This window comes from Eurypyga helias, unplaced genomic scaffold (assembly GCF_000690775.1).
Source record: "Eurypyga helias isolate BGI_N326 unplaced genomic scaffold, ASM69077v1 scaffold1518, whole genome shotgun sequence".
Taxonomy (NCBI): domain Eukaryota; kingdom Metazoa; phylum Chordata; class Aves; order Eurypygiformes; family Eurypygidae; genus Eurypyga; species Eurypyga helias.
Window position 1 is genome coordinate 1 of NW_010268645.1, and position 65157 is coordinate 65157.

At 45.4% G+C, this 65157-nt stretch overlaps 1 protein-coding gene across 1 annotated transcript; it reads right to left on the reverse strand.

The window, feature by feature from the left end:
• Window positions 1–12061: 12061 nt before the first annotated feature.
• Window positions 12062–29763, reverse strand: LOC104505198 (renalase-like). Its single transcript, XM_010157793.1, has 3 exons — window positions 29409–29763; window positions 16530–16705; window positions 12062–12352 (listed from the first exon to the last, which is right to left on the reverse strand). Exons 1-3 carry the CDS (start codon window positions 29761–29763, stop codon window positions 12200–12202), a joined length of 684 nt encoding a protein of 227 aa, XP_010156095.1. The 3' UTR covers window positions 12062–12199.
• Between the last annotated feature and the right edge of the window lie 35394 nt (window positions 29764–65157).

The window sequence follows — 65157 nt, forward strand, 5'->3', positions numbered from 1 at the left end:
TGTGATTCTATGATTCTATAAGGGACTTTGGGCACAGAGAAGCTATTAGAAATACAACTTTCTCTCCCACCCAAAACACAGTTCCTTTCAACTACTTAGGAGACTGGCTCCCACGCCATAGAGTGCCTTTACTGTGCATGGGACTGCCCCTGTAGCAGTTGGCCAATGCATTTAGATGTTGTGCCTTTCCCTGGTGTCCACGCCTTTTCCTTTTAATATTTAACCACCAACGAAGGGAATAAACACAGCATCTAAAGCCTCAGCTGTGCCCGAGAGTGACACTGCTCCCATGGTTTTATTTCAGCAGCCCGCACAGCCATCTGTCAACGCGACTGCTACCAGGGAGGGATTAGATGTACTGTTGTAATAAAAGAAATTAAAGAGGGAAGCCCCCTCTCCTCCATCACCTCTGGGTCTGGACTGGCCACCCCACATGCGGCTGTGGGATGTGAGATTTTGCAGGGGCTCCGCCGCCCACCCTGGACCCGTGCTCTGCATCAGGGTGCTCTAAGCAGCCCTCCAAACTGCAGCCCGAGCGATGGATGCAAGTCGTGGTCTGGCACCTCAGCAGTGTGTAGGAGTGGTTAATCTTTACAATCCTTACAGGGAGTGTTGGGGAGGTGATTTTGATTGCACCACCCCCTGTAAAGGGTTTCATCCTGGGCCTAAGGGTGAGATTAGGAACAACTCAGATGCAGCAGGATTAGACCCCAAATTTCACTTTGCAGCTCTTGCAATGCAACGAAATGCCTACAAGCTTTCAAAGCCCTACATGTGCTCACTCTTCTGTTGGCGTGTGGAGACGTTACTGTCAGGAGGTGAAAATACTCTCCCCCAGCCCCATCCTGAGCATCCTTCATCCCCAGCAGTGTGGAGCTGTAGGAAGGTGTGCAGGTCTGGTGTCCCAAGGGAAGCCTGCAGGACTGGCTTTGCCATAAATCACCTATAATCGGCCCAGACCACATGTTTTGGTACGGAAACACCAACTGAAAGCACCCTGAGGAAATTCCTCATGCAGCCTCCCAGCACAGCTGAGAAGTTAATGTACAGATTTAAGGAGCTTTGTTGGTAATGGGCTGCAAATTAGTCACACGCTCAGCTTCCGCAGGGCTCATCTTCCGCTCCCGCGCACCCAGTGAAAGCGCTGAGTGTGCCGGTGCGTTTTAATGAGGTTTGCAAATAGTTTCTACCTGTCTACTCTGCAGGTCAGGCTTATGTGCAGCAAACAAAACTATGCTGAGGCGTAGATGGAGCCTGGATCTTTAGTTAGCCATGGCCAACTGGGAATCTTTACAGCAGATGTGTAGCTCAAAGTTCACCATAAGTGCATTCGCATCGAGAGCACAGCGTGTATTGTTCTGCAAGAAAGCTAAGCTCAGCCCTTCAAAATTCTATGGAAAAACTAATTTCATTATTCAAAGAATAAAGTAAGTGAGCGGGAGAGAGACAGAATTAACCCTCTGGTCACTCCCTGGAAGCAGTGATTTCTTTAATGCCCTAAGGTTAAATGCCTGTGCTCGTAGACGCGTGCAGAAAATCTGCCATACAGTGTCCTGTCTCTGCTTCTCTCACTAGTTTAGGAGTTGCATATCATATTCCTTCAAAAATGACTAGTTGGACCAAGGCCCAGTGGAGCACCCCCACATGAAGAACTCTGTGTGTGCACTGCATCAGTGAATACGGTTCAGGATTTTCATTCACAGTTATAACCTCTATGGAAATTCGAAAGCAACAAATCATGTGGGGTTTTTTTTTCCCCTAAATTATGCATACAGAAATATGTAATTTTCTTACTGAACAAATTAAAAAAATAGTACTTGCAGGCAAGAAGGGCAAAAGGAGAAGACAAATCCCACCATAAAAGTTCACCTAGGTATTTTTAGGTAGATTTGAGCAAAGAAAAGTACATTTCTGCAATTGCCAGCAAAACTACTTTAACTAGTGGATCTAGCTTTACCTATGCTATTTATTTGTACAGAGGAAAAGATGAATGCAATCCCTCACCACATTGTTGATTTTAGCCTGGTGTGGTTCCCTCTAATTCTGCCTTTGGGCAGATTCTGCCCAAAAGCTGACCCTGGCCTTTGTAACCTGTAATAATTGCAATAATGAACCCCGCCTGTCTGCTTTCCCTGCAGCCACGCTCCAGCAACACACCAGTAACTGGGAAGAGGGATGTTCAGCTCCTGGTTTTATCCTGGGGCATGCATCCAGCTCCATCCAGGGTTTGCAGGATGAGGCCCATCTTGCTCTCTAGCCACAGTAATGCAGTGCCAGCACTAGGGCAAATCATGATTTATTCCTGAAAAATCTCGCTGCCTGACCAGATTCCTCTCTCTGAAGCTAAGCCGCTCACTCAGTATTAGTCCTACCTGGGAGTTTAGCACTGATGGAAAAACTCAGGAGCATTTAACATCTAAAGAAACGCTCATCCCAGTTCAGAAAGTGAATAATGGGGGTTTGTCAAAGGCCAGCTGTAGCTTTTATCCCATGGGTTGGCAAAGATGGACATGCATGGAGGGGTTTGGTGGAAATCTGCCTCGTTCAGATTTCTCAATGAACAGGACAAGGTAGTACAGTAACTACTAGAGGTTTCCTTTATTCTCACAAATGCACTCCATAAAGTGATTCCCTATGGAGAGAGCATTAACCCCCCACTCTGCCAAATATCTTCTCTGGATGAAGTCAGAGCAGGGCAGTCCCAGGGACGCCCCGCTCGCAGGGGAAAGAGCTGTTTCCTTGGGGTGGTCTGGGGTTTCCCATGTTGCCACTGTGACGGTGCCTCTGGGGCTCTCATTGTGTCCTCTGAGCAGAGTCCGGCCCTGGCACCTCCCAGGACCTCATTGGATCACCCTTCACCTCCTTGTCTATGGCTGGGCAAGCCCCACTCCCCAACTCTTTGTACACCCTGGCCCCCACCCACAATCGCCAGGCCCTGGAAGACTCCAGCATACACCACCTCTAAACTCATCCTTGTTTCCTACTCCCATCCTGAAATGATCTCACACACAATGAGCTTCTAGACCCTCTCCTTGCCAACTGGCCACAGAGACATCCATCGGTCCAGCTGCTCATTTGTGCTCACAGTTCATTGCCACACTTTCCAACAGCCTCTGGAAGGTGCCGGTATGCAACCTCCTTGTTTCCACGCGCAGCCTGGCTGGTAAGGCTCAGGCCACCCCGGTGAGCAGATGAAAACCAGCGCAGCCTTGCTTTGAGCTGGCTAGCAGTCAGCAGCCTCCACCTACCCCGCAGCACTGAGCTCAGAGTACACTGACCTCTAATCTCCTCATCAGGGAGGTCTGAGGGCTTGTGCCATGGAGTCCTGGTCTTTGAGGTGGTATTTCAACGGTACTGGAGGGATGTTGGAGGAAGCCAACACATCCAAAACACGTGCACAGAGCAGCATGCCTTCTCCACATCCCCTTCTGAGCTCTTTGGCGCTCCCGGTGTGCAGTTATGCCAGCCAACTTGCTGAGCGGGTCTGCAAGGTGAGCACTGCTGTGCACGAGCACCTTGTGCACAACCCTTCTTGCCATCCTCGAGAGAAGTGTCAGGGTTTTCTCTGCAGCTTCCGTCTTTCATACTGCCATGGCCTGAAACCACATCTTTCTTTGGGACGGCTCCTATCACCGAATGTCCTGCACATGTTGAAACTTGCTGTCTTTCACAACGTTTGGGAAGCTTGACTGCTCCTTTTTCTTCCATCAGCAGGGTGTGAAAAGTCCACGGATCTCTTCCTCAAAGGCAGCAGGGGAAAAGCCCTTTCTCTAGTGAGAGCTGCATGGCTGCTCCACGGATAAGATCCACCTGTGGGCTCTGAGCCTGCCCAGCCATCAGAATCCTCTGGGGCAGACAATGTGCCAGAGGCAGCCAGCAGTGGGAAAGTGATCCCACAGCTCTGCAGATGCAGAACTTGGTGCTATTCTGGGAGCATTTCCTTCTCAGTGGGGAGCTGCTTTGCTCCCCTGTCCCTGGGAGGAAGCATTCCTGGTCCTGGTGTGGAGGGAGGAGGGGGGATAGCCCCCTTCAGGTGCTGTCACAGATGCCAGGAAAGACCTGGGATGCTGGTCATGTTGGTGTGGCTCTGGCAGGATGGTGTCAGGTTGGTCTGCCTCAAACCATGATGGTGGATACTGAAAGCAGGAGTGAGTCTGTGGACAGCACCTGTGTCCATAGCGGTAGCAGGGACACACGGATGCAGAACACATGGGGTGGGACCTGACCTGTAATCCCCCTTGTAGCCTCCTCACAACCATCTGCCACGAAAAGGGGCCGAGCTCCCCCTCGCAGGACATTAGAGGAGCAGGTGGGTCCCTTTCATTTGCTGTTTCGCTTCCCGTTTCCACTACACAGTCTTGGGGGTGCAAATGTGACACGCTCTTTAATGTGGCAAAATGGCCAGAAACTATCTCCAGCCACATTTGGGGTAGAAGACCCAGTTTTCTCCCTAACCCAGAGCTGTTGTGTCCTGCCCAGAAATCCCTTGTCAAGGGCCAGGGGTCTGGCTTAAATGCTGGGCTGTGATGTTAAGGGTTTTATTTACACTTGCTCCAATCCCGCTGTGTTTGTGGTTCACATTCCCAAGCTGATCTCTAAAACCACTGTTTAAATAGAGGGAGAGTGGATCTTGCACGACACAGGTGTGCCAAGGGGGGCAGAAAATCCAAAATGACCAGGGTGCGGGATGCCGACAGTCTGGGTTTTGCATCAGAATTGCTCCAGCATCTCCCTATAGAGCAATAATTGTGCACAGCCAATGGCTATTGCCACAACCCATTTGTGAGCAGCTTGAAAACAAACCCCTCTTTGTACCGAAGCATTTCCAAGACCCCATTTCTCCTGTGATGGGGAATGGCCAGGTGCACGCTCATGGCTCGGTGACTGCAAATGAAATGCTGGCTGCATTTCACTAAGCTTTGAGGTGCTGAGCTGGGATTTTCTAAGCGCTGAAAAGGTGGTGAAGGAGAGTGGCTGAACCCCTCCTCCCCTGCCAGCTCATCCCCTTTCCCTCTGCTCTGGGCAAGGAGAGCAGCTGCCAGGACAGAGGCTGACCTATATTCCAGCACTGAGTGGTGCCTTACTGGCCACCACTTTATTTCCCCCGCTGAAGAAGGCAGAGGGTGGCCAAATCTGTCCACAGTGCAAGCATCACTTCCATGCCACGAAACAAGCCCAGGGGAAACGAGACCTCGGTCCTCACAGCAGGGCGTGCTCCGCTTTAAAGATCTTGATGTGTGTGATCATCCTGGAGGAGAGATCTGGGGGGACGATAGTGCTGAGAAAGGAAGGATGTTTCGGCACCAGCACAGGTGAGGGAGGAGGTGCCATTCGGCTTGACAGGAACCCTGTGCCGAAAAGATAATTTCAAGCTGAGCTGCGGTTTACCACAGCGTCCTCGTGACCGGCTGAGCGGTCGGGCGGCAGGGGTGGCAGGGAATGGGCTCATTTTCCCACAGCCGAGGCCCGCACAGGCATGTCAGGGCTTGGCTGGCATGAAGAGGAGGCTTTCTGCTCACCCATATGGCCCCAGCTTCCATTAAACCCCCTTACATTAAAACCCTCAGTTTTTCGGAGCAACCAGGGAGAAGGGAGATAGCCATGCACAGCATGGTGCACAAGGACCTGGAGGTTTTTCCCCCGCTGGAACGATGCCTGAAGCACCCGGTTATAATGATGCTCAGCTGTTATGGGATCAAAATTGGGGAATGACAAGAATCACGAGGCTTTTCAAGGATCTCTGTGGATTTCAGCACCTTGACCTCGAAGACAACAGCAATCTGCCCTGCACCCGCTTTGCTCAATGAGAAATCTCTCCACTGGCAATTCGGCAATAGGTCTCCCGGGGTTATTTCTGACCTGCTTCCATTCATTTACCTCCAGAGGAGACACCTTGCTCAGATCTTCCCGAAAAGAAAGCCAGTCACATTCACTCTTCCTTGGCAAGGGCTGTTTCGCTGCCACGTGGGGCTGCTGCTTTTGCAGTGGCTGCAAGCGCCGGCCGTGCTCCGTGTCATCACTGGCTGATCTCGAAGGTGCCATCTGAAATGTCAGAATTAAGCAAAAATCCTAAGGAGGCTAATAGCGAGGGGGTGCGGTGAGGTGGGTGGAGCGGCAGCAGAAGGCTCCGGGATTTCAGGGCTCAGCTCTGCCACACAAAGCGGCTTACAGTCAGCGCATCCGAGCCAGAGCCTGGATTAGAGGAAAACTGTCTCTGGCCTCAGGGAAATCTCTGCGCAGCGGCTCAAGGCGCTTGCTGGGGAGCTCAGAGAGTGATCTCGCCCCCCCGGGGAGCACTCAGGCTCATGATCCCAGCACCAGCCTCTAACGGCATGTCACCAGCCATTTGGAGCTGGCTACGTTGAATTTTACAGCATGGGGCAGCCAAGCAAACACTCCGATTTGCCCAGGCACTCACAGAGCCCTTTGGTGCCAGGGCTCAGATGGCAGCTGAGGTCAGGAGCAATGACCCAGACACGACTGCACGATTTGGGTGGCGTGGGGTCAGGTTCCTCTTCTTCGCATTATTTCAAAGAGGAACTGCTCTGACAATATTGCACGCCACATGGGCGCCGTTGCTTAGCGAAGTCTGCTTTTAAGCTGGTGCTGCACCAGCACAATGTGGTCCCCCCATCACACGTGTGGTTACGGTGGAGGGTGGGGGTGCCCCAACTTGCCCAGGCACAGCACCAAGCAAGCGGCTGTAGCTGTGTGCTGGGAGCAGGCTTAGCCCAGAGACCCCCACACCTTCCTTCTTAGTCACACACGACTGCTACAAGAGCCCAACGTGATGACGCTGGCACATCCCAAGGGCGGCAAGATCTCCAGCACATCCTGGTCTCTGGAAGGCCAGGGTCTTGCTCCAGTGGCTTTGGCTGCAGGGATGTTTCACAGCTCAGTGTTATGGAAACCCACCATGTATTTTCAGCTGGGCAGCACCTCCCATCTGCAGCTGCCTTCTAAAAATTAAACAAACAAAACAAAAAACAAAAAAAACCCACCCCACCAAACAGCCCAAACCTAAAATAACTTCTTAATTTATTTTCATATGCTTGCACAAAAATACAGCCCAGATCCTTGGAGACATATGGTTTGTGAATCGATGCGAGCTGAGGAGCTGGGTGCCTGTCTCTTCTTCCTAGCTGTTTTTAGAAATGGACTAAATTCCTACAAACTGCACAAAATGCACCAAGAGGTGTGCAGATGATTTTGTAGATCTGGGAGAGTTATTGCAACCAACAGCCACAACAGGCAGGGTCACAACAAGACATCCTCCCTGCAGGCTGGCACAGGGGCAGATGCAGCCCTGGTGTGGATGGAGCGATTGGGCAGGGGTTGCCCCTGACAGCAAGCATGGCACGGGGACATGTCTGCTGGACACAGCAGAGTCCTGGCCTTAAGCTGGGAAGGTGAGTGTGGGCTTGGGCTACCGTATACGGTCACCCTGGAGCTCACCTAGAGCTAGTTTAGCTCCCCAAGGCACCGCAACTCATGTGATGAGCATCTGCTCCCAACACCTTCCTTGCCTTGGGAAGGGAGAGGCCTCCCAAGCCCCTGGGACACAAGACAAGCAGATCTGCTCTTGTTGGGGCTGCAGATGCAAAACTCCTGTTAATGAGAGCTCTTTAAGCACATCATTAATAGCATTTCTGGAGTCAGGCTTTATGGCTCTGATGGGCTCCCAGCAGAGCCCTGTGGCCTCCTATGACACTTGGTTTCTAAAAGGCTTTTATCCACCTCACAGCATTTTTACTCCATCTCAGGGGATCTGCAAGCAGGGTCAGGTGCCAGGAGTGGGTAGAGAGCCAGAAAGGTCAGATCCCTGCCCAAAGGGCCCTAACCCCATGCCAGAGAGATGCCCCTCAAGAGGAGTGGCTGTCTCAAGCCCATCTTCACCATGGCCTCCAAAATGCATCACGGCATGGGATATGATGGGTGAACCTTAGTACCCGTGACATGGTGGCAATGGCACCAGTTCAGACACCTCCTAGAAGGTAGAAAGGGCAGTTTAGATCACAAAGGGTGGTCTGTGAGGGGAAGGCATGGGGGAGTATGGGGTCTCCGGGTTCAGTACTACATGCCCGGCTTTCTGAAACACATTTGACGGAGGACCATGTGAAAGTTGCGGTGCAAAAATTATCTTGCGTGGTGCTAACGAGGCAAATGTTGGGTGGATCACACCTGGCTGAGCCACAGGTCTCACAACGCTTCTGTTAGTAGGAGATGCCAGGGTGTAGTTGTGTCTACCAAGCCTTCCTGCCAACACCTACTCTGTTATTTGGCCAATAATACAAAGGTGAAGCACACAGCAGATGCCAGCTGTTGGTGGAACAGTAACAAACGAGAAAGGACTGCTGTTAGAGACCTAAAGGTACAGTTAAAGGCTCAGAGACCAGCAAAATGCTTCTCATGCAGCTGAATATATTGCAAAAGCAATGACTGCAGTAGATGCCGTTAGCCAGCCCTGAAAAGTGATGTTCACTGGGTGGAAGTTAACACAACCGTGAGTGAAAAGGCCTTGAGCATTTATGGCCCCATCTTTCCTTGTGATGAGGAAGACAATAACATCGTCATCTGAGAACTGAAACACTTTAATTCAAGGTTGGGTGTTAGCTGTGGCTCGTGACATACAGGAGATCAGGTGCAGCCGCCACCCCTGTCCAGGAACATGGAGATGCGGAGTGTAAATCGATGGATCTGCCACTTAATCAAAAACTACATCCATCCGGGGAAAATCCCAGGCAATCAACCAGACAAGTCTCTTCTGTTGCCATCCTTTCGGATACAGTAGCCTCTTTGAAATATCACCAGTCGTTACCCGCCTTGCGTGGGAAAGTTAGTACCGTTGTCTTCCTGCTCACATCTAGAAAATGAGAGACTGCCACAGAGACCCCTAAGTGCCCACTGTCTGAAGCATGTCCAGAGGAACGTGTCCATGAACTCTTCTACTCCACCTTAAAAAAACAAGTCGGTTTTGTTTAACCTCTTTTGTTTAACCTCCCAGTCTGAGAGGAAGCTATTGGAAAGAGGCGTTTTGTAGACTCATGATATGGGGAAGGATGGGAGCAATTTGAGACTCACTGTGATTCATGCTGGAAAACCTATGAATCAAAAATCTCACTATTTGCCTATTATCAGGGATTTTGAGGTCTCATAACGACCAAAGCTATAAGATTGCTGAAAAGATGGGGTCAGAGCCTCCTCCGCTTACCTGTCACTTGTGGTATTGGAGGCTGGTGCTGGTATCAGGCCCCTGTGAGAGCATCATGACCCTCTGGAGCACACCTGCGGCAGGTGGCAAGCGGAACGACACAGTGTTAAGTCAAAGATGTCTCATTTTCAGTTTTCTTCATGTCACAGGACTTCAGATTAGATCTGTGTTCAGATTTTTAGTGGCTTGGCTTGCTTCCATTTGAAATTGAAGGAAGGGGAAGGAAGTGCAAATTTTAGCGTGTTTTAAAGCAAAATCCATCTTTGAAGAAAGGAGCAGAAAACAAAGAGTGAAGATGAGGAAAACAGCACAAGCAAAGAGTCTGGAAAGATGCCATAAAGGTAGAGCCTACTCCTTCACCCCTGTGGGAAAAGGACCCACGTCCTTCCCTATGCACTGAGGCAGAGCTCCGATGAAGGCTGACTGCTGGAATGGGTTCCCAGAAACCGTCACCACGGGTGCAACAATGGTTGGCTTCCCTGCCACGCAGACGTTTTCCAGGGGAACCAATAACCCAGCATAAAACCCTCTTGTACGGTTCAGACTTGGGGACCAACTCCTGGAGGCTGGCCAGGCCTGGATGGAAACCAAGGAGCACATGTGAAAAATGGGGCTTGGTTGCTTTCGGATGTCATCCTCCATAGAGTACGACTCTTTGATCAAGGTTTTCCAACGCTGCAACATAAAACCTTATTTCATGGAACTTGTTGCTTTTGAGCTCACGCTACATCAAGCCAGTACTAAATGCCTCATCAACTCCTGGAGGCTGGCCAGGCCTGGATGGAAACCAAGGAGCACATGTGAAAAATGGGGCTTGGTTGCTTTCGGATGTCATCCTCCATAGAGTACGACTCTTTGATCAAGGTTTTCCAACGCTGCAACATAAAACCTTATTTCATGGAACTTGTTGCTTTTGAGCTCACGCTACATCAAGCCAGTACTAAATGCCTCATCAGATTATATTTATTCCACAACCACGTGGCTTTCATGGCGACCTTGCTCCATGGAAGACAGGAGGTAGCATGCCTTTGTAAAAGATCTGCGCACGGACATGACCGCTATCCTTCCCGTTTCAGCAAAACACACAGTGGTTGAAACCTGAGGGCTTGGAGCTGGCTGGTTCAGATGCAAAAACAACACCTAGTTTTAAACTCGAAGATTTCAAGGAAAGAAGAAGAAAATCAATAAAGCAGCATGGTATCATGAAATATGCTTCAAAGGTGTTTTTAAAATTAACTTAGGCTTTACATTTCTTAGTGTCACTCATTAGAAAGAGTCAAATGCAGCAGTAAATTACAGTGCTCGGCTGCTGTGAATACAGGATTCCGTATTTTTGTGAAATGCCGGAGTGTAAGAGGCTGAATTGTACTTCTCTAATGGTTAAAGTTCTGTCTGCTGAAAATAGCACTTTGTTATTTTTAGTGGTGCAGTGGGTACTAAACTTGTGACACGTGACTTAGGAAGACGGGCAAGCTAAAATCAAATTTAGAATAAATATTTTTTTGGTTAATTTCTGAGTAATTTCAGAATTGGCTTCACAGAAACACAGTTTAGTAGCTTAGAAATACTTGAAACTGTAACAGGTAGTATTTTCAATACAATTACACTTGCTGTTTATTTTTTTAGTATTTCAAATCAAATTTCTTGTTCATTCACTCACACTTGCATTTATATCCTCCCCTGGACCTGTCCCTCTATTTCTACACCTGTTCTGCCAAAATGAAGTAGAGAGCTGTCTAGAACTCACCTCACTTTCAGACTGGCTGTTTACTTTAAATGAGCTGTCATGGTGGTGGTGACGTAACCCTAAGCCTGAAATGTCAGCACAGTTTTCTTACTAATACACTGTCACGGACCACACTCAGATAAATTCTTTTTCCCCCTTCCTCTTGGCGTTCGCCAGGCAAAGCAGCTAAACTACCTTCTATATTGGCTGCTCCTGCCTCAATTCCTCCCCCACCTGGAAGGAGAAGGACTGCTCCTTGTTCAGGGGAGCCTGGACCAGCAGAGAGCCATGATGCACCAGTGACTCTCTAACCTGGCAAACACTGAACTATTTTAAGTGCAGCCACTTTCCTGGCCACTCCACTTCACTGTGTTAAGCTCATGTGACAGCCCAGATGTCAGTGTCTATTCCCAAGATGACTCTGGGGTAGCAGCTCTATTGATATGAAAGCACTAGGAACACGCACACCTTCTCTTTCACCTTCTCTCCATTCTTTCTTTGATGAGCACAGCTGAGCTGAGGCTGCTTAGACTGCACCCAGGACAGGTACCATGTTTCAGTGGCACCTCATTGCCAGGAACATCACCAAGCTCTTAAATAAGCTCTTCCAGCAATCTGCAACCAGGGCTCCAGAAAACTGTGGGCTAGGAAAGCTGCTTGGCAGACAACTCACTTAGAAGTTATCCGTGCCTGGAGACGTGGTCAGACCTCGCGTCGATACGATTAGACCTTGCATGGGCTGTCCGAATCGCGAAGCAGAGCAAGGTGTGCCCCATCATTGATTCCCCATGGCCACCACAATAACCATGACCAGGGCTGATGTGGGCCAGGGGAAATGACCACGTGTATGCATGAAAGCTCTAGCAGCAGTTGTGCGTGTTCCTTCTGTCACTTCCAGGGCTCCAAATGCTCAGAGAAGGAGTAAACTCTGCTGCTCCATGGGTGAGGTTCCGCTGCTTGACATAATTTTCATGGGCTGTGAAAGTATCGGGAGACCTGGCAAGACTGCTGGAGGGAACTCAGTGCCTCGGACTACAGCCAGAAAAAGCTTTAATTCAAGCAAAGTAACCACTCACAGCACAGATCCTGGAAAATTCAATGCAATTCCATCCCAGTAATTATTACAGCACACCAATAGATCTTCCTTTATTTATTTTTTGCAAGATAGAGGCCAGTGATGTTAACACTAAACTAGAATTCAACCCATCATAGTAAAATTCATCATAAAGTTAGACAGAGTTCCGCAGCCGACTTTGAAATTGCTATAAATGAGACCTCACCGCCTCTGCAAGACTCATAGCAGAATCTATGCAGCCATCAAAGTTGGAATGAGTAAATCCGTCGCCCCCACAAATCAGGAGAGGTTGAGTATGAAGAATCATTTGTCCCAGACAATTGGGCACAGCTTTTGTAACCTGAAAAGAAACGCATACAGGGAGATGGAAAAGACAGCATGTTAATTACCTGAATTTCACACCAGGAAGGTGGTGTTTCCCGAGAAACCCGCCTTCATACGAAGCAGCCCTCCCACCCCAGATTATAGGTCCAAGCATTAACAATTAAAGCACCAGAGTAAAATATTTATCTTCTGGACTTAAATAATTAGAATAAAGCTTTCCTGTATGTGGAAATTCAGAAACTCTACAGCCCCGTCCTCTCTTACTCCCAGTCTGTCTCAGCAGAAATGAACTGCCTGGCCCTGGACAGGTGTGCCATGGAGATCTCTAAGCCAAAAGGTATGAAGATACATGATCTCACATCAGCAAAGGTCAGCTTGCAAAAAAACCCAGGTATGTTCAACAAAGGAAAGGGAGTCTGCCATTTCTAAGAGAGCCTGGAACACGATTGGGTTAAACGCGAGACCTTCCTGGATGGGAAGCGAGGTGGACTTCAGAGTAACAACTGGCACAATGCCCGTGCTTCGTGCTGCTGTGCAAGCGTACACGCAGCCTTGGGACAACCCACCCTGTCTCCAGCTCTGCTACGCTGGTCTCCTTACTCATCTGAGTAGCACAAGAATTTTTAGACACTGCTAGAGATGCAGTCAACCGTTTCTCTCGAAGTAGCATGGGACAAGTTCTGAATAAGGTTGCTTTGATAAATATTTAATGTAATGCTCAGTGTATGCATTGTTCATTTTAAATCTAATTTTCCAGGTACTATACCCTCCATTAAATTTCTTTCTGAAGAGTGGCAGCTCTTGAGCAGTTCTGTGTAACACTGCTAGAAGTGAACGGACTTGGCAGTACCTATTAGCCTGACGCTACATGGGGAGAACAAGACCTCTTTTCGGTGTTGTCCTTTGTGACAAACACCAATGCATGTCAAACAGCAGAATAAAAACAGACAGCATTTGTGTTTTTACTACACTTGGCTGGGCCACACGTTGTTGTAGCCTGTTTCAAACCTATGTACACAGGCTGAGTGTCCATGTTGTGCTAAATCAGTGCATCCCAGAGCAGCACTGGTGAATCTCGGAATGAAGATAAGCAGCACTGACCTAACGGTAAACATGAGGGCAAGGCAGGCACAGGAAGAAGGGATACGAAAGGTAAGAAGATGCAGGATTGCTTGATGATGAAGTGATCAAGGACGAAGGTGGAAGCAATAGTCTGAGAAAAGGAAGGGCAAAACAAGATCCATAAGGATGAAATGCTGAAAAAAGAGGAAAAAATAGCTAGAAATCCAGAGAGGGGAAAAAAAAACCAGAAGCCCAGCAGTAGACCAGCAGCAGAGATCAAATCATAGAGATCACAAAGTGAGATACAGAGAGTACAATTTTCTTTTGATCATTTCTTGACTTTCTGCCTTTGTTCCAAAGATACACTTTGGATTCAAACATATCTTTTGGTCCAAAGATAAATTCTGGATTCCTGTGCAGTAAACCGTTACTGTGTCCCACCGTGTGACTGAGAGCTTGGGTGAAGAAGACCTGAAGTCCAAGGCTAAAGTTCAGACCAATGGCAGAACAGTGGCTGTTATCTGCCATTTCCAAGTACAGATTGGCTGCAAAACAGCCACATTTATGTTACTGGCTGCATTCTGTGTTGCTGGCACGTTGGCATCTCTTTAAGGGAGATAATTAAATGAATTTGTCGCCGGTTGCAATGTTCTCTATTTTCCAACTTGACAGAAGAGGCTAGCCACGTATGGTAAATCAAGCCACAGACCATCTTCCTCAGACCAATTTCAGGTCAGTACTTCATTTATTCCAAAGTTTTCTTACAGACTGAGGTCACTGAGTATAAACGGTGAAGAAAGGTTTAGCAGGAAAAGGCTTTTAGAGTATCCTTCCTTCTTGAGTGCCCAGTGCTCATGTGATGCTGGCTGTACCAAACAGCTTCTGGTTTGCCACACCGGTCACACATCATCAGTATGTTCACATCTCTGCCTGCATCTTTTCGCCTGTGGGGAAAGATTGTGTGCTCAGTGTAGTAAAGGCCCTCACTCTAGACACAGTGACTGGGGAAAGGAATGATCCTGCCTCTTCTTCGAGTTCTTCTGAAGGTGCTGTGCAACATAAATTCCAAATTACCCTCAGCTATATGGCACAGCCTGCCGAATCTCCATCCTCGAAGAGTTCAAGACTCAGCTAAACAAAGCCATGGCTGAGACCACCTAGTGCTGGCGATAGTTCTGCTGTGAGCAACAGGTTGGACTAGAGACCTGAAGAGGTCCCTTCTGAGGTCGGCTCTGAAGACGTCCAATTTCAGCAACCTGGTCTAGTGGAAGGTGTCCCTGCCCATGGCAGGGGGGTTGGAACTGGATGATCTTTAAGGTCCCTTCCAACTTAACCCAAAATTCATGTGATTCTATGAATTTCTGTGATTCTGTGTTTTTCCAGTATCCCTGATACATATAAAGTGGCTCTGTCAAAGGGACACGATGGGTTGGGAAGCCATTGGCTCTGAATGCTAATAGTGTTTTACTGTAATTGAAGCAGGGGATCCAGAATTGCAGCTGTGCTGCTAAGTAGTGTCAGTAGAAGTTTGGAAGTCCTAATCCCTCATCCGCCACGGATAATTGTAATGTCTGCATTTTAATCCCAGGATTGTGTTTGGCCATGTGAAGGACATTACAGCCGGATTTAATTAACAAGTAGGATAAATCCTGTCTAAAACAGTCAGGGGAAAGATGGACCCATCTTATCAGCTCCCTTTGCTTCTGTGGCAACATCTTATTATAACTGAAAGTAAAGATAGCTTTAAGAGAAAGAGGGAGCTCTGCCCCAGATATTTAATTTTAGGTAGCGATTATTTTATAGGGTGGCAATGGAGATCTCTTCATTGAGATAACAGATCTGACCTACACTGACTTATTTGGAATCTAAGACATGTTTACATTCATCCACCGAATTAAAGACTGGTGATAATTCCCCGAGACACAGCCGTAAAGCACAAGCAGCTGCTGAAATAGGTGGGTTTGGTTAGTAGCAACACGGTCGATAGCAGGCAACGGAGGCAGGAGAAGAAAGCGGGAAGAGCTGTAAATTGTACAGTGGTTTGAGAGAAGAATAGAGCATCATCCAGCAGTATGATGTCTGAATGTAATTTTTAAATAGGAGAAACAGGACACACACCTAGTGATTTAGGAAGCCAACAATTTTGAAGCAATTATGAAAAACAAGAATTCAGTCCTACTGTCACTGTCCCAGCTACTAAAACCTATGTTAAGGTTGTTTTTATATGACAACTGAGAACAAATACTATGCACTGGGAAGCTATTTGCAAACTACCAATACCTAACTCGCAGAAAAGTAAGTTTTGTGCTAATGAGACCAGGTTCCTAAATTGGATGCAGATCAAGGGATATGAGCAGACTTCACAACAGTCACCTACAGTAACTTTTCCAGATTTCATAAAAAGGAAAAAATTTTAGGGGACTGCTTTAAGTAAATATTTTGCATCAACTTCCACATTCAATTTCCCCAATGCAATTTAACTTAAGAGGCTTTAGGTAAACATGCAGATACACTCCAATACTTTAGGAAATTGCCAACAATTTCCTTGGATTTTTTAAGGAAAGTCTGTAAAATATACACATTCTGCTATTACTGCCCTTAGACAGTTTACTTTAAAATATTTTTCGCATAACAAACTGTTAAATTGAACTGGGCCAAATCAAATAATAACAATTAGTGTGCCTGAATGCAAGGACTGCTGCTACTCTGTGATAGGGTGGGAATCTTGCTAATAATATCACATACTTTTGGATACAGAAGAGGCAGATTGAGTCATATTTTTAAATACCAGTGAAAATCCCACCAAAGTATGTGGGATTTACTTCCTTCCTGTGCACTGCTCTCGTCCCTCATTACGAGGAGTGTTGCATAACTTACCACTGAGCCAGGTCCACCATGTACAAAGATGACTAGAAATGATCTGGCTGTTGCTGGTCAGCCTTGGATGCTGCTCATGGCTACGTGGAGGAATGTATTATGGATATCGAGCAACTATCCCTTTTCCTCTTGCTCCGCGAGGATGAAAACCACTGGCTCACATGATGTCCTGTTTCTTGTGACACACAGCAAGTCTGTACTACGGCGTTGCCCCAGCAGCATCCTCCCAGCTGACTGATCCCACCACAGGGTACCTGAGAGTATCTCCATTTCTGACACTTGATGCTGGCTGGTGTAGGTAGGGATGGCACAATCCTCTCCAGGTGACTGAGAATTAGCTGCTGCACCTCTGCAGGGTCTGAATCCAGGTGCTCGCTTCCAAACGTTACAGTTGTGTGAACTACAACTGAGGGCCCAATTTCAGGAGACTCTGAAATAAAGAAGAGAGATGCTTTTGAAAGATTACTCATTGACACTTGCCTTCCCCACATGCTGACAATTGTGCCTCCAGCCTAGGAGTCAATTAAGAAAGATTAATCTGTGGCACCACCCTGTTCTTCCAGCTGGAAAAAAACCACAAGGAAAACGAACACAAGTTGTTCACAAGAAGTACAGTGAAGAAATCCAGGTTTTTTGCAAAATTTGTGATGGTTTTCCCACTGCAATAACATACGTTTACTAGAGGAACCTCAAGGCATTCCCACATACTCTAGGTAGCAGCTGGAAGAAGCACGGAGTATACTGGAAGCAAACTCTTCCCCTTTTTCCTCCCAGACATTTTGACAGGCTCTACAAGGAGAGCAACCACATGGAGATTGTGTCAAACTGGCAGAAGAGAACAACAAGAAGAAACATGTAAAGCTACTCTGTGGGAATTTTTCCAGCCAAATAGTAACAATTAGTGTCCCTACAACCGCAGGGCACTCGGAAGCATGCGGCTGCAGTCATCCACCTGCAAGGTTTTGCTTGGGTGGTGGTTGTGGAGGTGAGGCTTCCCAAAGGGCTACACTTGCAGCTGGGACTCATGTTATCACTGGCAACGGTAAAGGGGGAACACTTTACCAAAGGCTGAAGCTCACCCAGCCATGTAGTAAGGCCAAGGTATTGGGTGATGCATCTCTTTTTTGAGATGGGAGATTATTCTTGATGATCATACAGCTCTGCCGCTGCTTGCGGGGATCGATCCCCAGGGGCTTGGTGCTCTGCTTGCAGCCGAAGGCACGCAAAGACTTGGACATGAAATCATCACGAGATTAAAATGATCATTAAGTTAGAGGACAAAAAAAGTGTTTGTTGCATTACTATGACAAACATCCACTCCAATATTGGTTGCATAACAGCCATGCAACAGTATTTACATTGAAAGGCTAGAATAAAGCCAATACCTTACATTTATGGAGGGGGAAAAGGGGAACAGAAGCCAGGGCAGGCTAACTTGAGAAATCAGCACTGCCTTTTGGCCTGCACAAGTGAACTCAACTTGCGTTTTGCTGATCTAACAACTTCCAGGATACTGATGTGCGGTTGTCTACGTGCATGTTTTGGGAAGTGTGACCCTTCAATACAACTTTTGTCCTTGGGCAAATACGTGCAAGTGAGCAAAATTCAAAAAAAGAGTTTGTCCCGTAAAAATCAACCAACTGAAGGCAGTCCAAGTGCTGATATCCATGCCAGCAGACCTGGAAACGGCCAAGCTTTGTTATGGCTGGGGCTGGTTGCAGGTTCTCTACAGCAAGGCACTTCTGTCCCTGCTGGCATGCTGGCTTGTCAACTTACAGACTTGGTCTGGACAGCCAACAACCAGCAGCCAGAGAATCTGCCTAGCATAGGGGATTTTCAGGCTCTGCGATTTTCCTGTGCCAAGGCACGAAGAGGACCCAGCAGATCCTTGTGTGAGTCGTTCCTGCTGCGGCTGTTCTGCTTTGAATGAGTAGGATGCATTTGCTGGAGCAAGGACACAACCTGGGGTTTGCCATATTTCAGCTGAGAGCTCAAACTCACTGAGCTGGTTGTTAAAACGATTCCCTCTCGCTCCATTAATCAGAATTTCCCTCTTTTGGAAGCAGAAAGGCTTTTCTGGCTAAACCTTTGTTTGAATTAGCACATTCCTAGAAAAACATTTTAGTTTCAGCAAATGAACATTTTATGACCAAGGAATCCACAAAGAAAGAGGCAGCCAAACACCTTCAGATCAGTTCTGAGTGTTAGGTACCACGCTTGATAGAAATCTTTGTCTCTGCTGTGTCAGTGGAGATCATCAGCTCCAGCTCCAGCTCCTCCAGCTGGAAACCCCCTTTGAGAAGACAAAGAATTCCAGCTTTCCAAAGGCAACCAAAATGTCTTTTTCTGCTATGCTTTCTGTCCTGGGCTGATCACCTCAGAATACACTACTGAGGTGCAGCAGTACCAAGTCCTAGAATCCACAGCAAGCATGAACACAATGGCTTTCACTTCAGTTGGAAGGATCCCTTCACTGAGTCTCTTTCTTGGGTGGGCCAGCTCAGTAAACCACTGCTCCAGAGAAAGAGTAAAATGTGACAAAAAGCGTGGGAAGATGTTTCCTGGCTGTGAACAAGAATGCACCCCGACAGGTCATATCTAAAGGCACTGAGCCATGGTGCTGCCTTTTCTTAAAGTTCTCCTTTTCCAAGTAAGGCACTCCTGAAAACAGAAGACCACCCACTTCCCTCCCCGGGTTGGGCTCGCAAACTCTGTTTTCAGCAAGTACCTGAGCTCTTTTCCTGGGTAATTTCCTGAAATTTGAGTTTATTTCCTATTTTAATCTGAGGTGCGGATTTTACTCTCATCTGCCTTGGGCTTGAAAGTCCAAGGGGATGGACAGGTCCAATATCCAACATGGATATGGGATGAGGGCAAGGCAGACCTGGGGACTAAGACTGTAGAGTGAAACAAGGACCACTCTTGTCTAGGAGCAGAGGCTCAGCCAAAGGGGCCATCTTCTTCCCTGAGCTCCGATGAACTGATTGCCCGCCTCTAACATCCAGCCTCAGATTCACCTTCCTGAGACTCCTCCTGCCACCCCCAAAGCCTGGTTTCACAGGCTAGCACAGGACATACCTCTGTTCACATCAGCTGTTCTAACTTTCTGGAAAAATGTCAAAAATGCTATTCAGTCTCTCCTTCCCATTTTGGGGGAGAAAACAGGTATTCTAGCTTATATACATAGAGATTACCAGGGACAGAAGACCAAGTGGGGAAGCCTATTACAGTGTACACGGCATTTTGGCAAATTCTTCCACATGACCTTGGCAAAAAGGCTCATTAAAAGATGTCTAAGCATTTTAATAAAATAAATATTCATTGCTTGCTGTGACTCGTTGTAGCCAATGATTCTTGGACCAGGCCACCTTATTTCAAATATCTCATCTCTTCCACAGCATGTACAAAACAAGTTTCAGGAGAACAGGCAGTTCACTGAGTTTTTAATTCCTCCTTTGAGCTACTGATAGCTTGGAGAGCTTCCAGAGGCCACTGAGTCACAGCCTTCCAGTACTGAAATATGCAGGCTGCAAGGATCAAGTTTAGCCTCAAGCCCTTTTCTTTCTTCTGCAAAAATACTGGCTAAGAGAGGAGTTTAAAATAGATTTTTTCCTGAAAGCAATGAGGGTATCTCAGCCTTGATGCACCGGGTATGAATGACTGTTCAGCTGTCACAGGAGTAAAACCGTCATCTTCCTCCCAACATATTTAGATCAGGCTGCAACAAGCTAGCTGAGAAGTGAGGACTTCTGGCAGGGCTCCTCATGAGATGTTAATTTCCTTTACTTGTGGCAAGGATGCAAGCCACGCTAGGAGATGATGAAGTAGCACGGGAGGTGTGGCAAGCCTGGGAACCCTTGACAATGCGAGGGGTAATGATCTGAGCGTGACGAAGCAGCACAAAAGCTTTCATCTGCTCCCAGATCTGCCCCCCTCTCATCCCAGCTGCACAGCAGTTAATCTGATCAGTTGATGCGGTGGAAGGCATAAGATGCTGGGTAGATCAGAGCTAGAACAAGACAGCAGAGCCGGCTGTAGCTTATACCTACTCAGCGAGCAAGGAGCGTCTCTGCCAGCACTGGCAGTGTCCTCAGCACCCGCAGTCGCTGAGGGACCTACGAGCAGTGAGCTCGGGCCTGGCTCTCCCTCCTCCATCCACCCCACGCTGGACGGGGTGACATCAGCTGCAGGGGCTGAGTGCCTGCCCCGTCCCCTCCAGGGACTCGCGCCGGGAGGAAAGTAGCTTCTCATGCCTGGTGAGGCTGCGGCCAGGGAGGGAAAAGCCCTCACCTCATGCAGTGACAGCAGTTTGGAGGCCGTGGTTTGTGCCCGAGGTTCAGACTCTCCTCTTCCCCATGTCATAGGGAAGATACAATACCATAACTACAGGTTTCCTTTGCTTCTGCGTTACGTTTTCCTTGTTTTTGCTGTTAATTTCTCATGCTCTGCTGTGTCACACCAGACTGACACAGACAGATAGTAGACATAATGACGAATGTGAGGATAAACACATTCCTTTCAAGACCCATTTTGCTTCCATGTAAACAGGAAAGAACGGTGCGATCTTTGGTGTATCGCCCCATCCAGCCCAGCATCCCATCGGTGACAGGGAAGGTGTCGCAGGGGCTGCTACATCCCTGCCTGGCCCAGCAGCAGTGGCAAGGGCTGTGCAGACCCACAGGCTGCGGAGCGGCTGGCTCGTGGGGATGGGAAGAGGCACATAGCCAGGGTCTGATGTGGGTCCCAGATTTAATATGACCACTCTCTTCGGGATCTTGGCCACCACCACTCTACATGCAGTCGTTCTTAGCAGCCTGCAAGGCTGAGCAGAGTAGTAGGGATGACAAAATCCCAGTTTTCTCATCTCAAAGTCCAAGTATGAAGTCCTACCAGTCCCCTTCAGACAAGTCTAGTCCACAAAGACCTTACAGGAGATGCTGAAGTGCTTCAGACCAAAGTCCAGCTGCACTGTCAGTCTGATCAACAGTGTCTTCCCTTCATAGCAAGTCTGAAACCATGTATGTGGAAAAGGAAAATGGATGAATTGAAAAGGCAGGAGATTAAATAAATGTGGAATTAAGTGGGAAATTGAAAAGTGAGGATCTAACTGCATCTTCCATGTCCTAAAGGGAAGGTGACAGAGCCAGGCTTTTCCTACAAGTTCAAAGCAACAGAACAAGAGCCAATGAGCATAACTGCAACAAGAGAAAATCCCCACCGGACATGAGGATACAGCCCCTTCCAGTGTGAGAGGGGAATACCTAGGAATGGGCCCTGAGTTGGGGGGGGTCTCCATCCTCAGGGACTGCCCTGACTTGCCTGAGCACCTGCTGTACCTGCTGGGAGCAGCAGCACCCTGCTTCCTCCAGCTGGAGCCTGGCAGGGTTGTATAAGCCCCTGAAAATAGATGAGGAAGACCTCCAGCACTGAGTAGTGTGAAGTACAGGCTGTCTCAGGTGGAGGACACATCAGCTCTCTGGAAGGGGAGTCAAGGACAGAAAGCATGAAAGCAATCTGAGCTCACCATACATTGCACTTTAGCCAGTTATACCTGAATTAAGCACAAGCAAAGTCTCTCCATGTTGAACTCTCTGGGGAAACTGGATCTTGACCTATAACCTTGAAATGAGGGGAAAGTTGTTTGGATTGTGAGCAGGAGAAGGCAGACATCAGCTTTTTAATGCTTCAGGACGGTCTCAACACTCATCATTAATTCCCAGGTGGAGGAATCACACAGACTGTGTAAAGAAAGAGAAGGACAGACTGCTGACAGTGAGAGTTTATGTAGGATTAAGCCTGTTAGGAGTATTATATCCCAGAAAAAGGATGGTGCTAATAGAAGACACCGTGGAGAAGAGCACGGAGAACAGAGCCCAGGGCCACCTTCTCAGCACAGTGGCTTGTAGCTGAAGAGCATCTGGCACCAGAATGGGGGCTCCTAGCTTTGAATAACACATTTAGTGTGGAATGGTAAGATGGAAGAGCATGGTGTCCTGGGTGAAGCTGCTCAGCAAAGCTGCTCGGGCTAGAAGCATAGCTGTCACTATTATGATGGGATAAAAAGACTTGTGGGTGAATTCCCCCATTCATTCCGTGACAATATAAACAGCTGGTGGTGCCAAGTCCTTCCATGGGGACCTCCTTCTGCTTTGGGAAGTTCTCAGATTATACGAAGCGTTTAGGGTCAGTGTCCGCATTCTCCTTACCATCAAGGAGTGAAGGGGACAGAGATATCACTAAAGAATAAACACCTCAATAAAGCAAAATGTAACTTCTCAGAGAAAGACCACAGTGGATTATCTGTCCAACCAAAATCTTCTCCCTTGCAAAATGCAAAAGCTGCTTTCCTCTGGTGAACTATGCCAAGGTCAGGGTTCAGAGTCACTCAAAGACGTTTTACAGATTAGCTGGGAACCTTGGGATCCACAGAGGCCTGGAGTTCCCTTGGCAGGGAGAACACCATCAGAGTCTGAAAGTCATTCATTTGGCAAAGGGTCAGAATGGTTTCTATCATGTTCTGGGAGTGTGACAGGTTGAAAAGTAACTGTGGCAGGGGAGGAACTGGTGAGTAACATGAATTTCAAGGTGCCAGGAAGAGGACAGTGCACAGGGCTCTTGGGACTAAATTAACAGCAGAAGGTATTCCAAGAAGGACTCACCCACCCTTTGACACTGCCCACGCAGCTACCAGTGGAGACTTGGGAAATATAGGGAGAAGCAGCTAGAGTTTCTCCTGCTATACCCAAGAAAGTAGAAGCTACCTGGATTTATCCAAACAATAATATTCTAGGAGAGAAAATCATGTCTGAGGGCCACCGGTGGACCATGTCTCACCATTGCTCAGCTGAAAGGCTTTGAAGCCACAAACTCCATACTGCCAGGGACACAGTGTCCACTGAGGCGCCACGGACAGGGTTTTCAGAGAGGCTGGTCAGCCTCAGCCTTAGAATTAGTTGCACTGGTCTCGGACTGAAGCACATTTGTGGAGAAGCAAGAGGCAGCACTGGGTGCAGTCAGCATGCCTTGGAAGTGCCCTGTGGCTCACAGGCTCTGTAAAGCCTGTAAATCCACCGACCCTTGCAAGAATGAGATCTGTTTTGATATAGGCACAATAGTAAGTAGCGGAGACCTACAGGTCACTGTGCAGGCTCCATAGCTACATCCCCAAAAGGTCTACGAAGAGGACTGAAAATTTTTACCAGTTCAGTTGTGCTGACATTAAAACTTGCTGGACAGCGAATGCAGACCAAGCTGGAAGAATTGCCTGTTTTCACCAAGGCAGCTTGGTTGCATTCACTTCCCAGTTAATTTATTAGTGTGTTCAGTAAATACTCCCCAGAACACTGTCTGCCTCAGAGACACAGGACTCAGGGAAGGAGGGAACTCTGTAGGTCTCTAGTCCAACCTCCTGCTCAAAAATGGGGCAATTCAGTTTTTAATCTTGCTGGGGAGGTGTGTATCACAGCTAGGCTGTAAAGGAAATGCTGCTGGATCAGCCCAGAGGGCAGCACAGAAGCTGGACTCCTCCAGCCAGGCTGGAACTGTATCCCTGCTCCCTGGGAGGGATCAGTAGGCTGCGGAAAGAGAAGTCTGCATGCAGGCCTCATAAAACTGTATCTAAAACAAACAAACAAACAAAAAAAAACCCCAAAACAGTGAATAACTTTACCACACCTAGCAAATGAGCAAGAGAAAGGGAGGTTCGATTCCAAAATGCCATGCTGCTATTTACCAAAAAGGTTAGAGAGCTTCCTGAGTTTTCCGCAGAAGCTCCCATGGTTCATAAGGTCCCATATTCTCACCAGAATAATCTGCTCTATCTCACAAGGCACATTTTGGAAGAGTCTGTGCGAAGAATAACGCTAACTTTTTTATATTCAGAAATTCAGCATTTCATTAGCCTTACAGACAGTTTCTGATTAGTTTTCTAAAAGGCAGCCAGGGCAGGCAGGGGATTACAAAGCAATTGGCCATGTAATGAGGCAAAAAGCTAAATAACATTTTAACTCTTCCATCTTCCTAAAAAATCTTATTTCAGTATAAAGGAATCTGTGTTTTAGAATTAAAAAGGATACTCAAGAATTACACTGATCCTGAAAACCTGTAAGGCAAATCTTCCCTATAAATTATATAACCTCGCAATCCCAAAGTGAAAGAAAGGAGCCGCTTCCATTTTTATGTGTCATCTATCTTTAGCCCTCCAGAAGGCAAAGACTGTGGTATTACAGAAACAAGGCTTGGAATAATTTATACTGAAGAATTCCCACTGTCCCCCCGACCAGTTATAAATATTGATGGGGTGTTTAAAGCAGCCAATCACACAAATATTTAATATTCATGCACACCGCACAGGGAATTCAACATACACTTCTTGTAGGCTCTTCCTTATGTAATGTTTGCGCACATTACATCTGTGGATGGAGATGTGATTTCATGAAGAGCAACTGAGATCCTCAGCTGATGCAAACAGCCTTCCTTCTCAGAGGCTCATCCTGCTCCAGACTACACTGGTAATGGCAGTATCGGAGAAACAGCTTTACTATTGATTCTTCCGCATAAATCAGGAAGAAAAGAGATGTCATCCGCAGTTGTAGGTAAGAAACGAGGCTGTGTTGCGATGAAGGCAACTAACGGCAGCACACTGCGCTTGGAGAAGAGCTGCCAGGGGCTCTCTGGGTGCTGGTGCCTTCCCCAACAGGCTATACGTGGGTCAGGCTCGCTACCTCCTCCCCACCGCAGCAATGGCTAGTCCATCACAGAAGACTCTATTCCTCTCCAGCAGTGTAAACAAAGACAGGAATCTGAGAAGTCGTGCTGTTCCATCTCACCCACCTGGACTGCTGGAAAGATGGCATGGGCCCCTGGCTTGTTCTCCATTGCAGAAGTCCAGGGGACAGGCCGATGAGAGTTGTGCCGAATGCAAACTTGTGATTCAAAGAGTATCATTACACTGTACGTCTGAAGAACCAGCAACCCTCGAGCAGTCTACATAAAGGAATTGAGGAGAAAACATAAAGAGCGGGGATGCTGCCGTATCTTCTAGCAAGGACTTGATGATCTTAAAAGGTCTTTTCCAACCTAAACGATTCCATGATACTACATGAAGAGGTTTTATGAGTTTGCAAGTGCTGTGCAACAAGTAGCGATTCAGAGTGCTGCAGCTCATCAGAAGCGGTCCTCAGGGAAGCACACGGCTCTAAAGCAAGCAAAGGCTGAAATTTCTGGAGAACCACAGACTGCAACTCACTGGCTCTGCTACCCATCCCATCGTATAATTATAACAACAAGGCTGTTTCAGATATTTCACTGGTAAAATGTGAAATCTGCGTAAGAAGGAGAATCTGCCATCTCTGTTTTACTAAATGAGTCAAAGTAGGGGTTACAACATCTTACGCAAACGAAGAGTATAGTTTGGGCTTTAATAGCGAGGGCCACACTTTGCCTTTTGACCTCTGAGGGCTACTTGCTGTTAGGTAGATATTATATAGATGCAGCTATTTTTTGTACAATTATGTGTTTAGCAAAGGGTTCCTTTGCAGAATTCTAGAGCTGCTTCCTTTGGATGCCTACAGTTCAATGCTGTTTACTACAACGTTACTATCTGAGGTGGTAATGAGGTTTAGATAAACCTCCATTAATTGTGGATATTTCAAAGTAAGTGTATAAACACCAGAAATATAAAATTTCTGTTTGTATCTGATCTGTTAGTCACTTTCAGTTATGCCTAGAGAACTGCAGCCATGCTCCTCTACCTGTTGAGTACATATTCCTGATATGTACAGGGACAGTGTATATGGCACAGAGGAGGAATGGTGGAAGTGGGACCATTCAGGCATCAACTGGAGAAGGTGATGGCTTTTTGGGAAGGATGGCTGTCCTGAAAGATCTCTGATGCTTCACCCAGGAGACCCAACATAAATCTTAGCCTGAGCATTTCTGCTTTCTCTCTCTGAATGCTTACTTTTTCATTGTCACCATCGTCTTCTGCAGACGGCTCACAATCAGTCAAGGTTGAAGAACGGAAGAATGCAAAGAACAATGAGTGAGCAGAGCACGGTGTTAAAACATCCGTAATGGCACCCCAAAAGAAACTGAACAAGGGAGAGCGAGGTGTTGCTGTGCCTCCCATTGAAATGTTCTGTAGGTGAGTCAGAAGCATGGAAAGAAAAATACAAATGCAAAATACTCGCATATGTGCTAAACCACACATAAAGGAACTTTATATTCCAGTGTTTTGGCCGCAGTATTCCATATGTGTAAATAAATTCCACATTCATCCCCCCTTGCCCATGTTGTCCTAAGGCATGTATGTGCATGTGTGCCTCTATCATCAGCAGGGCCCTGCACGCGTCTAAGAAAAGGGAATCACTTGGTGACCACTCTTGACTTTCACATTTCCGTATGTCGGCACTGCTGAACACAATACAGGCCTGTTTCCAGCCCTCAGCTCACGCGCTCGCAGCCAGAAATGCTGCTCCAGCTGACACACACTGCTCTCTCCCTAGTACTACTTCTCCTTGAACAAAGCGAAAATCCACAAAATGCAAGTTCACCAGGAAAGACAGCACAGTCAAGGCGGCTGGATGACTGTTTATATGTGACAGGGAGGGCCCTACCAGAGAGAAATCATCTTCAGTTGCTGGACACAGCTTGTTCCAGCCCGATGAAGGTATACAGTTCGTTCTTCTTGGAAAAATTTGCTCATATAAACAGATCTCTCCCACAATATGAGGGAAATTTCAGTGAGAAAGGTATGTGTCAACACTGATGTTCTGGTAGTTTCTATGTATCTGTTAACAGTATGCCCCAAATAATATGTTTTCTCTTTGGTTAACTTGCATTTGGAGATTAGCAAAGACACTGTACTTAGCTATTTGATAATTCCACTGTAATTCCATATTTGTTGTTCTTGGTTCTGGTGCTTTGAGACCACCTAAGCAAGCATGTAAGGAAGGGATGGGTGAGTTTCTCCCTTGGGCTGCCCCCTCTTCTGCACAGTGAGAATCAGGCAGCTAGGATGGACAACACTACTAGGTGCTATTAACTATCAAGTACTTACTGTTAAACATGATGACTGATATAATCTTAGGTGCAAGAAAATCTCCAGCTGCATATTGTCAGTAACAAGGAGACAATGCCAGGGGGAAAAAAAAATCACTCTGTATTTGGCTTTCCTCACACCCTTTTTTTTTTACACACTCACTCTTGTTGCCTGCTGGAGAAAGCATATCAGGGCGGATGCATCTTTGGTTTGGCCAGTTCAGCCATTCATTTTCCTTCTTTTCAGACCAACAGGCTAAATTCTTAGGAGAAATAACAAAATTGGGCTTCTGCAGTGGTGAGTTGGTCCATCTCTCCAACTCCTTTGCTCCCAGCATAAACTGCTGTTTCTGGAGGCCCCTCAATAGTCATTGCTACCCAGCTGGCTTTGGTGCACAGAGGGACATATTTGGAAGAGCTGACATGAACTGTGCTATCAACACAACAAGGAGGGGTGCAAGGTCCTGTGTCTGACACAGGACAATCCCATGCATCAGTCTGGCTGAGCAATAGGCCTTTCTGAAAAGATCCTGCTGGCTATACTGAATCCATCACAGAATATAACCTAGCAGTGCAAAGGTGGCAAAGCACACCGCCTCACATCACATCAGGGCCTTGGGCAACGTGATCTAACTTCACAGCTGTATCTAACTTCAAACCTTGCATGGTAGGACCAGACAACCTCCAGGGATCCCTTCCAACCTGAATGAGTGTGACACTAATTGGTGGAGGCGGATGATGGAACAGGAGGCAGCATCCACAGGCTGAGCCTGGCGAAGTGCAGACTGCAGGTGAAGAAACACTCCCCTCGCAGACGCACTGCCCTGGGGCAGGTCAGCAGTGATGGAGGGGAATCTCCATCCTGTTTTTTTCTAATCCTGAGCTAGACAAGGCACAGCTGCCCCACAGCTTACTGTGAGGGGAAGCTGGAGCAGAGCTCCTGGTCCTGTCCACCAGTGCTGCTGCTGCACTGTGACACCCCCTCATGCCAGTTTACCACACTAAATTGCAGGTTTATGGTTGTAAAAAGGGGAGGCGTGCCCATCCTTACAGCTGTTTTCTAGCACGGCAACAGCGTGTTGATGTAAGAGTAGCAGGCAAGGTTTTCAATGCCCTGCCCAGCAGGCACTAACATCACCGAGGCTGCAGGCAGGAAACAACGAATCCCCACTGATCAAGGGAGACTAGAAACAGAAGTCTCCACGGTCTGAATCTGAACATGCTTTAGCGCAGTGAATTTGGAAATACTTAATAGTTATCTATTAGGCAGCAGCTGATTATGAAAACCCTTCTTTATTCTGTGACAGTGAGTCACCGTGCTTTGTAGGTCACCACAGAGGTGGGTAGGTTTTTACCCCCGCTTCACGGATGTGGTTAAACCTGGCCACCATCGCAATGTGAGCAAGTAGCAGAACGAGGAAGCTTTTGAGCCCCTAACGAACCTGACTGAACTCAAACGCTAGCGGTTTTTCTTGAGCTATTCTATGCCAACACACTCGTGGTATATGAAATAAATTTAATAAATAAAACATATACTTAGTCGAGTGCCATCTTCCAGAAACAGATGAGAAGTGTCTGCCTTGTGGGATGTTCTCCAAGCTTTACCGAGCAGCCGTACTATGCACAGCCATTTCAAGGATTTTCCGTGGTTGTAAAAGCACACTGGCTAACTCTGAATTACTCTGAACAGCCTCAATTATGTAACTCATTACTACTTCCAAGCATGCTTAGTGGAAAGGAGTTGTAGAGCAACGGATGATGGACGATAAATTGGCATGTGTATGAATCAATGTTTAAACAAAGGAACCCCAGCTCTTTCTTGGAATAGCAACATTTTGATGTCTCAAATCCCCTGACACTGGTTTCATAAATGCAGTAACGTAAACCATGTGCTGGGTGGTGATTTTCTGAGGACCTTCCCGCTTTCATTGTGTATTTTATTACAGGCCAAATGTGACATTAAATGCTATCCGCTGCGGCTTGGAGTTAAATACTTGCTCTGTTCAGAATAGCAACACTCAATTAAACAGCATTTTTCATGATCTACACCCTCTATTGTCACTGTGTTTAAGGGAAATAATGGGAGCACTGACCTATATTGCGTTTCTTATTATCGATGGAGATGAAGCGTATGCAGGGATTATCGGTGATATACTGTGCAGCCCAGGGGACATCAATCCGTGTACCAGCTTCATAAAAAAGTCCCAGAGCGTAGCGGGAGGAGTAGCTTGCAGATTCTAGTTGCTGCTTTTGACTTTCATTAATTACTGTGGAAAGGAAAAAAAAAAAAAAAGGAAAAAGAAAAATCAGACAATCCCTTTTCTCTCGGAACACGCAGTGTGTGAATGCTGCGGTTACACTGATTAATCCTTCCTGAAAGCGAACAGGCTGATAAAACGAAGAATTTAATGTCAAGCCTAGTGCTTTGTAGTATTTTTTCTGGGACATCTCTGCATGAAGTTTTAATGGTGCATTATGCAGAGTGTGCCCTTCACATGCAACCCTCCCCCATCCGCCCGTGCTTTACCTCCCAGTTCTCTGCCAGCTGCATCTGACGTGAAACTGCGATGACCAGTGACTTTTTTTCCCAAATCTTTTCTCAGAGGGTGAATACATGGGAATAAGAGGCTTGGGTTGCCCCTAGCACATCAAGTAAATGATTGTATGACTCTGCAAAAACTTCACGCATCAACAAAATGAACACAGGGACTCTGCAATCTCTGGGGAAAATAGCCCTGCAACTTCTGTTCAAATGGAGGAAGAAAACTCTGCACTTCAGCACACAAAGGGTTCATAGTGAAGTTCAGCTCCTCCAGCTGACGACATTTTAAAGCAGTTTAGAAAATTTCAGAGCAAACATGAATTCATTCCTCCCTATGGTTAATTCTTCTAACTTCAGTAAGATGTGCATTTTGCCTCAATGTTATAATCCTCATAAAAAGCTGCACAAAGTAGCAGTAGCCTCACTGTGCATTCAAATACTATTTTATTTCACACCAAAGCGAAACACAACGCTTTGACTGGATGTGGAGTTAGGCGCCACATCTCTCGTCCGATTACCGTATGGACAGCCAATGTTTCTGTGAGCTGGAGGAGGACGTGTAAAGACTAAATCACAGCGGTCTCCCTCTCACATGCAAAACTGCACACTGCTGGCCGGTTTGCAGATTAGACATCGAGAGGCAAAAGAACAACAGAGGGGCTTCATTTTGCGCAAAATTCAGCCAACATGAAGAACACGCTGTATGAAGAAAGGAGCAGCTGATGGCTATACCCACCATGGCACTTCCCACCGGCAGCAGGCCAGATGTGGAGTGCTATCTGCAGAAGGACTTTAGCAGAAGTCCTGCCCCAAGACAGACAAGCCCCACGCGAGGGGCAGGCTGGGTAGGCTGGAGGGGGCAGGTCTCCACGCGAGGCTCTGCAGTTGAGAGGCATCTGCAGGCTCACGCACACCGAGTTGGTCGGAAGTCACAGCACTGAAGGCCAACCAGCCCAGTGTGAGAACATCCAGCAGGTCAAGGGGATGTAGTACTCCCCTGGAGTGAGGCTGTAACTGGACATGCTGTGCAGTCTGTTGTGCCCCAGTACAAGTGAAACAGAAATAAACTGGATAAAGTCCTCTGCAGGTCCATCGAAGGGGGTCTCCATCCCTGGGGACCACCTTGACTCACCCAGACATGGCCGGGAACACCTTGCTGCAGCCGCAGTGCTGGACCTGCAGGGAGCAGTGCCGGGCTGGAGCCCACCACCCTGGTGCGCCAGCCGGAGTTGGGGGGACTGAGCGAGGATCCTGCATTCCCTACCCGTGCCACAGCCACCTCCGTGCGACTGCAATTCATGTGCTTTGAATGCTTGTGCGACTGACCTTGCTGTCATGACTAATGCTGCTCCTCAGAACTTGTAACCAGGACAGCTACATCCCCACACTCACTCCACCAGCACACACTCTCTCCCCGGGAACTGATATTTCCTGCCGTGCCAAGGCTACAAATGAATCTACGAAGCCGGGCGACAAATCAAACCTCTGTGCATGGTGCCGTGACACAGGCACTCCTGAGTCGTGCAGAGCCAGCCTGGGCCAGGGGTCCAGCAGCACTGGCACAGTATTTTCTCACACATCTGAGAGCACGTTCAGGCATGCTGAGAAGTCTTTGCAACAACTGCCACTAAACCTGTAAAGCCTACATACCACCGGCCTGCACCAAGGTCCAATCCCACTACCGCTACTGGCATGCTCCCTTCTCAAACAGCATTGAGGCTGCCGGTGTTTAAAGTCTGTTTACATGCGGAGGACAATGAGCAGGGAAGAGTGGAGATGAGGGCTGGTGTCACCCCAGCTCTTACCAACCTGAGGGCAACCATTTCAGCTGTGCAAGTCTACAGGTGCTGAGTCCTTGTTACAACTGGTCTGTTCCGGTAACATTTCCACATGGTCTCCCAAAATGTGCAGGACTGTTCAGTGTCCTCTGAGAGACTCACTCAGTAAGCCATGAAGCCTACAATGTCTCGGAAGACTTGGTGAACCACCAGAGAGGGTGCACCAAGGATATCGAGTCCCCTCTCCACAGACTGGTGCCTCCTATGGAAGGATGCATGGTCTGCAGTCACCACCTCTCACCTGCAAACCCACCAGGCTCTGCACAGGTATCTGCCCCATCCCGCTGTTAATCGAGCTGCATATTTTTTCAGTGATGACTCTGCACCCTATTCCTCTGCTCATCATGGAGAAGACTGATTTCAGAGGCTGCTTTCTGCCTCCTCCTCGGAAACAGCGACCTTATGTACAGAGTGCTCTTCTAACAGGTTCTGGGCTGGTCTCCCCCAGCCTACCATGACCTCCGCACCCACACCAGCCTTACCCAATCACCAGCACACCAGAGGATCACAAGTCAGATTCCCATCTCAAATCCCATCAGAAATAAACCTTGAAATGCCCCTCCTAAAAACCTTCACAAATTGTAACACAAATATGCTTGGGAACAGAGAAACGTGGGGGGCAGAAGAAAACACTCATCAACCCAGGACAGCTGGTTTTTTGTGTTATTCAAAGGTCTCACGTTGACCCCGGCACTGGCAGGACTCCCCCAGCTCTGCGAGTCTCCTGCAGGCTGTCATCTCCATCCTCTTCCATCCTTCCGCTCTTCAACTGCCTCCCTCCAGCTTCTGCAGCCGGGAGATGTCACCGTGTGGCACAGGCACTTGGCAAAGCCTGTGATGAGGAGAGGAAGGGAGGGGATTAAGCAGGGATGAGGGGCGAGCTGGAGGGCTGCCCCGGAGGAGGGGGTGCCAGCACAAGAGGACCTCACGTATCCCACTCTGCTGGAAATGTTCCCTGGCCTACGCTAACTCCCTGCTCAAGCCATGAATTTGACAGTAGAGGCACATGGTGCCAGCACCCAGGAACCATCTCGAGGGCTCTTTACTGCTAGGACTGAGCAGCGATGCTGGCGCTTTCAGCAGTGCTTGTCCCAGCTCCTCCTGGCAGACCACAGGAGCCCAGACAAGGAACAGAGCTGCTGTTAAACACTCGCTGCACAGGGGAGGGGACGGACCTCGTGCAGAAACCCCTCTGCCCTCTTTCACGTAAGGGCTCTGCGTATCTGGTTTTGAGATGTCCATCGCCACCAGGCCCCCTTCCTACAGCTGTGACAAATAATCACAATGCATTACACATTCTTGCTGTGCTTCGAAAGAGTACAGAAGTCCTATAAACAAGCAAACAAATATGAAGCTGCAGCATCCCATCTAGAACACTACTCTTTGGTCAGGTTACTTTGGCAACTCCTTTTCCCTGGGAGAAAAAAAAAGTAAACAAGGCCTCGCCCAGCCTGGGAAGCAAATTCCCCCAGCAAAGCTCAGCGGAAATCTCCGGGCTGTGGGAATGCATCTGAGACAGAGACAACTGCCCAGCTTGGGGGGGACAGGTGCCAAGGTGCCCGAGCCCGTCCCCTGCCTCTGCTCTGCAGCACACACGGGCTGCCGCACGGGGAAGGTCCTGTTGGTTAAAGTTTGCTCAGGCAAATGCTTATTAGATGGGGTGCTTCAGCAGGTACAACATGAAGTTTTGGCATAGCTGAGCCAGCCAGTTGGCTCTCAAGTACCTCGTTTAAGACTTAACACTGCTTTATGGACCTGTCTTCACAAGCTATAAAGTTTCAGGTGGTGTTAGGGGTCACTGGGGGTGGGTGCTGAACGGTAGCTCCGTCATCAAAGTCACAGCTTCATCAGCTTTAAGTATACACGTACCCATGGAGCTTGGCCAGGGCTGCTGGGGAAAGCGGATGAAGGCAGGCAACGTGCCCAGCTGAGCAAGCTCCCTCCCAGGACAGCAGAGAAGGGAGGGGGGCAAGCAGCTTTGAGGGTGTGGGCACCAGCCAGAAGTGACAGAGCTGTGACTTAACAGATCAAAGGGCTGTAAATAGCTAGGGCGGCTCGTTCACAGCAGCAAGGGAAGGAACAGCTTCGGGAAGAAGTCGCTTTGCAGAGCCTTGGGGAGATGGGATAACGCACAGGCTCAGGACACCCTTACGTTATACTGTCCAGCGATTGCAGGCATCTTGGGGACAGTGGCAGGCTGCTCACCGGCGAGAAGTGACCCCAGAAACACTGAGGAGTTCCTCCAGACTCAGTCCTGCCCTGTCCCTGGGTAAAGCAGGGCTGGAAGGGAGCCTGCAGGCTGGAAACGGAGGGGCAGCGCTGCCATGCTAGCCCCCTGCGTGCACGAGTGCCCTGGACTCGCGGCCAGGCCCGGGCTGGAGGCGGCTGCAGCGGGGGGCCGGGGGCTGTGTCCGGGCCTGGCCCAGGGACAGGGGGAAGGGCTGTTCCCTTGGGGCTGGCTGGGTTTCCTGTGCTGCCGCTGTGCCGCTGCCTCTGGGGCTCCTTCTGACCATGCCATAAACTAGAAGTGACTAATATCCATTGTCCCAAAGAGGCAGGTTTGTATCTCAAAGTTGAGAAGTGTATTCATTCAATTACTGATGTACGTTTGCTAACCAATTCGCTTAATTATTGCTTAGGTGTTTTTAAAATAATGTCTGTGGTTCACTGAATTCCAAACTGCTACAAATTTACAAAACTGAGGAAGCTTTTATAGCTTGAGAAGACAGACAGTAAATTGATGCCAATTCTGAAATCCAGAAACAAAAAAGCCAAACTGTATGCAAAAACAATGCTCCGAGTTGTGAGACTGAGGTTTTTCTCCTGCTTCATCCATTGTGCAATTTACCAAGGCCAAGAAGTTGATCTAAGGACATGAGGAGAGCCTTCATTTTGAATTTCCATACTTTTATTAGTTTAAATGAAAACCAGACTGTTGTTTTAATGTTGTGTATGAAACCACAAAATAACTATTAATTTTTCCCCTTCCAACAAAAATGGTTAAGATGATTTTAATAACATTTTGGAAAAAAAAACCCCAGCTTTCAGACCACAGAATTGTCCAGCGTACAAGAATCAGCCATAGTGGTATTTTTAAAGCACTGCATAAAGACATGAAAATCTTGTATTTTCCAATGCAAAACTCAGCTACAGCTGCACTGCGAATGCCACTGAAGTAAACGTCCTCTGGAGATTTCATCACATCAAAGCCAGGGGCATGTATACTTTATTTGCTGTTTCTCTAGACACTGACAGCAGAGTGGATTACTTATCTGTAACACTCAATAAATATAGTAAGGGCCTTTTATCTGCTGTTCCAGTACTTTAGTGTCACCTCGTTGCCTCACTCATGTTGTGGGAAGGAGAGGACCCAGAGATCCCATTAGGGCCAGCAAGAGAGAGGAGAGCCAGGGTTTCAGCTGGCAGGCTGGGAGCACAGGCACCACGCCATTCAGGAGTCCAGGACTGAGCCCAGCCTACCATCGCAGGGGCCAGGGAAGCAAAAATAAACCCAGCTGCTCCGATGGCCAAGAACCAGCTGGGATGATCAAGGTTTAATCCTGGATGTTTAGTCACTCTCCAGCAAGTATGGGAGGGGACTGCCATAGGAACCCTTATCTGCAGAAAGGCACTGCAGGAGCTAGGTAGCACCTGGATCATTCACTACCAGCTTGTGGCAGTTGCCGAAGGCTCCAGCAAGGACTGGACTTGGAACTGTGATTTTGAGCAAGCAGAGATGGGGAAGAGACACGATGGGTCAGTAAAAAGGCTTCAGGTCTGGTTAAGTGAAGCAGGTAGGTTACCCGTAACTTCACCCTAAGTCCCATTTACCTGTCACTGAAGGCCACGGCTGCTGGGGACAGGGAGAAAACATGGTCAGATCTGCAGGGAAAATCAGATGCTACAATGCGAAATGTATTTAAAATAATACTTGTTTTGGAAAGTATTGCTATTCCAAATTCAGTACTTTTAAAAGTTTGTGAATATTTATCTCCCTGTCAAGTCACCACATGATTTCAGAGCTCAGCTGGGATCCTTGTATCAGGCTCTTGCATGCACGTAAGGATTTGTGCGCAAGCTTGGGTAAACAAAAGAAGGTCCTGGTTTGAAAGACTTCCAGGGATGAGAGGGAAAACACTCTTACTTTGTTTCACTGTCCATTCTTCCCGGGTGGCACAGAGGATGTTGCATCCTGGCAACTAGCAGCTCCAAAGAAGACAACAGCTATTGCCTGATCTGGTCAAAATCACATACTAGGTATGGCCAAGGTAAATCTAGAGACATTTAGGCATTGCAGGCCACCGAAGCACTAAGGAAAAACAACTACAGCAGTACTTTCAAGGAATGATAGTGCTGTTAAAGCAGCAAAATAGGAGGATGCTGGACATGGTAGTTTTTCCTCTCAGGAAACGATTGCTTTTTATGATCTTAACTTCTTTTACCGTAAACTCCTTATTTTTCTAATAATCCAACAGCTTTAGCTTTGGTGGGAAGAGTATTAAGGGATCTTTAAGGTCCCTTCCAACCCAAACCATTCTATGATTCTATTAGACCCTGGCTTGAGCTTGGTGACTCTTCCAGAGTATCCTCCCACCTCAGTGTAACTCTTGCTCCTTGTGGGCCTTATTTCAGCACTTGCTTAAGCCATTCCTATCAAGCAGGTATGCCATAGGTGTGTCCGGTGGGACTAACGGTTTCTGTTAAGCACAACAGTCCTGCTGGGGCTGTAAGCAATCAGGACAAATGAAAATACTCTGAAGGATACCATGATTTCTATCAAGGGATGAGACAGCCCCCTGTATCCATCCACAAGGACTACAGGAGGGAAAAGATGCTTCTCGAGTTACCCTCTATTCCTCCCTGCTTGAATTTTAGCATGCAAAAACTTCGGCCGAAGCTCTGCCGGTGACCGTGGCTTACGCAGTGCCTTGTTACCAGCTCCCACTTTGACCTATTTTTGAAGAAAATATCCCTTTCATCCCATGAAAGGCTCAGCATCAAGGCTGGACAGCGAGATGCCCCCATGCCCCGTGAGGAAATCAGCTATCTTTGTCACTGCCCATCCACTCCCTAGTTTTCAGGATCTTAGCTTCCTCCTCTGGAAACAAAACCAGTCCTGCCCAACTCCCAGTCCCCACCTGCCACAGGACGGCACAAAGGCAAACACAACGGCCTGCCCGTTTCCCCTCGTTCTCTCTTCCACCTTCCAGAAACCTTTGTCAGATGTATGGATTTAAGAAAACGTGACAAATTTATGAAGGAACATGGTAGACGTTGCTTATTTTCCAGTGAACGGATAAGCTGGTGCAGTGGGCCCCCTGTAGTCTCCTAGGCCTTTGACTAGGAAGGTTTCTCTCTGCCTTCTCCATTCTTCCTGTACTTAATTTCTCTGACCACACGCTTCTCTCACAGCTATGTTCTCAATAACCCTGCCACTCACGCTATCCCCAGAAGGTTCTGTTATTTTCATTACACTGCTTTGCTTAAGCTTTTATTTGCGGCATCTGACTTAGCGATGCAGCAACAGCAAATCTGAAGGTGACAATCAGATGTTGGTGGTGGCTCAGTATTTTTAAGTGGCTAGTGATCACCACTGGTTTAGAAGTTAAAAAGGAAACTCTGCGGTTAAACGGCAACAAAGATATTTTTAGCCTAGGTAACAAATTAGGAGATTTTTAATAAGACGCTCGCCCAGCAGCTCGGCTAAGTACCTGGAGCTACAGTTTACTGTCACAGCTGACAGAGTGCTGCCGTCACTCTGTTCAGGAGATGAATTATTCAGGACAGCACATTAGCATAACCTTCACAAAAGGAAGACTCCTCGGATGGAAACGTCTTTTTCCTCAGCAGGCTTTTGGAGACCTTTCCCACTGCTCTCCAGAGCAAGAAGCTGCTGACCTGAGTCCTCTAGCTGAGTGGTGACAAAGGACAGACTTCTCAGGCAATCCCCCTCTGCAGAGTCATCAGCGCTGACACCGTGCCATGACACTGGCCCTCTGCCACCGCGCTGACCGTTTCAAGATGCAGGCTGTTCCTGCTGCTGACTTTGCGTAGGAGGGAGCAGAGGTTATGAGAAAGGCTTCGTTTTTAAGTTCAGCTTCCTCATCAAACAGCGCAAGATTTTTTTAAAAAGGCAGAATAACAGTTAAATGAAAGCTGTATCTGCAATTCAGGCCTCTACCTGCATTGAAATACCCACTGAACATAGTTCTATGTTGCAATATACTTTTCATTTTCTGATTATGCTCAGCGTTTGTTTGGATCCAACACAATGCTCATGCCTGCATGTCTGCAACATCCACAACAACTTAAGTAATTATTTCAAACCACTGTGATCCTGGCTGACTTGGCGTAAGGCTTCTTCGTCTAAAGTCTGTGGCATGTGAAAGAAAGGCATATTTAGAAATGTAGATGATTAAGTGGAAAGGAGAGATGCTGAGGAAAAAAAAAAAAGACAGTACAAGTAACCTTTTACGAAGTTTATGATATTGAGAACAAAGCCTGAATACCTGTCCAGCAGTTCTTGTCAAGATGATTAGCAATTCCCTCACTACTAAACTAAAACCTCCATCAGTTTTCACAAGAAACATTTACATTAATCTCCTACAGCATGCTTGAGTCAACTTTTGGTATCAACAGAGAAATGAAACTACACTGTTTCTAGGACCAGGGAGAAAGCTGGCATGAGGGCAGGGTACCACCAGCTCCTGTCGCCTGGATGAAGAGCAGGTGAGAAGGGAGGAGGGATGAGGAACCAGGGGAGATGCTCCATGGGATGTTTGCCAAGCACTGGATGGTGCTGCAGCTGCTGCAGTACAGAAAGGGCCGTACTGCTCTGAGAGCTGAGGCATTCGGGTGCATGCACACTCTGGCACCAGCCCAAAGGCCAAGCCTAGTGCCTGCCTCCTCCAGCCCAAACTGGCATAGGTCTTGTGGTTTTGTTGAAGACTGGCATAGCAGCACACTGAAAAACTATCTTTCCTTTCTCCTTTCTCTCCCTTTCAATTAATCCCTGTGATACCTACTTAAATGCTCAGGTCATACTTTTTACAAACTGCCTCCCTCCACCCCCCCCAACTCTGATCTAAAGCAATAATATTTTTTTTGTTACTTTTAACATATAATTCAATTTTTAAATTTAGCAAATCTCTATCCTCCTTCCCCAATTCTGTAGCTTATTCTTAACCTGTATGCCACAGCTGAGGAACTCTATGCTGTTGTCTTCAGCCTGTACCCTCAGTGTCCAATTTGCAGGTGGATTTAATGCATATGTTGACTTTAGGTTCACAATTTTTGTATTTGTATTAAAGGGGAAAATAACTTTTTCATTATTTGTAAGACTAGACTGGGAGTGCAGAATCTGACTCTTGACCAAAAACGTAGTCATTTACGTGGCGATGACAGCGTAACGGCGTCTGTCTCATAAACCTGCAGCACACGCAATGCCCACACACAACACACCACAGAAATGCTGCTTGCTGCAGTTTATTGTATCTACGGTTTTGATTCAAAATTAATAACGTCTTAGTTTAAAATATGAACCTCTGCTAAGCTTCCACCCTGGGAAGAACAGGATACGACATTTATAAGCAACTAAAGGAGAAGAGAGTACCTGATTTTTCACAACCCAAACTCTTCCTACGGTTACATCACCACCTGCCTGGGGAAAGAGCCATTCTTGTAATAGTTCAAAATACCCGTATTTTAGATGGGAAATTTCTTCCAGTTTTGCCTGGGAGGGAGCAGACAAATACCTCTGTGGAGCCAGAAGGACAGAATGACTCCTTCCAGCAAGGAATGAAGATACCCAGGATTTTCCAGATTTTGGACATGCTAGGAAATTAGAGTCACTTACAAAAAACCCCAGTAAATTAGTCAATAAAGTCCAAATAAAAAATGCAATACACATGTACACTCCAGTTCCTACTCTGCAATAATTTTATAGGTGATACAGAATATATATATGGCAATTAATATATATATGGCATGTCATCATGTAACTCTCATTAGCACAAGTGTAAATACACTTGCATACTCTAGGCAGAACAACATTTATTATGTGTCATTCTTGCTCAGCCCACTAGTTTCTGTGACTGGCACTGAAGTCAACAGAAGCTGAAGATATCATTGAGAAAATCTGAGTTTATTCAGAGACCACTCTGTAGATGTAAGATCTCATCTTTGAGCTAAGAGACTCGGAAAAGTTTAGCTAAAAAGTAAATAAAGCTCATTGTCACATTTCCTCATTTGCAAATTAATCCAGATTCATCTTCCTGCTCTGCCATGTCATTCCAGACGACTTAGAAGAGCTTCCTTCCTACATCAAGTTACAACGCACTACACACAGTTCTGTCACTCCCTGGTGCCAAAATGTAAAAGCTCGTTACTTACAGAGTCTTCATCATAAAACATTTAGCAAATAACTTATGCACCAACTGTACACAGCATTGAGCTGAATAATAAAGTTGTGAGGATTTATTTTCTTTAAGTCAAGGCAATGGAGAAAGATGTTGGCTTACTGCTCTGCGTTTTGTCTCGGACAGAATAAACACTTAAGTAGCTTGAATGAGACCTGATGTTTCTGGCTCCTGTGCTGGAGGTCCCCGCTGAATATGGTGGAAGAACCTAACAACATGCAAAGCTGAAGCATTGCAACTGGAGGCTCATGCAGAAAGTCTTGGTACAGACTGACGCCCTGCAATGCTTCCCCATTGTTAAAGTCAGTGCCTGTAATGCAATACCAGACAGCACTAACGCACACTCACGGAATCAACATGCAGCTTCACAAAAACAGACAACAACACCATTTCAATTTAAGTAAGTCCTAGAGAAAATGGTTTCAGGCGTTAATTACTGAGGAAGGGGCAGCTGGCCACTGGAAATCCCCACTTATGACAAAAACATTAACATCTTTTCCTCTCTTTTTAAAGTAGACACGCATGCCTAGTTCATTACCAGGAAGACGCAAAAGGAAAAACTACAGGACAGAGCTGTGCACGTCAAAAAGATGGAAGAATTGTATCCAATTACAAGAAGCCCCTTGGGGTGATTTTTAGGGGATTCCCCGCACCCCATTAAGGCCAGACTTGTTAGTAAGTATCAGTATTACCTCTATTGGACCTCTCCTCTCTTTTTTTTCTGAATCAGTCCAAAGGGCTTTATTGGTCTTCCCCGTCCTTGCGCTGGACGGGAGGTTTATACTTCCAGAGGCTGCTAATACAATGCAGCTGTCTCTTCCAGGCTGAAGAATCCCAGGCTATTTAGTCATCCCTTGCTGAGAAGCCATTCCATGCCTCTGGCCATCCAGCCCTCTGAGCACCTCTGAAGCTCATGGAATGCTGCAAATACTACTGCACGCAACACTGAAGTTGCAGGCATACGAAGGATTTATCGAGCAGCATCATGATATTCCACTCTTCTCTATTTATGTAATTCATGTTCAACGTTCACTTTTCTTTCACAGTCCTAGGGAGAGATGAGCTTGTATTTTCATTGGATCTCAAGCTCTCACTGACTTTGGCCAGACCAGGTCTCTGCATCGAATGTATGAATTTAGGATAGTTTTCCTCAATCGCCTTACATTTTTAAGCTCCTGATCACAAACTGTAAGGGAGCCAGAAGAAACCATCACCCTTTGTGAAGATAAATAGCCAGGCAGCGATGAGCTGCTCTCCTAGGGTCACTCCGTAAGATCTCGTTTCACTCCACGGTACATCCAGCTGAGCGGTTGGTGTCACCTGGGTACCAGCAGCACTGCGAGCCGGCGGGGCAGGGGGAGAAGTTTGCAAGGTGCACGGTTTTTGCAAGGCGGGCACGATCCTGAAGGTGTGTGAGGGTCGGATTGGGGGTTCCAGCCAGGCAGACCTCCTGGCAGGTGATTAGCAGAGAAGGAGCATCTTTTGTCAGGGAGTTGGAAGGTTTTTCTTCTCCCTGCTCTCAGCTCCCAGGCTGATTGAGGTGGGGTTTCTCCCTCTGTTTTGTTTTGGGTTTTTGGGGGGGTTTTGTGTTTGTTTGGTTTTTTTCTCTCAGGGTTTTTGGATTTTATTTTTCTGCCTTGCCTGGAACCTGGCTGTGTCTGTCCACAGGTGGTGAGATCCTGCATCATTTGTTCTGTTTCTCTGTTCTTTTAATTACTTATTATCAATAGCATTGTTAGTAACTCCCTAAGTTTCATTTATATAATTAAATAGTTCTTCTCTCAGCTTCTATGAGCCTCCCTTGTTTTCCTCTGACGCTTCCTCACTGGGAGTGGGGGGAGGGTGTGGAATGGTTGAGCGACTGGTGGTGCTCAACTGCCAGACAGGGCTAAACCACCACAATGTGACAGGACTAGCGTCTGCATTCACTTCCGTCAGTATCTGACTGGAGCTGGTGGATCATGGTGAGAGGCGGCAGCGTTGGGTGCATCACACTGACACAAATTTTGGAAACGAGTGGAAGAATACATACAGAAGATGCTCAAATCAACTTGCACCTCACTTGAGCAGGCCAACTACACAACCACACAACCAAGAGACAAACACTATAGAAGTCTCTCCCTTCCCATCCCTTCTGCTAAGGCTTACCTGGCTTTCTGTCACAAGGAAGACCCTATGTCAGCGCTGAGCTCATCCCAGCCCACCAACAGCACTTCTGCCAGCTGTCACTTTGGTACAGCAAATTTAGTAACATCTTGGGAATACACAAATAGGAGGACCTCAGCCTAATCCAAACAGTAGCCTGAGTGGCCAGTTCTGGCCAACCTCCTCGCCTTTGACACTAACCTGCAGCATGCCTTGGGCAAGTCACGTAACCTTCCTACAGACAGGATTTCTAGTGATAAACCAAAAGTAACTACAATGATCTTACTCATAACATTGTGCAAATTTATCAATCAAATTCCATCCTAAACAGTAGATGTAGGAGAAGTTGCAGCCAAGAAGTGGTTTGCTACCACCCTCTCCTCCTGTGATAGTACAGCTATAGTTTCCATATGCTTTTTACTGGTAAAGAAAGATTGTCTTAAATACTGGAGGATCTGTCTGCTGGTTTAACTATTTAAGAAAAATGGAACTTAAGACCTTACACTTCTGTAGGGAATTTCTGGATATCTATTCTACCATTAGCTCTCAATATTAACTTTTGTTTTCTCAATCATAAACAGCCTCCCTTTTTCAATAGAAATTAATGATCATTAATTTCTATCTGCCACGTAATTTAGCTTCAATGGTTCCAAGATGCTTCTTTTCAGTTTGTTAGTTTGGCTTGAAGTTACCTATATATTTTATCATCCTCAGATGGGTCATCTAACAGCCCTGCTAATTTCCACTCTCTTCTACTGCAGTAAACCCAGACCTATTGACAAGGACCTCACTGCAGACTGATACATCTCCTGGAAAGGAGAGCGTTCTCCCAAAATTACTCTCCTGATGCATGGCTAGGCACATCTCCAATCACACTGACCTTGCGTGGTCAGTTCACTGAAGAAATGACAGCTGTATTTGCTGATTCTGCAGGACCTTGAAGTAAGTTGGACACCTGACTTTAAAGATGTAAGCTGTGACGGTACAGTCAAACATGTACATGGATATGAATATCATTTACGTTTCTTTTTAAACTTGCAAAGAATGATTCCCTTATGGAGGGGATAGGAACCAGCTGCCTAATCTATTCTGCTTCCACCCTGGCAAAGCTGGGACCAGCATCAAGGCAAAGAAGCAAACAAAAAGCAGCGCTGAACACATCCCAGAACGAAAAGGGATTCTGAAGTCATCTTAGTACGACGAGTCCTGAAACCTCTCAGGAGAGATGAGAGTTGCTGCAAGGAGATGGTTTCCCCCATTTGATAAAGTTCTGTTCTCTCCCTCAGATCGGTGAGCTGAAAACGGAAGAAATACCGAATCCTACTGTTCATGTCACCATATGCTGAGGAATGTGTCCACTAATTAAAGGGCAAAAGGATCATGATCAGAAAGCTACCACTGAGAAGTGGAGGAATGGTGCTGGCACAGAGACATGCCAGTACTGAGGTGCTAGAAAATTCATGACAAATCACACACAAATATTTGCAGAAATAAGGACTAAATTATATTTGGAGGAAATCTGTGATTTTGTACTGTTGGGAGAAATCTTCTCATCACGAGCTTAAACACTGAATACATTTAAATGTAATTTAAACTCCCAACGAGGCTTTCAAGTCGGTGTCTTCAAAGGCATACAAATTATTTCTGAGGATGGGCTCGCATTCCACTAAGGCAAGACTGAGACATCCACGTGTGGTTTGTCAACACACCTACCTTGTAAGACGGGCAGAAGTAAGATGCAATAGGTTTCAAGGGAAGAAAGGAAGATGTGTGGTAGAAAGACATTCAGAGAGACGACACAAGGCAAAGCCACTTGTTTCCGATCTCATTACCAGGGAAAACACATACTTGCTAAACGCAATCCACCACAACTGGGCATGTATAAACACAATGCCCATACAAGGGCCTATAATACCTAGCACCAGGAGCTTGCTGATTATCAGCCTTTTGCCTAATCACATCTAATTGCTCCCTGTCTCAGAGGGTTTTTAGGAAGCCTTTAATGCACCCCAAATAGTTCTTAAAAGCAGCCAGGAAATGCATCTGCCTGCTTTACCAGTATTTTAGGGGGTTGAGGGGAAGGAAATAAAACCATAAACTTTATTCTTTCAAGAGGAAAAGAAAACTTTTCTGAAGAGCAAATTTATTATAAAACATAATATCTAAAGTGGAAAGTTTATTTTTAGAAGCCGTCTGCACTGTAATAATTAGTTCAACAGAATTTGGGACATGCAGTTTCAGGAATCCATATCCTGAGATAAAGCTTCATAATACTAGAGCATCATAGGGCTGATGATCCTTATAAGCATGTCACAAACATCTACAGATCCAATTATGGATAGAATTTAGAGCTTAATAGTCACAATATTGCGTTCAAAATATTAAAAAAAAAAATCTCCATTTATTTTCTAGACTGCTTAGATTTTTCTCAAATGAAAGGTAAAGCAAATCCACTTGCTGGGGAAGAAAAGTCAATTGGACAAAGGGAAATGCCAGAAATTCACAACAACCTGCCTGGACCATCATTTTCTACAGGAAGAAATTCTCATCCTCCACATCTTTCAGAATTTATATGACTCTTCACTAAAAATGCCCCAGATAAATAATTTTGTTTTAATCTCTCACTAAGTTATGTTAGCTTTGATATCAACCACCAGAAGAGTGAAGCACACAATAATCCCCCTCACAGAAGCCAAAATACCCAGGAGATGAAATGCCACAACACATGCCACACTGACACTGTCCATAAGTAGAGCACATACGAGATCTGATTTTTTTTTTTAAATAAATATGTTGTGGCTACATTCCTTTCTAGTTTTTACTTTACCTTTTTTTTTCCCCTCCAGCTGAATTAGTTATAGACCTTATGGGGCTTTCCTCCCAGAAGTTCTAATAAAGCAAAAGACTGAAAAGCTGAAAGAAACCGCTTTATCCTTTTACTATTTTTAGAAGCGTATTTGAATTCTTATGTGCATATTTCAGTAACTAAAAGGGGAAGAGGAGAGGGGAAAAAAAATGTCAGTGTATTCCAGCACTGCAAATGGAAGAATCTGATGCAGTTGATAGAAAGGGATTGGAAGGAGAGAAAAGGCGATAAACTAGGACTGAATAAAGAAACGCAAGGAGAGAAGCAGAAGGGCAGATGAGAATCAAGGTACCAGGTGGCAAGTACTGAAAAAAGACCACATGAAATACAAGGCAATAGAGCAGGAGGAAAAGACAATGGGCAACATGGTAGAGGTGACAGATTTGCAGACAAAATGTTTAAGGAAAATCACTTTTCAAAAAGAAAGTGAAGGACGAATCAAAAGAAATGTGAATCAAATGAGGAAAACAGAACCAAAGTTAAGAGCAAGGCAGACGAGAACGAAGGCTCACAACTGAGACTAACAGCCGCTCCTCTGCACTTCCATGGCACATGTTCTGTCTCCCTAAATTTAGAAGAGACAATGGGATGAATCCTTTTACTGAACTGGCAGGGTATTTTGTTGGTGGTTATGCGGTTTAAGAATTAAAGTTGCCTTGGCTGGTGCTGAATGTCTGAAAGTCTTGACCATATTCTGGTACCTTCACTACGGGTGATGTGGGCTCTGGAAATGTTGCGTATGCTAAAATCACGTTTCTATTTTCTCCTTCAACTGTCCAGCGTTTTGCAGCATACGCCAGCTTGAGGGTCTCTGCGCTTTCTTCAGGTCCAGAACTCAGCCACATAACTAGGCAGGCTCTTTAGTCTGGATGTTTTCATACTAAAATTTAAATAAATATTTAATGTTGCAATAAGAGATAGATGTGCTGGTGGATTAAGTCTAGTAGGATGGACACTGCTGAGATTGTTACTGACAGGATTCCATCCAACTGGGGACATTTCATGTCCACCGATGTCACTGGTGCCTGAAGAAAAAGAATCATTGGAATTTATTTTGCTTCTGCAATTAACTTAAGTCAAAAACCCCAAATTTTTGCTTTTAAAATGTCCCCCGTAACTCGGGCAAGGCCTGCAGAGAACAAGACATCACCATGCTCTCAGTGGACCACAGCAGTCTGTGCTGCTACTAACACCAGTGTCTGTGGAGGATTGCCCTGCTTCCCCAGCTGTGTCCTGCAGACAGCTTTTGCACTCATTGCTCCACACTGGAGGGCTCAAAAGGAAATAGGTTTAGGGAGCTTTATACTGGATGTCTCCTATCAACCAGAGGTCAGTGGAGCAGCTGTCATTGTCATCTTTACCGTTCAGGGTTAATACTGGTGACTGTCTTAACAACTTAAATGTCTCTGCTTTCTGATGTAAACTTCAGAGGACATCCGAAGCCTGCGTAACCAACACTTCACTGAAGCTAAGACAGTCACCAGCTTAATTTCTTTTAAAAGATTTTTATTTTATTCTAAAGACTGCTCCGTGTAACTTCGCATTTGGTTACCAAATATAAATTAAAATTCCCAACCTCTCACCCATCCGCCAGCAGGGATCTAGGAGACACGGTCAGAACTTAAAAAACTCTTTAAAGATTTCACTATTACTGCTGAAAAGAGTAATCTAGGGAGCTGCTTTTCTTCTCACAGATATGCTGTGCAAGTTGTGATTTACTCCTCTGAACTGCAGAATCATGCCAGAAAAGATATCTCTATCATAAAGTACCTTTAAAAAAGATATTCTGTCATCAAATACGCAGCACCACTACCCATCCCCAGAAAGTTTTGAGTTCGTTCTACACTATTAGAAAACAAACCGAAATGCTAAGATAATAAACAAAGAAACCAGAATCCAGGCTGACCAGCAGATGCAATTGTAAAATACACTAAAAATACAGTGAACACAGAAATGTTCATTTGTATTATTGTCCAAATATAGAACAAAAGGAAGAGGATTTGTATCACATAAGGAAGGATGACAAAGCATCTTCAAATACAGAAATACAGTACTGAGAGAGCTGATACTATTTATAAAGACTTGACTAGCAACAAGTAATAGATAGTTTCCACTTGAAAGTACTAAACCAGCTGGCTGATCTCCCTGTGGTCTCTTTGATGTAGATTTTTAACATACCCTGGAATTCTAGGGAAATCACAGAGATGTGGAGGGACTTGAATATTGTGCCAAAAGGACCAAGAGAAGTGACTGAGGTACGGGAAAAAAGCTGATATTAGTCCCCAAGCATAGTGAGTGAAATCTGATGGGAGGCCCACTTAATAAAAATGACAGAATGGCAACATGACTCCAAAATAGGTCTTCCTGAACAAATTTAATCTCTCTTCAGAGGGGCTGCCCATCTGGTTGGTTAAGGTACATACAAGCAACACACGAATCTTTGTAAGGAATACAACTTAGCCTGGTACGGCTTAATGCTTGAAAGAGAGCATCATACTGTAGCGATAAAGCACATCCTAAATGGGTTAGGAACTGGAGGGGTAACGGGTCTTGAGAAGCAGCTGTCAGTGGGAACTTCTAGCCGGTCTCTGCAGAGACTGGTAAGAAGCTTAAAAGTATATAAACAATTTAATTGCTGAAAAATCAACGGCACTGAAATTTGCTAATGGCACAAAGTCTGTCTGAGCAGGCAGTCATGCATGATCTGTATCACCATGCAGGAAGCTAGGGTAGCAAGTAAGAGGAGAGCTCCTGCAACTCTTACCAGAGGCATAATGAAATGCTGTGTCCAATTTTGATCTTAAAAAGGAACTGGAAGAAAAAGATGTCTGAGAAATGTGATAATTCAAGAAGCTCAGCGTTTCTCTAGACAGAGAATTCCCGTCACTAGGACAATCTGCAGCCAGCCCCAGAAAAACACTTCAAGAGCCAACAACTAGAAAGAAAAGTTTTCAAAAGCACAGTTGGTTAACTAACAGGTGCTTCATCTTTGATGGTTTCTGCGAACCCAGAATGAATTTCTCTGCTTAAGTGCCAGCGGGAAACCTAAGTGTGCTTCATTGTCATCTAGGTTACTAGGCTTAATACAGAAGGTATCTGGATGAAAGGTGATGGCCTGGGACAGACCAGCAAATAGACAGTGATCGAACGATCTGCTTGATCCTTTCAAACTTGCTAAGCAATTCATGAGACCTGTGCAAACTCTATACTCTGATATCAATCCACAGATCTCCATGAGTTTGAAACAATTTCACGCTTATTCACCTAGGCATAACCCCCTCCTCAACAAAGCAGGGAATGAATTACGGGAGGGCAAGCATTCAAAGTTTGGCTCTTCTTCCAAAGGTTCAGTTGACCTATGCACTGGGAGCATATAGACTGTGATCTCATAAGGACAGGGAACTCAGACGAGGGGTGCAGGGGAGCTTGCGGCACTGGCCTTTTCAACAGCAGCTTTAGAGAGGAGCTCTGAAGGAATGGGTGATTCTGCCTCTTTAACATATGACTCATGTAAGTCAAGATTACAGCAAGACTTCCCCACATATAACAAGTGCTCTCGTATCTAAGAGAGAAAGTGATAATCTATTACATGCCTCTCAGTGATTCTGGCTTTTCATACCGTATGCTTTCTGACAGAGGAAACAGAACTACTGGGTAGACACAAGGCCATACAGATAAAATAGCTATTATTTAACAAAACAGCTGTCAAGAACAGCTATCAAACAGCCTCTCATTTCAAGAGAGTAACTGTCTGGCCTTAGTGAATAAATCTTAAGGAATGGTCAGGCCAAGGAAACTTCCCATTTTGGCAGTGGAGCCTCGGATAAAAAGTCTTGAGTTTGTATAAAACTTCCTAAGAAAAGCAGGCTGGGGAGAAGGGAGAAAACATCTTTAACTTAAACCCAAACACTCAAGGCTATCCCAGGTTACCTGCTTGGTTAAGAAAACGTGTCAGGGACAAACCTCCGGCTGTGGAGCGAGGAGGTGACCAGCAGTTGGCCTCAACCCACTGTGGCACCGCCACTTCCCTCAACACGGCTCTCCGGCGTTCCAGCAGCTGTGCGCCCCAGCCAGCGTGTTTCCCTCCCACGCCCCAGGACTGATCCACAGAGCCCTCCTGCCTTTCCACTTGGATGAGTGGCTAAGGGGAGCGCCCAGGCAGCCAGGCACTGGCGCTCAGAAAGCAGGATGGACGATCTGTCCCTCCCGCAGCCGCTCGCCCAAAGCCCTGGTAGCAGTGCCATCTGCTGCAAAGGGAGCCGAATGTCAGCCAAACGCTGAAACAAATCACCTGCGATTCTCAGGCACGAAACGGCCACGCAGAAAGGTACTGAAGGCAACTGTCTTTGCCGCGTGAAGCATTACGCTGCTATATAAGTACCACACTTATAATAATTTTGCTTAAGTTTTCAGCATCTCCAGCTTTGAAACAAAATGTAGGGCTCTGTCTGTTTGCCTTCTGGGTTACCGATTTATTTTTTTCATATTTAAAACTTCCCTCGATAGATACAAAGTGTAAAATTAATTTTTCACACATGGTCAAAGCAGCTTAGCATTTAAGGTGACTCTCTACTCTGGGTCTAAAAAACCAAACCAAAACCAAACCCACCATAAGATGCAGAATAAAACTGATACCGCTGTAACCACATGAAAAACACTATCATGATAGTTACAGAAACAGTATTTCTATTTCTGAATAGCTGTGTGACATAATCAAAGGCAACAGAAACCCATGAAGTGAGTGGTCCGGGCTTTGCAGAGTTTTATGTTTCTACCCTGGATCAACCCCTGGATATGTATGGATAAATATAACCCAGAATAAGCAGCTAAACGTTATCACATTAATAGTAAATAACAGCAGTAATTTTCAAGTCAAACAGAAAACACCAAATAGGAAACTTCTGGAGGGCTAAGAACCACAGGAAAGCCTTGTTGTATTTCAGAGTATTGCGCTGAAAACCCGATGGGACAGGTTCTTGTCCTACAAGAATCTCTGAGTAACTGGTTACTGGAGGGAAGATCAATCACAGCTCAGTCCTTCCTGCAGGGAACTGATCCAATATTTTCCCACCTGACTAACCAGAAGTCAGGAAAAAATAAAAATCCCGAAACACCAAAGAGCACAACCAATCAAAGAAAACCTGTCCAGTTATCTGTAAGCAATTCTTTCCAAATATCGTGTCCTGGACCTCAGCAGATGGTCTGCCCTGTCAGTTCACACACAATGCACCTCTCTCGTTAAAACATGTTATTCCAAGTTTCCCACTTATGCCTTTGGCTAAAAACAAAACAGAGCAAGGGTGTCCTAAACGTGCAAAAGTTGCAGTTTACATCCGTGCTCATTGATGTGGCATTAACACGTGTCCCTTCCTACCCCGGTTCTGCTGTGATTTATGGGAAGTGTATTAAAGTCCAGGACCTGTCTCTCTGGTGTTTGAAGTCGATCTAGCACGTAAGGTCCCAGTCCTAAATGAGGCTTCTTAGACCATCGCACGAACAATAGAAGATACTTCAGTATTCAAATTACATCAAATTATACAAGGACCATAACGGATATTGCATGGTTTCAAATATCCTAAGCAGCATAATCCGTAACAGCCACTTAAATGCGCATTGTTTGTAAGACCAAAAACTTTTCTTTTTATGAATAAAGATTTTACCTATATAATTGAAGAAAGATTTTTTTGCAGCCATAGCTTTTTACGTTAAGGAAACTCTTTAAGGTTGAAGCTTTCCTAGTCCAAGTCTCAGCCTGCAGCAGATTTTACAGCTGAGCAATAAACCCTTTTAAAATATCATTTATTGTGGAAATACTGTCAGAGCCTTAATTAAAGTAGGCGCCTCACCAGCAGGGCTGCTTACACAACAAACGGATTCTGCAAAGAACACCAGGCAGTCACTGACCTCTGCATTAAGTGCTTTTATTTCGGCCCACCATTCCAAACAGCACTACTGATAGTCATCCGAATGAGATCACCCGTACATCCTGCTGCACCAGCCCTAGGAGCGCCTGACAGAAACGAGAGATGAAATGGGAGCGAATGTCATCAGCAGTGGTTCAAAACCACGAATGTCCATACAACTCCTACAACAGACCAAGGAATTGCTGTTGTCTGGGGAATAAAAAAGGACCTTTGAACCAGACTTTCAGGTCTGAGATTTAATTCAGCTTTGGCTCAGATCTGCTGTGTAAATCACAAAGAATTATGCTCCCATGTCAACAATGTGTCCGTCTTACTAAATTTTCATACAGGGTGAAGTCCTGGTCTCACCGAAGTCATGGGAAATTTTGCCAATGGCTTCAGAGCCCAAGTTTTACCCAAAGTGAATCAGAGATGAATCAGAGAATCACCTGCTCATTAGAAAAATCACAGGTTTGAGAAAAATTACTCTTGATGACAAGAACTTGGGGTACGCGGATGAAACGGATCAAGATGGGTAGAATCTGATAAGTGCAAAACCAACATTAGTATCCTTCTATCAAAGAAATTCAGAGGCCGCATGTAAGATCCGTTCAGTGTGCCTATCCCAAGCAGGAAACTCCCATCTCACTACAGCCTTCATTTCAGCATATGCACCATGTGTCTAGGTTTAATCCTGCAGTTCCTTATCCTGAGGCAAACAGGATTCTTTCCCAGTCAATTATGTTAATTGCAAAAGAACTCATCTGTCCCTAGGGAAACTGTGGGAAGATGGCTGCATCTACACACCAGTGATCCAGCCACATCCTCAATGCTACTGCAAAACTGCAGGGGAGGACAAAGAGAAAAAGGGGATTTTGTCTCCAGGTTTATCTAAGGCTGCTGTCGGCTGTGCAAGCAGACGGCTTGGAGGAGGATGCTGAAGGTTGGCTGCATAGGTAGTGTACCTGGGCACAGTTTTTAAGTGGGGTTTTTGTGGGTTCGGGTTTTCTTTTTTAATGCAGGAACAGTCACCCCTCAATCTGCGCATTGCCAAGTTCCTTTTATATTTGGTCTCCCCCAAAAAAGTCAGGAGTGTGCAGAACACCAGCTATTTTGTGACAAGAAAACCAGTCAGACGAAGTATTTTATTTAGTGGAAGAAATGCAGTGCTAGCACATTCAAGGAGCCTTGTTTAGGAATATATGAAGACACTGGATTGACAACCATGTTTGCTAATGAAAAGTCTGCGGATTGTGCTCTATCCAGCCCCTAAAAAGAAGGCCAAGGAATAACTTAATCCCACCGGGACTGCATTAGTATGGGAAACATTTGATACAGGACTTAGCACTTTGGCAGACACAAGTCTAATAAGATGGCTAGCTAAATCTAGACTCAGTTCAAAGCATGACTTAAAGGGAGAAATAAATCAATCAAAGGAAAGGAATGGAAGGCCTCTTGCTCTTCCCAAAAGCTGAAAAATCATAAGCCAGAGCAAACCCCACTAAAACATACCAAGCATCATTTGGATCATCCATCACTGAGAGTGTTTATGCCAAAACTGAATGTTTCTTTCTAGATCAGTCCCAATTAAATCAGTCTTATAGCCTGAAGGGGACTATTTTATCTGGTCATAGTGGTCCCTCTAGGCTTTCTAATCTGTTATCTAATTTTCCATCATGAAACAGCACTTCTATGTATTCTCCTTGGTTCCATCCTTGTTAAGTGTCATGCATTGCAGGATGTGGTAAATAAAAGCACATAGCACTTATTTTTCAAGCTGGCTGGGTTGAGATAGGGAGGAAAGACTATTTGTGCGCAGTTTAAATGAATGTACTATATTTAATTCATGCCATTAATCAGATGACACAGCAAGAGGCACATAACAAGGCTCAAATAATTAAGATTTACTGAGAAAATGCAGTAATTCTACTTGTTTGGAATGAATAAATATGGCCTGGCTCCTCAGCCAGCCACCAGATCTGTGTTTTCCATTCACTGGTTTTCCACCTAAAGCCTGGGAGTGAAAAACATATTAATCCGTGTTGCATTTAGTGACATCGTATTAAAGAACATACCAGGTGTCTCCCTCCTGCTGACAAGTTCTGGTGTGTAAAATGGACAGGACTGAAAAATAAACACGTCTGAGCATGGTGTCTGTGTTTGCGCTTCACTGGCTCCAGCTTGCTTCTGATCACTTTTAATGCTTTGTGGATTTGCCAAAGTGGAGGTGGCCGAGCAGCTCTTCTACCTGCCTGACAGTGCTGTGCTGCTTGTGATTTTAACACACTTCACACTTGGCAGAGCAGCGGCCAGGTCTGCCAAAAGCTTGGGTAGATTTTTATAATAAAACTACCTGGCCCAAGAATGCTTTTTTCCAGTAGTGCCCTAGTCTCTCTCCAATTCTCCGCATGATCAACAGACAAAAGATGTTCTTATCGTGCATGTTTCTCTGAAAGGAATGTCTGTAATCAGAAAGAAATCTAACTGATAGAAAGTTAGCTCAGTGAAAAACTGCAGGAATGATGGAACAATCAAAATCATTTGTAAAACCAGACAAAACTAGGCATTTGCTCATATTTATCCAATGGGGCTCCAGAAAACATTAAGAAAACCCAAAACATTTTAATAGTATATTTCACAGCCTAGATAATAACTGTATGAAATAAATTCTAATTCCAAATCTTGGGCAACTTATCTTTTGAGTATAAACAAAACGACAGAGTATTGGTTTGAAATCACCAGTCTCCTACATTTTATATGATAGGCAGATCCCTGTTTATTAAATATCAAGTGGCCAATTTTCATTCCACAAGGGTTGTATGTATAATTAAGTTTTTCTGGTAGGCAGCACTGCAGTGTTCTGGACAGACAGTCATTCTTCCAATCCATTGATGTCTGTACTTCATGAGCTTATGAGTAGGAGCTCCTTTAAAATTAACATGAAAGAACTACACACACACAGAGATCATATTCACAGCCAGACAAACAATAAATAACTCAGTGAGGTCAGATTGTGGTATTACAGCAGACTTGTATAGCATGTGTCCATGTTATTTAAAAGTTCAAAAAGTCACATTTTTAACAAACCAAACCCACACATTGAGCGTATTACTACTGAGTCTTCAGAGCAAGAGCTTAGCAGACTGGAATAATAATAACCCAAACTGAAGTTTATGATGTCCCATGTCTCTTTCTGCACGACAGACTTAAGCCTCATGCAACTCTGTAACAAGACAATTTCCACCCTTCACACAATCAACCTGGGATTCCCATAAACGACAAGCTTCCTCCACTGTAACCAAGAGAAACTAAAAACAAATTATGCAAATCACTCCCCAAAACACATATCTGTGTCTTAGAAAAGGAAAATTAAAATAATTACTCTACTGTAGTTTAAATTCTACATAATTATTTTCTCTCACTTCAGTTAGCATTAGAGAAGAAGAAACCATCTGACGGCATTGTGGTTGTCGCAATGCATTTAGCAAATTTCCACGGTAGATTTAAGGGTCATGAGCTCCGTTCATGTTAAATTAAAAATTCCACCGTTTTGAAAAAAAATTAATAAATCCTCAAAACAGAGAAGTGCAAATGTAGCTGTTTAACCACCCTAAGATGCTGTTTAAAATAAATCCAGTTTGTTAAGTAAGGAAAGGAAGTAAAAATGTCAGCATCACCCCTACCACATTTCCTCCAGAGGGCTGTGTGTGGGGAGCATGTCAACATGAAAACCGTGCAGAGCCGTCAGCCCACAGAGAGAACTGCGGTTATCTGCACCTCCAAAACCCGAGACTCGGTTCAGCTGGCAAGCGCCTGGCCCTGCGCACAACGCAGGGGTGTTCCTGCTGTCCCAGCTTCCCGGAAGGCACTAGAAAGGGAATTTTTTTGTTGTCAGATTGTAGGATTTCAGAAAGGCCCTGATTCACCATCAGGCTATGTCGAACAACCTCCTAGGGGAAACTCATCGGGTCACTGGCTCAGGGTTCGTTTTGTCCTTCTGTCTCAGAGGCTTCACATTTTTGGGATATTTGAGGAAAAACCTCCACAGCACAACCTTGCTCGTGGCCTCACCCCTCCTCGTGCAGATGCCTGTCTTGTACAGCCCCTAGAAGCTGACCCACTAAAGCCCTCCCCTCTATCAGAGCCCTACCTCCGACAGATAGGCAGCTGTATTTTCCAGTGGAGGACAAAGCCTAACAGAACTCTTTCCTCTACATTTGCAGACGAAAAGCACCACCAAAACACTGTACATCACTTCACCCAGGCCTCAGTGACAGAAACAAAGCGGGAAAAGCGGAAGTCAGTTGTGGTTTCCGGTGGCGCACACCTCTGTGCCATCCCTGGAGGACACTCACAGCTCCATGACTTGGGGATGTATCCAGCCACAGCCGTGCCTTCTCCGGATGATCAGAGTCACTGAGATGGAAAAGGCCAAAAGAAATCCTCCTTACCAACTCCGCAACTGGGGAACATGCTTAGACCTGAACTAAGTACCCCTAAAGAACAAGGTTACAAGGACAGCTCGCCAATTCCAAATGGGTACAGCTACCAGCTTCCAAATCAAATCCATTGAATCTCCAAAGGAAACAAAGTAACAGCTGCGCTTTGTAAAACCACTCGGAGGAATACCCAGTGATGCCACCCTAAGGTACCCAGGTAACCTGTGGCAGCAGAGGAGCCTCTTAAAATGCTGTCTTGCACCTTCATCTCACCAGTTGAAGTTACAGGGATTACCATTTCCAATCTCTGCCTGCATGAGCCTTCTCCGCCTGCTTCAGCGTTCCACTTTTAGCTGGTGACACCCCGCGGAGGACAGAGCAGGCATAAAACTAGTGTGTCTACTCAGCCTGGCAAGTTCCTGCCGCCACTTGCCCCCTGCACAGATGCTTGAGGATGCCTCAGTCCCGTCCAACAGCCGTCTCAGCCCGAGAGGCCTCCACAGGTCTGTCTGAACAAGCCCCAGCCTCCAGCAGCTCCAGGATGTTTGCTAGACAGACAAGCTGTTCATCAAGTCAAACCGCCAGCCTCACTGTCGTCTGGAGGCCGCGACTTCGCTGCTCACTTAAAACGTGGCGGATGCGTGTGATGTGTTTTTTGGTTGATTGGTTTGACAGGTTCCAGCAGCCAAGTATTTTCACAATATACAGAATACCTGCCTAGAGTTTTAATTCAACACCTCTCCAAACTAAAGCAGGGGCAACCTAGTTCTCCTGGTTGTTATGAGAGAGAAAAGGTATCTGAAAGCATTTAAAGAGCTGTAAATTACATTAAAAACCAGATTTTAAGATTTTATAAAAACTTGCACTGGGCTTAAAACTTGAAAAGAAAGTCAATGTGCCCCTGATTTGCAAACTGGAGGGTATCAGGGGAAAAGAGTCTCAAATATTTCTCACATTCATATTAACCAATAACAGAAATAAGAATTCCTTTTACTTTAAAGGGAAGGAATTTAAGATACAGTTTTCAAACTGACTGTGAACAAGACTATAAAAGCACAAAACCTGACATCCGGGAAGGTGATTCAGGCTACCTAGTAAGCAGTTCTTTGCGTGCTACTGATGGTACTGTCATCAGCTGAAAATTAAGTTGAAGGCTCGCACTCACAGATAACACTGCTGCGCCTCAGCTCTGGCACCATCAGACTGAGCATGGCAACCTTTCATCTCAAAGATCATGCGCACCACAGACAATTTTCAAGTTGGAATCAAGTTGCATACGCACGACAGAGGGACCAGAAAAGCAGTTCAAAGTTCTCATTACTTGCCCCAAGAGGCCCATATTTGAAGGCTGCATGAATAAATCCCCTGCTGATCTACGTACAGTGGTTAGCTGCTTCTAAAACGAAACCTCCCTCCTGATGTGATCTGATCACTGTATTGTTTATCCAGTCATACTGGATTCACTCCAAAATTTCAGGCAGTCTGTTCAAAATAATCTAAGCTGAGGCTTGCTATAATCGCATCTGGTTTAGCCTACAGCTGCGTCTTACCAACTTGATTAGAAGAACGAAAGCAAAGCCCCAGTGAAAACTAAAGCCACAGACAGGCCTCACCTTCAAAATACTGAGCCAGATTCTCCCCTCTCATGGTTCTTGTGCTGCCCAGCAAGTCACAAGTGTTGTTCATTGTAATAAGGGTAGATCTTAAGGCAAGACTCCATTTAAAATGGTTTGCAAGTGCTAAGCAACAGTCAATTAGTATCCATCTATTCCGCTGAACAGAAACACTCAAAACACTGTAGCCAAAACAGCTCATCTCATTTGAGGGCTAAAGACCTTCCAAGCCCTAGTTGCCAAAAAAGAGCAGTATTAGTTCCCACATCAAAACATGAAATGTAAGGAAGGAAAAAAAAAAAAACCCAACACAAAACAAACAACAAAAAAAACCCCAACCAACCACTTTGGGACTGGCAGAACTCAGTTTATCAAAGAGTATACAGGATTTCTCCTTGCTATTCCCCAATAATTATGAAAGATAACCCCATGGAAAATCAAAATAACAGAAAACTTTGCAGAAGAGATTTTGGTTTCTTGGGCAGTCAGTCCTGACTAGCTTAGATTCAGCTGCCACAAACCTGAACTTCTCCTTGTTACCTTCTAGCTTAATAGGAAAGAAAAAAGGAGAAAGGTAGTTATGTATCATAATTAGTGAAGAGTCACTTTAGGGACAGTCTCCCTATGAGAAACTATTGGTATTCCAGGTGTTTTCATTCAAAACTGTAGAACCGTGATAACAAGCAGTTCTCAAACACCACACACACACCTAGACAGCCTTCGGAAACTCACCAAAACCTGGTGAACCTTACATTTTTAAGGAACATCATACACAAAGTGTTACGCGCATTTGTGTATGTGTGTATGCACACACATACACACATTCAACGTACGTGCTCTTTCAAAACTGTGCCAAACTGAAGCATCCCAGAAGCTAGCGCAACTCAACCAGGCTTAACCACTTCCTCCAAGACTTTGCACATACAGTCATCAGGGCTTAGGTGCTGTCAGAGAAACATTTTACAGGTGTCTGCTAAGCTGGACCAGATCACTTCACGCAAAAGCGGATAATAAGTGAAACTGAGGTTCTTTCTGAAATTGACAACATGCTCCATTTTGCAGGTGTCATTCCTCATGCTCCATTACCGTGGTTTCCACCAGCCTAAACACCATACCTTAGTGGGCAGCCTTCCACCTAGACTAGGGAACTGCATGCCTCTTACCAAGGCTCAAGGAATGTTGGAAAAGTTCGAGAGACACCAGAGGTGTCCGTTCCCATGCTCACAAATAAGGAGTGCTGCATTACCGTGCTGCGTGTGAACTGTCACATCAGCCGTCTGATCTGGACGTTAAACCCCAAACTACTACTGCCTGGACACATGCAAATGAACCCTGAAAGAAGAATAAGTCAGAAAAACAAGTGAACCAGGAATTTGGTTATGCTCTATCTTCCAGAACACATAACCCCCTATTACACTGGTGCATATAAAGAACATGCAACATTCTCTTCATTGTTCTAAAAACACTTAGAGGAAGTTGAAAATTATCTAGCAACATCTTCAAATCTTGCACAAGTTTTCTAATCCTAATACAACTGATGACACACAATCTGTAGCCTCAGTAAGTGAAACTGCTGACATCAAAATCATTGCCAACGGTGAGCTGGCACGGTAATTATGCCCACTTACTGTCAGCTAGCCAACTGCCTCCCAGAAATAGCACCAGAGATACGAGGTCTAATTAGAAGTATCTGAATTACCAGGGTTCCTATCTTAAAAAAAAAAGTTACTGATGAGAACTCAGCAGAAGGCTTCCATTCCACTACAACATTCTAGTAAAATATTCTCTCTATTCAGCGTATTAAAACCCCAATTTAATGAGTGGCTCCATGAAAAACTTCCTACCTGACAGTTCCATTCTTTGCTCAGAGTGGAAGACTGACAACTAATTCTTTAGTGTTTTAGTGTTTAGTGTGAGATGTTCAAGGTGCACAGCAGCTTAAGCACATCTCATGAAGGACTGCAATCATCAGACATCTGCAAAAAGAAGATACATGCTATGAGCTGCAATAAGAATGTTTAAAGTACAACTCAGTGTAAGCCTCAACTAGCAATGAACAATTAGCGTGCTCTTCTAAAAACATTCAAAATTTAGGCCTTGTCAGACCACACATCACCATTTATTATGAAAAGATGTTTACCACACCTGTACAGTCCTGGTTTACCTCCTACATTATTTGAAAGCATCCTGAGAAAGTGCAGGATTGTACATGAAACCAGAGCCCACATTTAGATGCATCTTGGAGGTCAAGACGAGTCCAAACAAACTCCTTCAGCAAGGACCTCATCCTGCACATATGCTTTGGAGCCTTCTGCAATAAAGATGCCGAATTCAATCTCCCTGATTTTGTTACATACCCAAGGCTCCCGTTTCCAACAATCCACATCCCTTCTGCTATTGCCTTTCTGACTTGGGCAATAATTGCCATGGGCTCACAATGAGCTGTCATTTTCACTGCATTTTGTAGCATCTTGGGATGCTCCAGGATGAGCCACAGGCTGAAACATATCATCAAGAAGACCAGCTTCAACTTCGTGCCTTAGACAGCAGTACCTCTTCTAAGAAGGACAAAGGTCTTCTAACTCAGAGCCTTGGTCCCTCTCTTTGTGGTCTCCTTTCATGGTCTCTTGGACCTACATCCATGTTCCCACACTGCTGATGCTACCATGCTCCATATCTCGTATACCTATCATGCTATCATCCTCTGAACTTCTCACACCTTCCTGCCAATCCTCCCATCACACTTCCCACGAAGCAGAATTAGGATAGAGTGAAAGGACTTCCAGGTAAGCTTTGTGCTGCATTACTGACATTCTCCAGGAGCTCCACCTCAGGAGTCTCTCAGCACCAGCAGCACAGCCAAACTGCTTGTGGTATAGGAGTGGGGCTTCTGTTGTCGCAAACGTGGGATTCTTTCCAACCATTAAACATCTCCTACAAAGTCTACTGGAGTTGCCAGGACCTACAGGTCAGTATAGGTTTACATTTCCTGGAGGTTCCCCCTCCCCCAAACCCCTGCTGTACATTTATGTGCAAAAGGTGATAGATAAGTGTGATCCTGAAGAGTAATAGCGTAGCCCCACCTCTTCGTTTTACAGCAGTGTTTATGAATCTGATGTAACAGAGCCAAAGTATATTCAGCGTGCCCTGACCCCCAGCCTACCACACATTTCCCTTTCCTAAATTCTGGTAAAGCTTATGTCCATGCGCAAACCCATGACTGACGTCATACTCAGGTTTTGTTTCACCTGTTGATGGGAACACAACATCCTTGTACGACAGCGACAGAGGCTAAGGAAGCAGTCTGGAGGCTACGCAGACATTTCCCCAACAAACTATGAAAACTGTGAAGCTGAGAGCAGTAAAAGCTGTTAGGCAGCACGACAGCCTTCAAGAGCACTGTCTCTTTCAGAAATGCAGCTCCTGTTTCAGCAGAAACATCTGGTAAACCATTCAGCATTCATCCTGCAGGCACCTGTATATACAGCTTCATCTTATACATAGACAATAAACTACTAAGAGAAGAGTAAAACTTTTAATTTCCTAAAGGTACTTGTTACAGGAGACACCATGCAAGATTCAGCAAAGCTCTTCAGGCACTCAAACCTCAGCGAGTCATTCGATTTAATGCTTCCTTACAGATCACTGCTCTCTACAGGATAAAGTAGAAAATAGGAAAAGTAGAAAACCTTGGAAAAAATTCTCATAAAGTGCTAAAACTTAGTCAAGCCACAGAAAGCAATATTTTCACAACTCTGAAATGAGTATTTTTACGTACCAAAAATGAACCATTTTTTTATGTGGTAACAGTACCAAAAATGAACCATACCACAGAAAGGGAACACTCACTCTGATTTCCCCAAATGGAAAAAAAAAACCAAGGAAAGACATTTTCAGGTCATACAAAAATACAAAGAACTGATAAAACCAACAGGGAAGTGTGGCTTGTGTGTAACACTATTAATCTATCTTAACTGAACAATATATTATTTTAGTTTATTTCACTCTTCTGCCTCCGCTTTTTGTTTGCTGTTGAGGACAGATAAGTGCTACCGGCAGTATCTTGGCACAGGCACTTCACTAAGCAGTAGGTATTGTAATAGCAAAGAAGTTAGTCCCTCAGCTTTTGTAGAATTTTACTTCAGGCCTACTTGACTGAAAGGTCTCGGTTCCAGGTTCACATTGGATAAACAACTATTTACAGAAAAACAACAAATGCTTCCTCTATGCAAAGTGCCAATCCTGGCAAATGTATTTTAAAATTCTGATTAAATCCCATAAACTTCTGCCAGTTGGGTAATACGAAGGCAAATAACAACCGAGACTAAGAATATGCCTTACGGAAGTCAGGGAGCAGGGCATGCACCATAAGAAGTATGGCTGGTTGGAACATAAGGAGCCCTAGGACAGAGACAAAAGCACCATGTCAAGTTGAAAGGCTGGTGCTGGAGACCACCTAATAACTGGAAATAGAAAGCAGTTTTGCTACAAGCACAGAGACAGAAACATGAACCCTATTTTTGACACCAAGAAACAAAGCGTTAGTAGCAAAAGATGATTAAACTTCCTAGGCACGGAATTATCGTTTCTTCTGGTGGTGGCGTGAAAGCTACCAGAGGACACAGAAAGCTTTACTGAAAGTAAGGTGAGGCAGGTTCTGCGTGGAGAGAAAAAACAAATCCTGTGACTGAAAATGCCAAGGCCAGGCTGAGGGAAGAACAGTCTCATCTCTCTGTATCTTGATGGCAAGCAAAGTGCAGAAGATTCACCTTCCCATCTTGCTTTGCAAGAGACAACTCAGAGTACATGGGACCCCCACCTCTTGGTGCCAAGGCCATGGTGGCAGAGGTGAAGATCAGCAGGACAAGTGTCACGCCACAGTGACAAGACCTGTCAAGTGCCACATCGCATTTCCAGCATTGCCAGGAGCGGACAGAAGAGCAGGTGAAAGTCCGAGACCATTTTGCAAACACCAAGTCATGGTTGCTCAGCACCGATAGCATCAAAATAACTCTGGAAAGGAGGGCACTTTAACAGCCACAACCAACCAGGGGTAGACAACTCCTGCGGGAAGTGTAGATGGCTCAGTCTTGCAGGGCTCTATTATAGACCTGACCAGAGCAGTGCCCAAGAAAGCCAGACTGACTTCTGGATGAATCCCCAAGGTAGCTTCCTGAGCCTGGGAAGTCTCAGCAACCACAGCACTCCATAAAGGAATGATGATGGAAATCCTGCGGGAGATGGTTTAGTCTGTCTTCCTTGAGGTAAGGCTGCACTGCAAAGGGATTGAGGACCAGACACTGAGACGATGGAGTGGATGGGGAGTTCTTCACTCACCCATGTAAAAATCCAAAAGCCAACCATCCTCATCAGACCCATTAGGAGTGTTCACATAGAAAAAGATAGCAGGGACTATTCCAAATTACAGCATTACTTTTTTTTTTTTTTTGAGGGATTTTTCAAAACCAGTTCATGGCTGTATCATTTTTTGTACCAATTTTGTCAGGGCTACTAAATTAGCCTTTTTATTTACTCTGAAGTGTCTTTTTAGGGAAGACTTAACACTTTTATTTCTTGACACAGTTTTAAGTCTTCTTAAACATGAAGGTATCTTAAATAACTGTGTCACTGTGCCTTTGATCATTTAAGGTATAAGCTTGGCACATGCTGTTGAGAGAAGTCATGCCCTCTATTAGTTCAGCAGACATAGCACAGAAAAACCAGACGTACTTTCAGGCTCGCTAACCTTACCTTCCTTTATCAAGTCTGAAATAGAAGCTGTAATTGGCAAACCAAGTACTAACTGAGAGCAATTGCTCTGACTGTAACTTGATTATGTTAATCAAGTAACAATTTGTTAAAAAAAAAAAAGGGATGGTTGATAGTCATTATCTTTCTCTTCTGCAAAACTACTGCACGCATCATCTTCCTCTTTGCTAGCATCTTTTTATTACACAGGCATCCAGTATCTTTTCTTTCAAACTGTTGGAGCTGTGCCTCCATGGGTAGGAAGTTCCACAGGCAACAATCAGGTTGGGTTTCAATTCTGCTAGTGTTCTCCCTGTAACAAACACAGCCAAGTTCTTCACGGCAGCCTGGGGTTTTGAGATGTACTTTCCATAGAGAGAGGTATACGAATCATGTAAACAGCACCAAGTGCCTCGATCGCATCTGAATAGGAAGACACAGCCTCTGGACTATAATTTAGCCACTTGTTTCCTAGGAAAAACAAATCTACATCTTTTTTCATCCCCACCTTCAGCTAGATTTATTTATCCTCTTACTATTCTCAGTAGTTCTGCAAAACACCTTGCCTTTTTTTTTTTTTTTGCTTTCTGGTGTAAAGAGGCAATTGCATCCTCCAATACTCAATATGGTCAAAGAAGAATGCAACTAAGGAAAAATCTAGCCATGATAAAAGAGTCAGTAGAAATTCTGCTACAATTTTGAGGAAGGTGAGTTGAACAAACTGTCACATCCAGTGTCCTCTGTCTTTGTTAGTGATTAATTTGTGACAGTACTATTTTAAAAGGAAATTTAGTTTTTCTGGTTACTTCTCCAGGATTCTCTTGCCCCTGCCTTAGCACGGTTCTGGGAAGGCATGCATTGCTGTACATTCATGTAAGTCTCCAGCAAGTTCTGGTAAATCCTTCTGGGTTTTTTCATATGCTCAAATGTTCCATCTATTTTAATAACCAGCATTTCTTCTGCTGACTGTTTCTCACTTCTTCCCTCTGTTCCCGAGTTCAGGGATTCCATATTTTATTTCCTCTTTTTCTTTCTGTTGGGACTTTTTTGTGTGTGGTCAGTTCCTAAATCTTTTATTTTTTTTCCATTTATGAAAGTTCTCCCAGGATAATTACCTAAACCCAGGAATTCCTACTTAGTCAGTCAGTGTTGTCTCCTACCAACTTGATCTCAAATATGCCCTGTATAATTAAAGCAACTCAATTGAAAATTAAATTTGAGTAAAACAAATACATATTGCAGCTATACACGTACCAAATTTTTCAGTGTACCTTTTCAGCGAGGAACATGCTATAGTGTGAAGAAGTGATAAAAAGATAAGGAAGAGGTTAAAAATACCTTCCCACAGGAACACACATCTAAATTCTTCTTTTGCAATCCAAAACACCCCTTTGATTCAAAGAGCTTCAATCAGCTTAGCCCATCAGTATCATGGAAAGCTAACAATAATTCTTATTAAAATCCCACTAATAGTGTTAACGGGGACAACACTCTCAAAGCATAGATTTTCCTAGAGCTCAACATACAATATTATAAAGCTGAAAGCATTGACTGTAACAAAAGGTGATGCGCCAGAAGGTTTAAAAAGGCATTGATAAAGCCCTCAAGACCCCATTTAAAATCTCCCCTGGGAATAATTAGCAGTCTGTTCTACTTCATGCAAACATTGGATTAAACATCTGAGTGTAAAACCTAGTCTAGGGTTTTATTTCACGATGGGTTTCCTTCCCCCACTTCAAGCGACTTGGCAGGCACACCTTCTCCCCACTACCAGCAGCCCCACTGCTCTGTAGGGGAGAAGGATTTCACTGATCGCAGCATCACACCAATTTCACATAAGCCTGTGATCCTGTTGCTGGCATCAGGCAGCACGATGCACTCTAAAACCACAGTTTGGCCTCTGCAGGTTTTAACAGATGGCAGCTCCTCCTATCCCACCGTTATTTGGTGCAAAAGCAAGAGGACACCCACAGGACCCCTCCTTTTCCCCTTTCATTTCCATCCCCTTTTGCAATACCACACTTTTCTAATCTACTGGCATTTTCATTGGTTTTAATGCTAGGCAGTATCATAATTTTTAGCAGTATTGCAAATGATTCAGAAGGTGTTTACTCATGATGGCTCCAGGCATATTATAACATCTATGCTATACAGCCCTTTTTTCATGGATTATATCCTGTTATGACCGTAATACCCCGCTGGCTGTAAACCTGCATCCCTCAAATATGTTCCAGCAAGTTGTCAGCTGCATTTCAAAGCAATCAAAAATAACAATTTATTGTTACTCATCACCTTGGAAGATTATATACATGGCTCGGTGGAGAGTGGATA

Bases quoted from the DNA above. Each gene is read 5' to 3' on its own strand.
- LOC104505198 (XM_010157793.1), bottom strand. From the start codon at position 29,763: ATGTCCCAGAAAAAATACTACAAAGCACTAGGCTTGACATTAAATTCT. The intron at 16,706-29,408 runs GTCAGTGCTCCC...TCTTTATTTCAG, and splicing joins TAATAAGAAACGCAATATAG to AGTCTCCTGAAATTGGGCCC. The intron at 12,353-16,529 runs GTACCCTGTGGT...GTTTCTTTTCAG, and splicing joins AGAAATGGAGATACTCTCAG to GTTACAAAAGCTGTGCCCAA.